Source organism: Myotis myotis, unplaced genomic scaffold, assembly GCF_014108235.1.
Source record: "Myotis myotis isolate mMyoMyo1 unplaced genomic scaffold, mMyoMyo1.p scaffold_m19_p_9, whole genome shotgun sequence".
Taxonomy (NCBI): domain Eukaryota; kingdom Metazoa; phylum Chordata; class Mammalia; order Chiroptera; family Vespertilionidae; genus Myotis; species Myotis myotis.
The window spans coordinates 4,064,800-4,136,888 of record NW_023416401.1 but is presented as its reverse complement, the minus strand read 5'-3'; the positions used below and the strand labels follow the sequence as shown (position 1 = coordinate 4,136,888).

At 39.2% G+C, this 72,089-nt stretch overlaps 1 pseudogene; it reads right to left on the bottom strand.

The window, feature by feature from the left end:
* Positions 1 to 42,147: 42,147 nt before the first annotated feature.
* Positions 42,148 to 55,164, bottom strand: LOC118663199 (annotated as a pseudogene).
* Between the last annotated feature and the right edge of the window lie 16,925 nt (positions 55,165 to 72,089).

Below are 72,089 nucleotides of genomic sequence, written 5' to 3'. Positions count from 1 at the left end.
ATGTGGAGAAGCTTTTAGACTTAAAAGCTTGAACTGCTGATTTCTACTCAATATAGATTTTTAGACAAACTATGAGAAAATTTAGGCCTCATAGGAAAATGTTCCTGTCCATCAAATTCACAATTTTACCTTCTGCCCCCAAATTCTTTATGTGTTTTGGTTTTCATATTTATAAATTATTTAAGCTAAAGTAACCCACACTCACTTTTGTTTAAAAAGGAAGACAAAATTCATCTAAAACAACAACCATCTCGAGTTTTAAACATCACAGGACATAATTACGTCCTGGAATAATATTTTGTGTAATGAATGGTGTGAATATTTGAACTCTGACAACTCCCATATCCCACTTGCACCTGTATCAGAATAATGCAAAAAAAGAAGAAGAAAACAAAGAAAGAGAAGGAGAAAGGGAGAAAGAAACAGGTTTCCTTTGTTGATTCAGTTGGGATAAAAATAGATTATGGTAAAATGTAGCTTTAAGTAACAAGAGCTTTTATATACTTTTATGCTCATCACTGAATGTGATAAATGCTTTTGAGAAGAAGCATTCAACCATATACATCTACAATATGTTAAATTTATGATGAATTTGTGGAAAATTTACTTTGTAGATGACAGAATGATGAAGCTACGTGAAGTCAAGTGCTTTGGGCCAAGGTCTCACAGCTAGTGAGTGGTGGGGTCTGGGGCTCAGGACTTCTGCCTATCCCCCTAGGGCAGTGGTTCTCAACCTTCCTAATGCCACGACCCTTTAATACAGTTCCTCATCTTGTGGTGACCCCCCAACCATAAAATTATTTTTGTTGCTACTTCATAACTGTAATTTTGCTACTGTTATGAATGGTAATGTAAATATCTGATATGCAGGATGTATTTTCATTGTTACAAATTGAACATAATTAAAGCATAGTGATTAATCACAAAAACAATATGTAATTATATATGTGTTTTCCGATGGTCTTAGGCGACCCCTGTGAAAGGGTCATTCGACCCCCAAAGGGGTCGCGACCCACAGGTTGAGAACCGCTGCCCTAGGGCTTCCCTCACTGGAACATGCCTCTCTGCACACAATAACCTCCTCGCACCAGTCCAGACAATGACTAAGAGCGGCGCTTGTCCTGACCCTCCCGGTTCATCCTGCTCGCTAACCTTAGTCCCTCCTTTGATCTGCTGAATGCATGAGCTCTCCAGGCTTTTATCTCATTGCAATCAAGACCCCGTCAGACTTTCTTCAGGAGTCTTGTTAGAATAAGACATCAACAAAGGAATGTAAGCTCGTGGATTTTATAGAAGGTAACCTTTCATGATTCTCTAATAAAAATTAAAGTAGTTGTGTTATTGAATTATGAAATAAGTAACCTCCTTTCAGCTTTCCTCTCAGCAAGCATTGAAGCTGACACTTCAATGGCGTTTACCCAGAAGCTCCTAAGCTCTGAGAGCTCAGCACAAGCCGCTATCAAAGCACAGGCCTCGTCACGGGCTCCCCAAACCTAATTACTACAAGTGCAAACTTTCCTCCGGAGAGAGACCACTTGCTCTCCAAATCTGACAGGTAGAAATTAGTCCCCTAATGGAACGGAATCGTTCTGCAAATTGAAGGAATTAAGTGTGCTTCTTTCATTTAAGCTCCTTTTAAATTAGATTTTAATTTAGATCCACATGTGAAGAGGTTGATGGCATGAAACAACTTAGGTTGGCCCAGAGCCAATTATTTTATATTGCTCCTCTCCAGATATGGTGTGTCCCTTTCATAACCACTGGCCACTATGGGGCAGAGGAACTCATCCTTGATGAAGGGGAGTTTTCTTGAGAGCACCATGTCACTTTGAAATATTGCCAAAGGATTGGTTGCTTTCTCTACCAGTAATTTCACTGTCACAGAGACATCAGAGATTGCATAAAGGATGTCTTTGTATGTGATTTAAAAAAAAAATCATCACTGTTAAAAGGTAGAGGAATAAAGAAAATATTAGCTCATCAGAAGTGCAATATAATAAAGAGAGGCAATTTATACAGCCCTGGTTCAATTATAGAGTAATTTCTTTCGGAAGCAAAAGCACAGCAACAACAAAGAGATCAATAGAAGGTCATTTCTTATAACAGGTAATAACCAGTAGATCACAGTGTCTGTAGAAGACTCTTCAGAGCATGTATTTCATTCAATAAACATAAATATACCAGAATTATGTCTAATTATGCTCCAAGGATATCTGTAAGGGTCATCAGAATGTATATGAATTGAGAACTTCAGCTTATTACTCCAATTGAGTATGTAGATAAATTATATTTGAGAACATGTAACATTTAATTCCAGTAGAAACTAGGTTTTCTAAATATTTTTTAAACTTTCACATGAAAAATCTAAATAACCATGAAACCACCCAATAAATCTTTAAATACCTCTTAATATGTACAATACTATCATAATGTCAATATTAGTATATTCCATCGATGAAATGGTCATAGGGAAGAAAAGCTTGTGTTACCGATAGGAGAACAGGTAAAGGTATTTCATAGGTAATGACCACAAAATAAGTTTTAAAAAAGATCAGGTAACATTCAAACTGGAAAATGTTCTTCATTCTCACTGTAAGCCAAGTCAGGCTATTACCTCTCTACCACGAATGGCCCAAAACTGTGTGTTCCTCGCGACAGATAATATCCAGATTCCTTTTTAGAAGAAAGAATCTTCTTAAGATCTGACATTAGCTGGGGCTTTGGGTAACTGGGCCAGGCACTAGTGAAAACTGGGACTTCAACCAAGGGCCTGCTCAAGTTAGAGTTTCAATAAGCACTAGACAGTGAGTTCTAGTTCTAGCATGTCTTTGGGTAAGTAGCATTTGCTGATGTAAAGAAAAGCACTACATACTATTTCATAAACAATTAAAATGACAAGAGCTGGGGAAAAGTTAACTCACTGGCTTACAGTGAGAAATGAAGAAATACATGTATATGTACTTCATTTGTTCATTGAAACTATAATTTCATTTATAAAGGTCTGTTACATTTTCTTTGTGTAACCAATAGAAATATTAAAAACACATGATGGAAGCCTACTTTTGATAATGTAGGCTGAGTTAATTAGTCGAATTTCTCCCTTGAAACAATAAAAAAAATCTGAGAAAAATATTTCTTTAACTATCATATTAATCAGATTGAAGAGATGGGAGGGAATTTCCAAAGCCAATGTTGGGGTAGGCCCAAATCCACTAAAGTAAATGAAATTTCAGGCATCTACAGTCCTTCTGCCCTGACAGTGTTTACTGGTAAGGGGAAGTGTGTGTGTGTGTGTGTGTGTGTGTGTGTGTGTGTGTGTGTGTGTGTTTCACAAAGTGAGAAGGTAAGATATCAAGGCCCAGTGCTAACACAGGAGGGAGGTGAACAGAAATTTTCCCCAAGTGAAGCTGGGATCCGACCGGGCTATACAATCAAGATGAGTGTGGACCTGATGTGCGCCTGCCACCCAGTAACTTTCCTACAACAGTCTACCTACGGGAAGAGGTTCCTGGTGATTCTGTTCTTAGTTTGCTTTTTTTGTTTTGTGTCATTGTTTTCTTTGGCATTAAATGGACCAAGTATATCCCAGTGAAGGTAAAAACAAAGTCCCTGAGAAGCTGTTGCCACAGCCCAGACCAGAAGTACAGTAGATGCAACCTTGTCTGTCATCATTTTTGGAAGAAGAAATTCACTAAATTTAAAACAGTTCCAACAAGAGAGGAGAGAAATTAAAAGGCAAAGAAAATATTTGAAACATAAAAGTTGATTCCAAAACAGAGGTGAGATGCCATTTAAAGAAACCTACTGACTTAAGAGAATAACAAACAAACAAACAAACAAACAAACCATAAACTTTAGATAGAGATAGCAGAGCTAAAAAAACAAAGACAATTTTAAAAAAAATAAAGCTGTTATTATTCTTAAAAAACAAACAGACAAAAAAATGTACAGAGTTTTTAAATATAAGCAGATATCTAGAGGTTTCTCGCCCTGATTCTAGCTGGCCTAGGAAATTGAATAGACATTTCTCCAAAGTAAATGTAAAAATGGCTAAGTACATAAAAAGATGCTCAATAGCACTAGAAAAATGCGAATCAAAACTACAATAAGATACCACCTCACATCCGCTAGGACTACTGTCAAAAATCAGAAAATATTAAGTGCTCCTAAGTTGTGGAATAATTGGAAGCCTTGTACCCTGTTGATAGGAATGTAAAATAACAGTCACTGTGGAGAACAGTATGACAGTTACTAAAAAATTAAAAATAAAATCACCATTTTATCAGCAATTGCACTTCTGTATATATAGCCAAGAGATTTGAAACTGGGGTCTGCCTAGCCAGTTTGGCTCAATGGATAAGAGGATTGAAGGGTCCCAGGTTCAATTCCGATCAAGGGCATGTACCTTGGTTGCAGGCTACGTCCCTGGCCCAGGAGACAACCAATTGATGTGTCTCTCTCACATCGATGTTTCTTTCTCTCTGTCTCTTCCTCTCCCTTCCACTCTCTAAAAATCAATGGAAAAATATCCTCAGGTGAGGATTAACAACAACAACAACAAAATAAAAACAAAAGAAAATGGAATCTGGAAGAGATGTTTGTACACCCATATTCATAGCAGAATTATTCACAATAAATAAAACACAGAAGCAACCGGAGCCTCCATGACAAGTGATCTGGTAGGCAAAGTGTGATATATGCATACAGTTTAATATTATTCAGCCTTAAAAATGAAAGAAACTCCTATATTTTCTAAAGCATAAATGAACCTATTATGCTAAGTGAAATAATCCAGGCACAAAAAGACAAATACTATGTAATTCCACTTATCTGAAGTCCTGGAGTGGTCAAAATCAGCGAGATAGATATTAGAATGGTGGTTGCTAGTGCCTGGGAGATGGAGGCATGGGAGTTATTGTCTAATGGGTACAGAGTTTCAGTTTTACAAGATATAAACGTCCTGGAGATGGATGACGAGGATAGTCATATACCCTTATTTTAATTCCATTGGGCCGTACACTTAACAAGGGTTTAAGTGGTAAATGTATGTATGAATCTTTTACCACAATATGCTAGATATAGCCTTAGACTTACAAAGATGAGAAATAACAAAAAATATCCCTCAAAAATGTTAATGTGTAATGGAGGACACGATATATAGCAGAAATAAGGAGTAGGGAATCACAGGGCATTTCTGCAGGATTTATAACGTGTCCTGACCTTAAGGCACACCCTCTCCAGGCCAGAACTTGCAGCCGGTGTGGCCCACTGTGTCGGATCTAAAGATAGCCCTTTCCTTTAATTTGTTAGCTGTCCTTGTTCTTCAAGAAGAGGGGATGTTTCTGGACATCATTACTAATTGATGGCTGAGAATGGTAACCCCTATCTTGCATTTTAATGTTCTCAGGCTGCTAAATTGGCTATCACTCATGTCTGACTTTTCATTTTTCACATTATGTATATTTCTGACCTGTCATCAGCTCTCTCATTCATTTTGTCCTTTCATGCTATTCTAATCTTTTATTCTTTTACTATCATTTTTGTAGGTTTAAGTAATTAGAAGACAAATGAACACGTTCTATCTCCCATGTTAGTCAGAATTTTTTGTCTCCTCAAATTTGAACACTTAGGGTATTTTTAAATGAACCAATTTATTCCTTCACCACTGTCAAATGGCATTTTGCTTTGGAAATTGTAGTATATTGTATTAGTTTTTTATTCTTGTTCTAACAAATTACTACCACACATTTATTCTCTTATAGTCATGGAGGCCAGAGATCTGCAAACATTTCTATGTGTCAAGGATGCATCCTGGGGATCTGATAAAAAGTCCATTTCTTGCTTTTTTCAGCTTCTAGTGGCTACCTATATTTCTTGCCGTGGCCTTTCCCTCTGCTACAGGCCCACAGGACACTTTTGATTATATCACTAGTAGGGCCTACTTAGTCTGATCGCTCCAACTCAAAATTTTAATGTATTCACATCCCAAAAGTCCTCTGGCCATCTACAGGACTCCTCCCTCATCTGTGGTTTTACTTGTTGCTGTTTCAGTTTCCCACATCAACCATGGTCCAAAAATAGCAAAAGAAAAATTCCAGAAATAAACAATGGATAAGTTTTAAATTGTGAACCATTCTGAGTAGCGTGATGAAAGCTTGCACTGTCCTGATCCATCCCACCCAGGATGTGAATCACCCTCTGTTCATCGTATCCATGCTGTACAGGGTCCCCACCCATCAGCCACTCAGTAACTGTCTTGGTTATCAGATCAGTTATCAGTGAGAGAGAGGAAGAGGCAGAGAGGCCATATTCATATAATTTTTACTATAGTAGATTGTTATAAATTGTTCTATTTATTATTAGTTATTGTTGTTAACCTCTTCCTGTGCCTAATTTATGACAAACTTTATCATATATAGAAAAAAGACATAGTATATATAAGATTCTGTACTATCCATGGTTTTAGGCATCCACTGAAGGTCGCAGAATACATTCCTTGCCGATAAGGGGGGACTACTGTAAATGAACATAGTCATAGGCCGTATAACCCTGATCCCACTTTTTATATGTGTGTGTTTTTTAACAACAGCTGCTTTCAAATGCCTGGAAGATAGAAACTGAGCCTTTGACGTTTCTTTTAAATCTTTGAACAGTAGTGGCTTATGTGTGAAAACGATAAAATAAATACAGGTGTCTGTATGAGAACATTTGTATTATGTCATCTCTGTGTTGAAGCAAATGTTCATAATTGTATTTTCATAATTATGATGAAGCATTTGTAAGGAGGCGCATGAATCATTCTGTAAAGAGCACTAGAGAGCATGGGAAGGTGAGGGTCTGACGAATGGCTCATTCTGTAAAGAGCACTAGTGTGCATGGGAAGGTGAGGGTCTGACGAATGGCTCATTCTGTAAAGAGCACTAGTGTGCATGGGAAGGTGAGGGTCTGACGAATGGCTCATTCTGTAAAGAGCACTAGTGTGCATGGGAAGGTGAGGGTCTGACGAATGGCTCATTCTGTAAAGAGCACTAGTGTGCATGGGAAGGTGAGGGTCTGACGAATGGCTCATTCTGTAAAGAGCACTAGTGTGCATGGGAAGGTGAGGGTCTGACGAATGGCTCATTCTGTAAAGAGCACTAGTGTGCATGGGAAGGTGAGGGTCTGACGAATGGCTCATTCTGTAAAGAGCACTAGTGTGCATGGGAAGGTGAGGGTCTGACGAATGGCTCATTCTGTAAAGAGCACTAGTGAGCATGGGAAGGTGAGGGTCTGACGAATGGCTCATTCTGTAAAGGGCACTAGTGTGCATGGGAAGGTGAGGGTCTGACGAATGGCTCATTCTGTAAAGGGCACTAGTGAGCATGGGAAGGTGAGGGTCTGACGAATGGCTCATTCTGTAAAGAGCACTAGTGAGCATGGGAAGGTGAGGGTCTGACGAATGGCTCATTCTGTAAAGAGCACTAGTGAGCATGGGATGGTGAGGGTCTGACGAATGGCTCATTCTGTAAAGGGCACTAGTGTGCATGGGAAGGTGAGGGTCTGACGAATGGCTCATTCTGTAAAGGGCACTAGTGAGCATGGGAAGGTGAGGGTCTGACGAATGGCTCATTCTGTAAAGAGCACTAGTGTGCATGGGAAGGTGAGGGTCTGACGAATGGCTCATTCTGTAAAGAGCACTAGTGAGCATGGGAAGGTGAGGGTCTGACGAATGGCTCATTCTGTAAAGAGCACTAGTGTGCATGGGAAGGTGAGGGTCTGACGAATGGCTCATTCTGTAAAGAGCACTAGTGAGCATGGGAATGTGAGGGTCTGACGAATGGCTCATTCTGTAAAGAGCACTAGTGTGCATGGGAAGGTGAGGGTCTGACGAATGGCTCATTCTGTAAAGGGCACTAGACGGGATGAGAAGATGAGCCTCTGAGACAGGATCTGGGTCACGCAACCACGTGTGATTTTAGCCAGTTATTTAGGCGTTGTGCCCAGCGTCCCCGTTTTTGAAAATGGAGATGTGAATGCGTACTTCGCTCTTTCTGTTTTTTAATGATCACAACACATTTTGGTCACTCTATTAAATGACATTAAATAGTTTAAGTTTCAACTACTAAACAGCACTTTGAAAGGAGAAAACACAGATACTATTATTATTATACTTGAATGATTTTCCTTAAGAACACAATTCCAGTCTTTATGTAGATTACAGAGCAGCCTAAAGCAAAAAGTGACATCTCTTCTATGGCACTTAAGACACTCAGTACAGAGATGGAAGCCAGTCTCACAGGAACGAAGGTGAGCCCATAGTGCAGGCTTCCAGCAGCCAGAGCTGGATGGTGGGCTGAAACCTCACCGCACACCAGGACAGAGCACATACAGTACCACACCAAGCCATACTCCCACCCAGTGAAATTAAACAGGCGACCAACCGTGGAGAACTTAGCCGGCAAAACTGTATTAGGAGCAACCTGCTCTGTGGATTTATTTCTTCCTCATACTTTATTCTCAACAGACACTTCGGATAAACTTTAACCATGATGCACTTGGAAATAGATTCACATTTTGCGATCATGTATCTACCGTTTCGCTGCCAGTGCAGATATCTGCTCTGCCTCCTCCCAGCAGCTCTCCGCCGCTAGGCTGTGTCTCAGCATGAATCTGAATGAATTCCAAAAGTGTCCTCGAGGAAGCAAAATCAAGATATTTTGAGAGAAGACTTTTTAAACAAGCAAATTCGAGCCTGGAGATAAGCCAGCATATCTGATGACATGCCTTTACCAACTTCACCCAAAACTTCACGCCGTGGCAAACTAAAGGGCTGAGTCAGCAGTAGCTTCCTCACTCTCAGGGCCTTCTTTCCAGTCAAAATCTAAAACCCTAAATAAACCCTAACACCACTGACTTCAGAACTCACACACACAAAAAAGGAAACGAAAGTCTTCAACACAGAGTCTTCAACACAGAGTCTTCTCAATGAAATGCGGCATCTGTGAATCGATAGGACAAAAGGGATGATCTCACACCAGGAGGTCAGGGTACTGCAGTGTTCCCTCGGATATAGGTCTAGAAGGCACACTCCAAAATAAAACAATGAAAGAAAAACATAAGATTAAATGAGAAGAAGTAACATCTAAAGAATGATAACTTCAAAGTCTCAGAATTTACTGGGGGGAAAAATTGATTGGCATGATCTCACTCATTTGTGGAATATAATGAACAACATAAACTGATGAACAAAAACAGATCCAGAGACAGAGAAGCATCAATCAGACCTTCAAACCTCAGAGGGAAGGTAGGGGAGGATGGGGGTAAGGAGGAGAGATCAACCAGACTTATATGCTAGCATATAGGCCTAACCAATGGACACAGACACCAGGGGGGTGAGGGCATGAGTGGGGGGGATGGGGGGTAATGTGGGGATAAGGACACATATGTAATAACTTAATCAATTAAAAAAAGATTAAAAAAATTGATTGGCTGTTGCTACAGAAATAATTCTAAAATTACTCACAGGACAAGCATGCCCAGCCAGGTGGAACTTTGAGGGTGGTGACTGGGGGGCCTGTCCAAGCTAGTGCACAGGCAGACCCCACTGATGGTGTGGCCGCTCCCCCTGCAAATCTCCCTGGGAACCTAGGCTCCTTCCCTCAGTCTTTACCAAGTTCCCTCTCCAAGGTCACACTCCCTCTTTTCTGCTAATCATGGGCTTCCATTCCCTCCTTTGAGAAGGCTTGATTTATTGCCCACAAAAAGACCAGATACTTGAAAACAATCACCTATTTCCTGTCCCCTTTAGTGTCTCAAAACGTGGACATCCAGGATAAACAACACAGTTTTTAAAAATGTATCTTTCTTGTTGAAAGTATTACAGATGTCCCCCTTTTCCCCTCCACTGACCCCCCCACCATACCCCTCCCACAGGTCAACCTAACTATCCTCTGTGTCCATGGGGTATGCATCTATGCATATAAATTCTTTGGTTAATCTCTCCCTGCCTCCTGCTACTCCCCTCACTCCCCCTCTTCCCTCTGAGATTCATCTGTTCCATGCTTCCATGTCTCTGGATCTATTTTGTTCTTCAGTGTATTTTGTTCATTAGATTCCATATATAAGTGTAAGCTCATACATATTTTTTGAGCTTGATTTCTAAGTTATTATCTAAGTTGTGTAAAGAATTGCAAATATTACTTATAAAATATTATAAATCTTGAATAAAAATGTTTCAGCAAACTTTTAAATGTTTCCAGTGGAATCTAAAAATGTAGCAATTAGATACATACAACATTATCCGTTTAAGAAAAAATATTGCCCTGCCGGCATGGCTCAGTGATTGAGCATCAATCAACCTATGAACCAGGAGGTCACGGTTTGATTCCTAGTCAGGGCACATGCCTGGGTTGTGGGCTCAATCCCCAGCCAATCAATGATTCTTTTTCATCACTGATGTTTCCATCTCTCTCCCTCTCCCCTCCTCTCTCAAATAAATAAAAGTATACTTTTTTTAAAAAAAGATAAAATCTCATCTTTATCAAAAGGAAGTTTTACATAATTTACTCTTTTAACCCATTTATGCATTCTAATTCTTCCATACAACACTATCTTAAAGTAATATAGTTATATTTGGAAATAGTTTGTTTTTTACTCTATCATTCTTTTTATAACAATATGCTTATGCGATGAAATGATCTCTTTGCCTATATGCTAAATGTCATTCTGGATTGAATATTATCAGTACAATATCTACTAGTATACAGCTAATCAAAACAATATATTACACAGTTTGATTATTTAGCATGAGCAATAAATATTTCTATAACTAAATCTTCTTATAAGATGTAAGAGGTACTATTAGTTTAATTATTTGAGAATGAACGTTTTTCAATGCATACATGACAAATGGCTTAGCATCAATTCTATTCCTATTTTTTTCCTTTATGTGTGTAAGCTCTGAGAAAATTTGTCCACATAAAGAAATAAATGGGAATAAAAGAAATTTTACTAAAGAAGTGTCATTTATTTGAACTGCATATAATAATCTGTGCCAAAATCATCTGATGATCTACTATGAAAAACTATTTTTAATGATTTATCAGCTGACAGATTAGATTTTTCTTCAACTTATATGCTTCCAGAGAGTTCTTAATTATCACAATCTTCCTTTTTTAAAAAAAGTTGTTCCTCATTATTTTAGTTGTAGGCATTAGGTTATGTCCCTCTTCTGCTTTTTGAGGCGTTTCTATTCCCTCTATTTTCATTAACCTTTTTTCCTTCTCATGCTTGGAATGAAAGGTCCACTCAGATCAGCTTATAAAACGCCTACTCCCTTGTACTGGCACAGACTGTTGTGTAGAAGCAAATGAGTGAAGGAATCCTGCAATAGATATGGTGAAGAAAGTGGTAATATGCTCCTATCAGATAAGTACTCTGATACAGTGCGAGTGAAGGAATCCTGCAATAGATATGGTGAAGAAAGTGGTAATATGCTTCTATCAGATAAGTACTCTGATACAGTGCGAGTGAAGGAATCCTGCAATAGATATGGTGAAGAAAGTGGTAATATGCTCCTATCAGATAAGTACTCTGATACAGTGCGAGTGAAGGAATCCTGCAATAGATATGGTGAAGAAAGTGGTAATATGCTTCTATCAGATACGTACTCTGATACAGTGCGAGTGAAGGAATCCTGCAATAGATATGGTGAAGAAAGTGGTAATATGCTTCTATCAGATACGTACTCTGATACAGTGCGAGTGAAGGAATCCTGCAATAGATATGGTGAAGAAAGTGGTAATATGCTCCTATCAGATAAGTACTCTGATACAGTGCGAGTGAAGGAATCCTGCAATAGATATGGTGAAGAAAGTGGTAATATGCTTCTATCAGATACGTACTCTGATACAGTGTGAGTGAAGGAATCCTGCAATAGATATGGTGAAGAAAGTGGTAATATGCTTCTATCAGATAAGTACTCTGATACAGTGCGAGTGAAGGAATCCTGCAATAGATATGGTGAAGAAAGTGGTACTATGCTTCTATCAGATAAGTACTCTGATACAGTGCGAGTGAAGGAATCCTGCAATAGATATGGTGAAGAAAGTGGTAATATGCTTCTATCAGATAAGTACTCTGATACAGTGCGAGTGAAGGAATCCTGCAATAGATATGGTGAAGAAAGTGGTAATATGCTTCTATCAGATAAGTACTCTGATACAGTGCGAGTGAAGGAAACCTGCAATAGATATGGTGAAGAAAGTGGTAATATGCTTCTATCAGATAAGTACTCTGATACAGTGCGAGTGAAGGAATCCTGCAATAGATATGGTGAAGAAAGTGGTAATATGCTTCTATCAGATAAGTACTCTGATACAGTGCGAGTGAAGGAATCCTGCAATAGATATGGTGAAGAAAGTGGTAATATGCTTCTATCAGATAAGTACTCTGATACAGTGCGAGTGAAGGAATCCTGCAATAGATATGGTGAAGAAAGTGGTAATATGCTTCTATCAGATAAGTACTCTGATACAGTGCGAGTGAAGGAATCCTGCAATAGATATGGTGAAGAAAGTGGTAATATGCTTCTATCAGATAAGTACTCTGATACAGTGCGAGTGAAGGAATCCTGCAATAGATATGGTGAAGAAAGTGGTAATATGCTCCTATCAGATAAGTACTCTGATACAGTGCGAGTGAAGGAATCCTGCAATAGATATGGTGAAGAAAGTGATAATATGCTTCTATCAGATAAGTACTCTGATACAGTGCGAGTGAAGGAATCCTGCAATAGATATGGTGAAGAAAGTGGTAATATGCTTCTATCAGATAAGTACTCTGATACAGTGCGAGTGAAGGAATCCTGCAATAGATATGGTGAAGAAAGTGGTAATATGCTTCTATCAGATAAGTACTCTGATACAGTGCGAGTGAAGGAATCCTGCAATAGATATGGTGAAGAAAGTGATAATATGCTTCTATCAGATAAGTACTCTGATACAGTGCGAGTGAAGGAATCCTGCAATAGATATGGTGAAGAAAGTGGTAATATGCTTCTATCAGATAAGTACTCTGATACAGTGCGAGTGAAGGAATCCTGCAATAGATATGGTGAAGAAAGTGGTAATATGCTTCTATCAGATAAGTACTCTGATACAGTGCGAGTGAAGGAATCCTGCAATAGATATGGTGAAGAAAGTGGTAATATGCTTCTATCAGATAAGTACTCTGATACAGTGCGAGTGAAGGAATCCTGCAATAGATATGGTGAAGAAAGTGGTAATATGCTTCTATCAGATAAGTACTCTGATACAGTGCGAGTGAAGGAATCCTGCAATAGATATGGTGAAGAAAGTGATAATATGCTTCTATCAGATAAGTACTCTGATACAGTGAGAGTGAAGGAATCCTGCAATAGATATGGTGAAGAAAGTGGTAATATGCTTCTATCAGATAAGTACTCTGATACAGTGCGAGTGAAGGAATCCTGCAATAGATATGGTGAAGAAAGTGGTAATATGCTTCTATCAGATAAGTACTCTGATACAGTGCGAGTGAAGGAATCCTGCAATAGATATGGTGAAGAAAGTGGTAATATGCTTCTATCAGATAAGTACTCTGATACAGTGCGAGTGAAGGAATCCTGCAATAGATATGGTGAAGAAAGTAATAATATGCTTCTATCAGATAAGTACTCTGATACAGTGCGAGTGAAGGAATCCTGCAATAGATATGGTGAAGAAAGTGGTAATATGCTTCTATCAGATAAGTACTCTGATACAGTGCGAGTGAAGGAATCCTGCAATAGATATGGTGAAGAAAGTGGTAATATGCTTCTATCAGATAAGTACTCTGATACAGTGCGAGTGAAGGAATCCTGCAATAGATATGGTGAAGAAAGTGGTAATATGCTTCTATCAGATAAGTACTCTGATACAGTGCGAGTGAAGGAATCCTGCAATAGATATGGTGAAGAAAGTGGTAATATGCTTCTATCAGATAAGTACTCTGATACAGTGCGAGTGAAGGAATCCTGCAATAGATATGGTGAAGAAAGTGGTAATATGCTTCTATCAGATAAGTACTCTGATACAGTGCGAGTGAAGGAATCCTGCAATAGATATGGTGAAGAAAGTGGTAATATGCTCCTATCAGATAAGTACTCTGATACAGTGCGAGTGAAGGAATCCTGCAATAGATATGGTGAAGAAAGTGGTAATATGCTTCTATCAGATAAGTACTCTGATACAGTGCGAGTGAAGGAATCCTGCAATAGATATGGTGAAGAAAGTGGTAATATGCTTCTATCAGATAAGTACTCTGATACAGTGCGAGTGAAGGAATCCTGCAATAGATATGGTGAAGAAAGTGGTAATATGCTTCTATCAGATAAGTACTCTGATACAGTGCGAGTGAAGGAATCCTGCAATAGATATGGTGAAGAAAGTGGTAATATGCTTCTATCAGATAAGTACTCTGATACAGTGCGAGTGAAGGAATCCTGCAATAGATATGGTGAAGAAAGTGGTAATATGCTTCTATCAGATAAGTACTCTGATACAGTGCGAGTGAAGGAATCCTGCAATAGATATAGTGAAGAAAGTGGTAATATGCTTCTATCAAATAAGTACTCTGATACAGTGCGAGTGAAGGAATCCTGCAATAGATATGGTGAAGAAAGTGGTAATATGCTTCTATCAGATAAGTACTCTGATACAGTGCGAGTGAAGGAATCCTGCAATAGATATGGTGAAGAAAGTGGTAATATGCTTCTATCAGATAAGTACTCTGATACAGTGCGAGTGAAGGAATCCTGCAATAGATATGGTGAAGAAAGTGGTAATATGCTCCTATCAGATAAGTACTCTGATACAGTGCGAGTGAAGGAATCCTGCAATAGATATGGTGAAGAAAGTGGTAATATGCTTCTATCAGATAAGTACTCTGATACAGTGCGAGTGAAGGAATCCTGCAATAGATATGGTGAAGAAAGTGGTAATATGCTTCTATCAGATAAGTACTCTGATACAGTGCGAGTGAAGGAATCCTGCAATAGATATGGTGAAGAAAGTGGTAATATGCTCCTATCAGATAAGTACTCTGATACAGTGAGAGTGAAGGAATCCTGCAATAGATATGGTGAAGAAAGTGGTAATATGCTTCTATCAGATAAGTACTCTGATACAGTGCGAGTGAAGGAATCCTGCAATAGATATGGTGAAGAAAGTGGTAATATGCTTCTATCAGATAAGTACTCTGATACAGTGCGAGTGAAGGAATCCTGCAATAGATATGGTGAAGAAAGTGGTAATATGCTTCTATCAGATAAGTACTCTGATACAGTGCGAGTGAAGGAATCCTGCAATAGATATGGTGAAGAAAGTGGTAATATGCTTCTATCAGATAAGTACTCTGATACAGTGCGAGTGAAGGAATCCTGCAATAGATATGGTGAAGAAAGTGGTAATATGCTCCTATCAGATTAGTACTCTGATACAGTGCGAGTGAAGGAATCCTGCAATAGATATGGTGAAGAAAGTGGTAATATGCTTCTATCAAATAAGTACTCTGATACAGTGCGAGTGAAGGAATCCTGCAATAGATATGGTGAAGAAAGTGGTAATATGCTTCTATCAGATAAGTACTCTGATACAGTGCGAGTGAAGGAATCCTGCAATAGATATGGTGAAGAAAGTGGTAATATGCTTCTATCATATAAGTACTCTGATACAGTGCGAGTGAAGGAATCCTGCAATAGATATGGTGAAGAAAGTGGTAATATGCTCCTATCAGATAAGTACTCTGATACAGTGCGAGTGAAGGAATCCTGCAATAGATATGGTGAAGAAAGTGGTAATATGCTTCTATCAAATAAGTACTCTGATACAGTGCGAGTGAAGGAATCCTGCAATAGATATGGTGAAGAAAGTGGTAATATGCTTCTATCAGATAAGTACTCTGATACAGTGCGAGTGAAGGAATCCTGCAATAGATATGGTGAAGAAAGTGGTAATATGCTTCTATCAACTAAGTACTCTGATACAGTGCGAGTGAAGGAATCCTGCAATAGATATGGTGAAGAAAGTGGTAATATGCTTCTATCATATAAGTACTCTGATACAGTGCGAGTGAAGGAATCCTGCAATAGATATGGTGAAGAAAGTGGTACTATGCTTCTATCAGATAAGTACTCTGATACAGTGCGAGTGAAGGAATCCTGCAATAGATATGGTGAAGAAAGTGGTAATATGCTTCTATCATATAAGTACTCTGATACAGTGCGAGTGAAGGAATCCTGCAATAGATATGGTGAAGAAAGTGGTAATATGCTTCTATCAGATAAGTACTTTGATACAGTGTGAGTGAAGGAATCCTGCAATAGATATGGTGAAGAAAGTGGTAATATGCTTCTATCAGATAAGTACTTTGATACAGTGCGAGTGAAGGAATCCTGCAATAGATATGGCGAAGAAAGTGGTAATATGCTTCTATCAGATAAGTACTCTGATACAGTGCGAGTGAAGGAATCCTGCAATAGATATGGTGAAGAAAGTGGTAATATGCTTCTATCAGATAAGTACTCTGATACAGTGCGAGTGAAGGAATCCTGCAATAGATATGGTGAAGAAAGTGGTAATATGCTTCTATCAACTAAGTACTCTGATACAGTGCGAGTGAAGGAATCCTGCAATAGATATGGTGAAGAAAGTGGTAATATGCTTCTATCAGATAAGTACTCTGATACAGAGCGAGTGAAGGAATCCTGCAATAGATATGGTGAAGAAAGTGGTAATATGCTTCTATCAGATAAGTACTCTGATACAGTGCGAGTGAAGGAATCCTGCAATAGATATGGTGAAGAAAGTGGTAATATGCTTCTATCAGATAAGTACTCTGATACAGTGCGAGTGAAGGAATCCTGCAATAGATATGGCGAAGAAAGTGGTAATATGCTTCTATCAGATAAGTACTCTGATACAGTGCGAGTGAAGGAAACCTGCAATAGATATGGTGAAGAAAGTGGTAATATGCTTCTATCAGATAAGTACTCTGATACAGTGCGAGTGAAGGAATCCTGCAATAGATATGGTGAAGAAAGTGGTAATATGCTTCTATCAGATAAGTACTTTGATACAGTGCGAGTGAAGGAATCCTGCAATAGATATGGCAAAGAAAGTGGTAATATGCTTCTATCAGATAAGTACTCTGATACAGTGCGAGTGAAGGAATCCTGCAATAGATATGGTGAAGAAAGTGATAATATGCTTCTATCAGATAAGTACTCTGATACAGTGAGAGTGAAGGAATCCTGCAATAGATATGGTGAAGAAAGTGGTAATATGCTTCTATCATATAAGTACTCTGATACAGTGCGAGTGAAGGAATCCTGCAATAGATATGGTGAAGAAAGTGGTAATATGCTCCTATCAGATAAGTACTCTGATACAGTGCGAGTGAAGGAATCCTGCAATAGATATGGTGAAGAAAGTGGTAATATGCTTCTATCAAATAAGTACTCTGATACAGTGCGAGTGAAGGAATCCTGCAATAGATATGTTGAAGAAAGTGGTAATATGCTTCTATCAGATAAGTACTCTGATACAGTGCGAGTGAAGGAATCCTGCAATAGATATGGTGAAGAAAGTGGTAATATGCTTCTATCAACTAAGTACTCTGATACAGTGCGAGTGAAGGAATCCTGCAATAGATATGGTGAAGAAAGTGGTAATATGCTTCTATCAGATAAGTACTCTGATACAGTGCGAGTGAAGGAATCCTGCAATAGATATGGTGAAGAAAGTGGTAATATGCTCCTATCAGATAAGTACTCTGATACAGTGCGAGTGAAGGAATCCTGCAATAGATATGGCGAAGAAAGTGGTAATATGCTCCTATCAGATAAGTACTCTGATACAGTGCGAGTGAAGGAATCCTGCAATAGATATGGTGAAGAAAGTGGTAATATGCTTCTATCAGATAAGTACTCTGATACAGTGCGAGTGAAGGAATCCTGCAATAGATATGGTGAAGAAAGTGGTAATATGCTTCTATCAGATAAGTACTTTGATATAGTGCGTATTCCTCCCCTAAGGCTGCCATGCAAACTACTGCAAACCGAGTGGCTTACAACAGAAATTCATGCTCTCACAGTTCTAGAGGCCAGGAATCCAATTTGGGGTACTTAGCAGCAGGACTGTGCTCCCTCTGAGGGCACCGTGGGCGAGTTCTGTCTTGCCTCTTCCAGCTTCTGATGGCTCCAGGCACAGCTTGGCCTGTGGATGTCTAACTCCAATCTGCCTGCACATTCTCATGGCTCTTCCTCAAGTCTGTCTTCCCTTTGGTCTCCTATTAAAACACTTGTCACTGGATGTAAGTCCCAATGGGATGGTCCAGGACAATTCAATTCTGAATTCTTTAATTACAGCTGCAAAGATCCTTTTTGTCACATTTGCAGCTTTTGGGGGTTAGAATATAGACCTTGTTTTTTTAAGAACCACCATTCAACCTATTAGAGTGACTAAGGCTAAAGTCCCTTGGGTGCCTCTTAATATCTGCCACGCAGGCCTGGCTAAGCTGGTTATTTTTAAGAAACAACAGACAGGAAGACCCTTTGACCTAGCTTTCCCCTAACTGCCTAAAAGAGTTTAGATAGAGGCCTGCTTCAGGAAGGGAGATGGCATCATAGGTAACCGCAGTGTGATGCGAACAAGCGTGTGACAGAAAGGGAGGGACCTAGCGAGGCCCCTTTGTTCAAAGCCCTCGCTGTGTCCCATTGTTACAGATGGCCCACCAAACACCACATTTCTATGTCCAAGTGGATCGCTGTCCTGCGCACTGAAGTCCCAAACCACAGCTCCCCACCTCCCTTCTTCCTAGCTGAAGATGGCATGTGAACCTTCACTGCCCCCCTGTGCTCAGACCCCAATATTCTCATGGAACCCCCATATGTATGCAGGTATCAAATTTGGTTATTTTCTCCTGTTAATCTGTCTCATGTTAATTTGATTATTAGTTCAGCCAGAAGAACATAGAAAAGTAGAAGGAAAACTTATTTTTCTGCCCCCACACCTTCAGCATCCTGCCATTAGAAACATCACATTGGATCGTCATGTGGGCCCATTCAAATTTCCGCTTCACATGTGTAGAGCGCCTGGGAAAGGCCCCTGAGCTGGTTGTCATCTGCACCCAGGGGTGCCCGCAGAGCCACGCCCCGGAAACGTGCCCTGCCAGAGCAGGAGTGTTGTCAGCCTGACCTTCAGCTCAGGCGCCGGGGTGTGAGTTTCATTATCTAAATCCAGCAAAGCGCCAGGAACAAACACGATTATCCGGGCCCACCCAGAAGTGACGATTACAAAGAAGCCACAAGAATGCACATAATCTCCTTTGTCTTGGGCTTTAGTAAAACGTCCTGGTATGTTGCTGTATAAAATAAACATGCTGCATCGGTTCTGGGTCACTGTCTCTCCATCAGAGGACAGCTGTCCCACCCGGCCCCAGGTTTTTCCTTCTGTCTCTGTGTCTGTCTCTTTCTTTCATTTTCTCAATCCCCAGCCACCCCTTCTCAGGAACTGGACTGCTCTCTAGCTGCCCTGGATGTGGAAAATAGAGAAATATTTATACATATGTACATACTGAGGAGAGGTGACTTGGACATGGAGGATGCATATACTGAAGTCACAGAGGTTCTTCTGGCTCACTCTACAGAAAGTATGAAAATCTACATTTTTACCAACAGTGCATGGAGTTTTCTCTATCTCCAATTACTCTTAAAATTATCCAAATGTAAGTTTTTCTAGAGCAGTGGTTCTCAACCTTCCTAATGCTGCGACCCTTTAATACAGTTTTTCATGTTGTGGTGACCCCCAATTTCATTGTTACAAATTAAACATAATTAAAGCATAGTGATTAATCACAAAAACAATATGTAATTATATATGTGTTTTCTGATGGTCTTAGGCGACCCCTGTGAAAGGGTCACTCGACCCACAAAGGGGTCTCGACCAACAGGTTGAGAACCGCTGTTCTAGAGTATCATCTTTATATGATTTGTCCTTTTAATGATTAGTCATGAGTTTGAGATTCTCTTCATATTGTAATTAACTTTGGGTTCTATTCTCTTATAAACTGTTCATATATTTTCTCCATTTTTTTCTATCAGATGTTTGTTTTAGTTCTTCAATTTTCATGATTTTTTTTTATATTCTAGATCTACACAATCCAATTGTGTAGACCCCAGTAACAGATGGCTGTATAGATTTAAATTTAAATTATTTAAAATAAATTTAAAAGTTTCTTCCTCAGTTGCACTAGTAACATTTTCAGTGCACAATAACAGCATGTCCATCATCAAGAAAGATTTGTTGGTTTTTAATTCTTTTTCAGTTTTCAAAGTACTTAAAAAAAAACAACAAATATTCTGGCAGACAAGTGAAAGTGTACTATGGACCATCCCTGCTGTCATCTGTCTGTCACCCTTCCTCTCACTCAGGGACCAAGCATTTATAAGAAAAGACAAACTGTTTAAGGAACTGAAGACTGAGCTTCAATACATTATGGTCAGAGAACAGTTCTTAACAAGCTGTTTATATATCACTTTGGTTGTTTTTATTGTTTATTTGTTTCAAGTAAACCATTTTTTATGCACCTAAAACTAGTAATATGTCAACCGTAATTAAAAAAATAAATTTACAAAGTGATCATCCTAATAAGTCTAGTACCCATCTGACCCCACATACAGTTATTACAATATTATTGACTATACTAGAGGTCCAGTGCACAACATTTGTGCACTGGGGGGTAGAAGGGTTGTCCTTCAGTCCTGCCTGTGCCCTCTCGCAGTCCAGGACCCCTTGGGGGATGTCCGCCTGTCAGCTAAGGATCCCCCAAGGGGTCCTTAATGCTGCTGTGGAGGCAGGAGAGGCTCCCACCCCTACTGCTATGCTTCCCAGCTGTGAGCCAGGCTTCTGGCTGAGCGGTGCTACCCCTGTGGGAGTGCACTGACCACCAGGGGGCAGCTCCTGCACTGAGCATCTGCCCCCTGATGGTCAGTGTGTGTCATAGCGACCAGTCATTTCGCATTTCAGTCTATTTGCATATTAGCCTTTTATTATATAGGACTAGAGACCCAGTGCACGAAAATTCGTGCACTCAGGGGGTCCCTCAGCCTGGCCTGCACCCTCTCGCAGTCTGGGACCCCTTGGAGGATGTCCACCTGCCTGCTGAGTCCCGCTCCCTGGAGGACTGGGCCTAAGCTGGCAGTCAGACATCCCTCTGGCAGCCCAGGAGCCTGCTGTGGCTGAGCGGAGCTCCCCCTGTGGGAGCACACTGGCCACCAGGGGGCAGCTCCTGCATTGAGCATCTGCCCCGGGTGGTCAGTGTGCGTCATAGCGACTGGTCATTCCGCCGTTAGGGTCAATTTGCATATTACCCTTTTATTATATAGGATTCCCCATGACTAATATCCCTATCACTTTTTTTGAATCTGCTAATTTGTTCTTCTTAAAATATTCACCTTCAGAAAAAGTTTTAAAATGTTAAATATCTCCCTCCATTCTCCCAGCTCTATAGGAATATTGTCTTTAGTATATTTTTTGGAATTGAAATACCAATATAAATTTTAATGAAAGCAAAACAAAAAAAAGTTTCATTAATAAAATGCCCTACAGTACAGAGCACCAAAAGTTCCAATCAGATGGATATTTTCATATAAAAAATGTGATGAGAAAATTTAAAATCTGTCTATTGTATTTATGTTTTTACTACTTTACTGCTTGAAAAATCTGTGTCTCAGTCTGTCAGTTTTGCTACTTCCTTTGATGATATATAACAAAAAGGGTTTTGCAGACAGTTGAATTTTATGTTTAGGTCTCAGAATGCAAACCCTGATGTTGATTTAGGGCATATCTATAGTGTTTTGAGAGCACCCTGGTAGATGACAAGATTTGCAGCTTTGAAGAAACGAGGGATCTGATTAATTCTAGGGTCTAATAAAATTGACATTTGAGGGTCTGTATCTGAGACAATGTTCATCAGAGCAATGTGTAAATCCCCACAGCAACTGTACAAATTACAACTCACTGAGCCAGAAAAACTTGGTGAGAAAAATTATGAGTCATGACTGGAAGTAGATCCTTCAGCACTGAAATCGAAGCTTGTTTTAAGCCTGAGCTTTATATGTCTTGCTTTTACTTTTGTTTTACTGTTTCCCCTCCTTCTTCCGACTTTTCTGTCATAGGCAATGGCAGAATCACATCTGATGGAGGCAAACGCCTCACTGCGGCTGGAGGAAACCTTGGCGAGGGGAACCTCCAGAGGTGGGAGAAAGGGAAGATGTTTGTCCTTGTCTCTGTAGCTCCATAGTTGGCTCTCTCAGCTGCCAAAAAATAGAGAAGCCTCCCCCACTGCCCTCAGGCAAAGCCTGCTAATAATGAAGCAGATCACAGCATGAGTTTTATTTATCCTTTATTTCATTTCCCAGTGCTGCTTTCACCCATACTATTGCCTGTCCTTCTGCCTAAAGTAGGGAGTTTTAAAATATTTTGGCCATATGACCCCTGAGATGCTGTGAAATATCACATTTGACAAAGGGAAAAAAATGGCAGGTTTCCCACACCACACCACAGCACGTCTTCTGTAGACACATTCTCAGGCCCACTCTGGTACGCCAGAACCTCTTTTACGTACATTAATAACTTTCCTCGGCCTAATTTGGAACAGTGGAGAACAAGATTCTTCTTAATTTAGCAAAGTAATCCAGTAAATTAGTAACTCAATTACTGCACCAGTAATAAATCTCAAAAAGGGACTTACTGCACGATGTAATGTTTCAAAATAAAACTTTAGCAAAGTCACCTTACCCATTGTATAATATGAGGTGTCCTCCAAATGCATATACACACTTTGAATAATTATAAAGGCAGTGTTTATTAATATACATTTCATCTTCAAAATGAGTTGTCAGCTGTTAAAGTATGTATACTTTTTGGGGGGACACCCTGAATATCTCCCACACTGATAACAGTAGGGGGTACCTTGCAAAAGTAATAGGAGCCCCTGCATAACTTGCTTAAGAACAGCCCAGCTCGATGGACTCCATCTACGCCTCACAAGAGAGAAAATCATGGCGTGTCGGTGTCGGTGGGTTCTCATGTACCATTCAAGAAATGTCCCTGTACTTTCAGAAATTTGGAGAATCTTAGGTATTGGTTGCTGGAAGCCAATTCCAGCATGTCATAATTGCAAGAGTTTCATCAAAAGGTTGATGGAACTTGGGGACTCAACAAGGGCTGAGTCACATATGTTGTCACCTGTTGCGAATGGCTGAGGGCATTTCCCAAAACCTGAAAAGGGATGATTGCTTGCTGCCAGACAGCTCAGGGCATCTTAATCTACATGTTATTGCCTCCTACTGGCCAAACACCTGAACAGCCGTAGGCTAATTCTTCCAATCTGACAATGGACTCTGTATAGATAGGAAACCCTGACTCTTTGAAGTGTATATCTCTGCCTCACCTCAGGACAATTTGTGTAAATAAAAAGCATGGGGTCCTGAGACAAAGAGATCTTAGTTCCTTTTAGCTAAGCTCCTCTGACCCCCATATGCCTTTCAAAATTATGCTTTGTCTCTGGACTCTTTAGGTTACACACAGCCTTCTGCAGATTGCTGAACCCTTCTTAATGCTGGAACAAGAACCCCAGCATTAATTGGTGAGGCAACTGAATTAGATTATTAAGAAGGCAAATGTTTTGTTAGCCTGTTTTAATGCTTTGCTTTAGTCTTCATGAAAATGGTTAGGCATAGGGGTAAGAATAATACCTTGGCAGACTAAATATCAAGTATTCCTTTTTCTTATACACTGAGGTTACACCGTTGTAAATTCACAAAATGCTTTGCAGTGTGTGGGGCTGAATTGGCTGTGCTGAATACCTAGAAGTGACCAGAGAGCCTGTATGTAATGCAGAGGATAAACAGAGGGGAACAGGAAATGGCACTTATTTCTTATAAATTTTGATGAAAAACGTTGCCATGTTAGTGGCAGAAAGGGCTGGGGTTTTTAAATGACAATTTTATTAGATCTATATTCTTTATTTACATGTTAATTTCCCAAGTCCAACAGCCTTCTTTCACCAGGAATAGAGCCTAGCTGTAGTCCCCTCTCTGATTTTATTTTATACTTTTATGGGGGGAGCGGGGCAGTGGTGCTGAAAGTCTGAAAAGTAGGTGTTGCTAATGATTTTAATTTTGGAAAATGACTAAGCTTCACATAAAGTGAGAACATTAAATTCTAAGTATAGTCTTTTCAACAATATTTCCATATGTTAGAAAATCTAGGGTGTATCTAATAAAAACAAGAAGTTTCAAGCGTGCTGCATTTACAACTACCTTTGTATCTGTTTAAGTGATTAGACATTTCACTCTAAAATTTAGTAACAGACATTTATGATTTCATTAAAATTTTAACACAATTTAACTTTGCATATTTTTAAAAAAATGAAATACATACTTTTAGCATAGATACTCATCCTAAATATGTAGGTGAAATGCAAGATATGCATTTTTACACATGAAGTTTTATTTGTAATTTTATGTTCCCCGAGTTTTATTCTTTTCCTGTTATCAGTATTGCCATGAAATTATTTAAAATGCAAACTATAATAAAATCTTATGAGAACTGATAGAATATAAAACATGAAACTTATAAGTATATATTATATATGAGTTATAATTATTCAAAATTCAAATATAATTTGTGATAATTTTGAGTTTTTCTAAACAAAGAGGCAAAATGTTAAATGGAACATTATTTCTGTAGAATTCTAATTTGCTTTTATAAAAAAAACAATTATCAGTGATGAAATGTTATCACCTTTTTTCAGTTTTAATAAGCATTCAGATGGAACAACAAAAACAGTTTATTAACTTAAAGGCAGAGAGTTCTCAGCTTTAATTAAGACTAGTTTTTAAAGGATATAAAGTTCTCAGGTTAAATGCAAACAGATGGAGTTTTACCTATTCTATTTAATAACAGAAAATTATACGGTATCTTATAAATGAAATTGACCAGTATATTCACTTGGTGGTGGGGAGGAGAAAGCATTATTAAATGACATATTAGGAAATTTAAGGGCAAAATATAATGACTGCTTGGCATCTTCTTGAATATGTTTTAGCCACATCAGTAAGAAGGTAACAGAAAACAAAGTAACAAATAGTTATTTTAAAGTGTATAGAAATACACTACTTTCTCATATAAAGCATGATCAAAATCCAATTACATCCAATTAAGGATTAGAAATTTCCCAATAATGATGCTGCAGGAAGTAAAAACACACAGCAAGTGCCCAGGGAGCAGGGGTTAAGCTGTGCCACATCCTCTAATCAGAGAAAAGGTCGCAGACTGATGTTACCAAAATGTGATTCGGCGCAGGACCCGTGTGCCAGCAGCCAATGTTCTCTTGGCTTCGGCATTTCACCGGGAACCTGTCACGCTCCAGAGGCCTCACGTCTGAGGGTGAAGCCCTGCTACATCCTCTCCTGGGCACAAAGACAGCAGGAGACTAGGGAGGATTTGCAGGGCAAAACAGACGAGGATTGTAATTCCTACAGCCGAGGACTCGGAAGGCAGGTGGGAAAAAAACAGCTGCGACAGAAAGCTAAAGGACTGCCATGGTGGCCAAAGCCTACAGGACAGACACAACTGGCCCTGGGATGCTGCGGCTCTTCACAGCCTTCCAATCTAGTCAAGAACAATCTAGTCAAATTAGCATCCATCCACACAGGCCTCACATAAAATTGCTGCAGGTGTTGTAGAACAGGATGGTACAAAAGTAATCGGATTTAACACAGCAAAAGCAAAAGCAATGAGCACAACAATAATAAATAAACATGTATGCCAATGCCAAAGGAGGGTTAAGTTACATAGCCCCCGTTTCATGTGATTTTTCTCAGAAAGAAGAGCAGAAAGAGCTGCACTTCTTCCAGACGTTTACCTGCCTCATTTAAGTAGTGGGGACAGATGGCATTTATTATCCTTTACTACCAGCCAGGCAAAATGCTGCTTTACGTGCATTATCTCTTTTTTAATCTCCATTATCACAACCACCCCAGGACACAGATATTATAATTCCCATTCCATAAGTGAGCAAACTCAGTCTTAATAAACAATTTGCTCGTGGTCACAGCTCACGGTATGTAACACAAGGTCCTGTTCTGTAACCACCGCCCATGCTGGTCCCGGCTGAGTTTGATGCCGATTATTTTATAGACACGCTTTGCCCTGATTACAATTTCCTGCCACTTATGCTTTGAGCTTCTCCCTCTCTTTTCTCCATAGGTTTTCTTTCATGACTACCCTATTCCATCCCACTATACATTCTTCCCTTTTTTCGTAAAGCTGCTCTTTATTTCCCACTCTAGTATCTCTAACATTTATACCCGCTCTTGCCAAGAAACACACGCCCCTCATATTACCTGGTCTACTTTGCATTTTCTGACCATGAAGATGTTTACTACTAGGCTTCTCCTTCTTGTCAAACAAACGACAAAGCCACGGGCAGGCTGTAGAAAATAGGACAGTTAAGGACCAGGCTACCAGGTTCGGCAACTAATAGTACAAGCTTTGGAAACAGGAAAAAGAAGGCAGAGGAATATATACTCTTAAATAAATTATTTTTAAAAATCAAAATTCTATGATTGGAGGAAAGAAATGTCTAGATTGAAAGGTCCCGAGAGTTCTGGGCGTTAGGTGGAGAGAGAAAGAGGACACCAAGGCACACTAGAGTACATTTTAGAGCGCTACGGAGAAAGCAGAGGTTCAAAATGCTTTGTCAATGAAAAACTGCCCCCGACTCTTGATAGAAACTGCACGGCAAACCTGATTCAGGGTTACTGTCATGGAGGTGGAGAGCTTAGAGAAGAGGGAGTGACTTCAACTCCACGGAAACGGCATGCCGGAAGGAGGCTCCTGGAAGGTGGGGCTCTGGGAAGAACTGGAGGAGTCTGGGGGGGGGGGGTCACATGTGTGATTAGGCATCTGGGTTTGCTGGTTGGCACTTACAAAAGGGCTCCCGCCTCCCCAAAGAGACTGAGATACATGCATGGGACGGCTCCCAGGTCCTTGAGAAACACATTTCTGGGCTCCACAAGGTTTACCTCTCAAAGGGGCAGAGAAAGAATCCCTAATTGCAAGTTTTCTAAAGCAAATGCTCTAAGGAACGGGAGATTAGAAGCCTGTAGTCAAGAATATCCTCATCTAAAAGTTAGTCAAGCTGAGTGGAAAATTCAGGTCCTCTTGGTTAACTTACAAAATGGAAACTAGTTAGATTCTCATGTTTGGGTATTCAAATGATTGGGGATTTCCAGTGAGAGCTAGAAGACAATGATGCAATGAATTAATTCTGGGAACAAATTTATTTCTAACCTTAGATTATATACTGACAGAGCCATGATATCAATCAAGTGTGACAGAAAATAAAGAAATGTCAGACATGTAATATTTCAATGAAGCTTGCCATCTATAGGAATTAATTAGTAAATGTGATCCACAAACATAAAAGAAAAAACAGGTAAAGCATAAGGCACAGAATCCAGAAATTAATAGATGTAACACACACACACACACACACACACACACACACACACACACAGCACAATATAATTACCAGTGAACTAACAAGGGGAAAAAGGCACCAGAAAAATATGTTTCTGAGTAGAAAATAGACAATATCTGAAATATGAGATTTTCAACTTTGTTGGAGAGTTTGGGAAGTAACTGATTTGCAAGTGATCCTTGGGAAGCAAAAAATGATGCAATTCAGAACACAAACTCCAAAGAATACTAAAATATATTTTAAATAGAAACTATATCTTAACATACAACATGGCTCTACTGTGATATTACATTGTAAACACTAAATATTGATTTATCAAAACTGTGATAATGAAGGTCATGAAGAGAAATCTCTTAGTTTCCCTTCTAGGAAGTCAATTGATTTCTAGTGAAACAATTTTTAGAATATAGTACTGTTAGCTGCTAAATGACACCAGAATGTTAACAGCAATTAGACCTCAGTTCAGCAACTTCTGTACCTGAGTCCTGGCTAAGCAAGAATTCAGAGCCAAGACTTGAGTAAAAGCAAAAGTTTATTTAGAAAATCACAGATAGAAGTGAACCATGAAAGAAGTGAGCCAGCTGGGCTGTGTGGGCTCAGGAAACAAGTACAAATAAAAAAGAAGGGCCCTAGGAACTTAGGAGATAGCAAGCAAGGATATATGTGCTGGCGGGGAAGAGAGGGGAGAAGTAAGGGGCAAGTCTTGGGCATGCTTCAGGGTTCTGAGGGTTTTTATCCCCTCTCTAAAGGCAAGGATCTTAGGGGCGGTCCCACGGGAGGATGTCAATGGGATATCTATCAGCTTTCCAGGTGTGTCCTTTCAGTCATGGTCTCTACTGATCGCTTGGTGTCATGGGGATCGGGGGTCATTAGTCACTGCATCAGGTTCTGATACAGGCCTGGTGTGGCCCTGCCTGGCCCTACTGCTTTTCTAGGCCTGGAGCTGAGACACAACTGAGTCCTAGATGTTATCTCTGGTTTGACCCGAATGCTTTAGGATTCCTAAGATTATTCATTGTCTTGAGGGCTTAACGCTTAAGAGAGTGGTTGTGTAAGAGTTTATATGGGAGTAGGATGAAGCTATTCTCCAGCCCCCTTGTTCCTCCTCTAAGGGGGTGTACTTTATGGCTAGCAGCATGCTAGGGTAGGATATGTCAGGGGAGGGTCTGAACTGAATGATCATCAATATGAAAGGGCAGGGGGTCTAAACTGCATGACCCGAGATATGATAGGGGAGTAAAGATCACACTGGAGTCGAGGTCTTTGTTTTCCCAGTTTTGCCTGTTTCTAGGCACCCAGGGCTTTCTGCTGTTGCTAGGCATGCAGGGATTTCTGTCCCGGTGACCTTTTATACTTGGCCCACTGTCCTTGCTCTGCTCATGCCTGTCTAACTGCCTCCTACAGTGCAATGAGATGAACACAATTGCCTATGGATTTAAAAACTGAGAATGAGAAAAACAGGACATAAACTTGTTACCTTAAAATAAAAACAATATATTTTATTACTACTACTACTACTAATATTTTAGTAGTAGTATAAACTTTATAATAGCACTTGTCTTTAAAAAAATAAAATAGTATGTACTGTATACATTTTTAAATAAGAAATCTAAAGTTCTATCTTAAACACATAAGCATACAGTTATGCAAATTTGTACCCATAAAGATGCTCTTTGAAGCCTGGATTTAATAGTGAAAAGGAAAATTTAAATGCCCAACAAGATGGCATTGGTGAAAACCTAATTATATATAATGGGATATGATGAAGCTATTAAAATAACATTGTAGAAGACTATTTAATGGTATGAATGTTTATTATATATTGTTAAGTGAATACAAAACATATTATAAAAGTGTGATTTCAATAGCAGTTAACATTTGTTGATTCCTTTTTATGTGCTAGACACTGTATTAAGTGCTATAAATGCATTTTCTCATTTCCTCTCCATAATAGCCCCATAAAAGAGATAACGTTGATGAGGTTAAGTGACTTTACTTATTTAATATTTATTGATTGGTTTTAAAAGAAGATACTAAGGGGGGGAGGGAGAGAGAGATAAAGAAACATTGATTTGTCGTTCCAATTATTTATGTTTTAATTAGTTGATTCTTGTATGTGCCCTGACCATCGATGGAACCCGAAACCTTGGTCTATCAGGAAAATGTTGTAACCCACTTAGCTATCCCGCTAGGGCAAAGTTAAGTGAATTTAAACAAAGTTATAAAATATGTGCAATAACGGTTCTTTCTAAGTTTTAAAAATAAATAACATTGAAATATATAAGCATATGTGTGTGTGTGCTTGTGTACACACACATATACAGTGTCAGCAGTTATCTCTGATGGTAGAGTGATATTTTCTGGTTTTGGCTTCCCTGAGAGATTTTACTGGCTAATGACACACTTAGGGCTTCCTTGTCCCCTGGTTCTGCTCCACCAGGCTGGACTTGCCATGACTGCTTGCCTGAGCTCCAGGTTGATAGAACAGCAACTCAAAATCAGGTTCCCCTCCAGAGCCCTCGGCCCCACATTGCCTACACAGGCATGGATGTGCTTAAGTTCACTTTAATTAATATGTTATTAAGATATAGGAATACATTAATATTTTCAAATCCATTACCCCCATTTCACATGTAGGGATGATGTTACTACTAATTAGAAATGTACCCTAAGATGCCTATGATATTAAAATGAGTAACTCAATTGGAGTTTGAAAGATACAAGCACAACTAACATGCTGATTGATGGGAAATATGTCCAACTTCCATGTTTTCTTGGCTATATAAATCTTTCCTATATCATCTTCCCTACAAGAAGTGTTTAAATGTAACTCGCTAAATATGTTTTTTGGTTTTTTTTTAAAAAATGTGAATACAAAGATGAACGCACAAGGTCCTTTGAAAGTGTAATTTCCAAGGTATCCAGGGAGATTTCCTTCTTTCTAGCTGTAATTATTGCTTTGAAATTTGAGATAACAGATCATTAGATTTCTACTTTATATTCCTGAATTCACACTTACGTGGGACTAAGTCAGTTACTTCCCAAAGAGCTGCATAACAATATTTTCACCAGGTGTACAAATCTTACTCTCTCCCTGTCATTCTTTGGCTAGTCTTTCGATGTTCATTGCTACACTCATCATTACTACAGAATTACAGATTTTCTTGACTCTGATTTAGCCAGTCTTCATGTCTCATAATCTAGCAGTCACCACAACAATAAGAATTATTGAACATTCCCTCTGTGCAAAATCCTGTCCTGTAATGTGAAAGGCAGAAGGTCACTAGGGGGATGGAACACTAATTTCCTTCTGTCAATGACATTCCACTCTAACTGGTTTATAAAATCTCTGCTGTCTTAGTGCTTAGCCTGGTGCCATATCAGTTTCTGTTTTAGTATTAAATATACAGAAATTACCTAGATTAAAAAATGTCAATAGCTTTTCAAGGTGTTTTTTGTTTCGTTTTTTTTCTTTTTTAGAATTACCTATCATCTAACAGTTCTGATTTTTTTCTTTGTCTAGAGTTTTCTGAGACAAAGACTTTTGATATATAGAAATATGCACTTACATTCAAACCTAGAATAGAAAAAATGTCAACAGGAAATAAAATGTACTGAGGGGAATAATTGCCATATTTGAACTTTATTACCTCGCTTTTTAGAGATTGATGGACTTCAGAAATTACTTAGTCCCGTATCCTTTTTTCTTATGAGAAAAGTGAGGCAGGAAAACTAAGGGAGTGTTGTTGTTTTTTCAAGATCATGTGGCTGGCAGAGTATGAGTAGAAATCAATGTCTTGCTTCCAACACAAGTCTTTAGAATGAGTCTGGGCTTTAAAAAAGGCAAACAGGTAAGCATTTAGAGAGAAAATACTTAAAGGGTTGATTGAATATTGCGGGCACTTGCTGTGTAATTTGGTTAGAACATGGCCAGTGTATCGCTGCTGATACAAGCGCTGTTCTCACGGGACGAAGCTCTAATCACTTATGGGGAAAGGCAGATATAAACCGCAACCCCAACTTTAACCAACTGGGCAGCCAATGCAGGGGCCCGACTTAGGTCATTGCTCCTTAAAGCCATGATTCCTAGCAAAAATGTAGCTTCACAAAGACCACATTGGTGAGTAAGTACTAAATCCTTAAACAGCAAAATAAAATGTATCCTAACTATTAAAGTGTATTTCCTACACATATGGGTTTACCCAGCATTTTGTGCAGAAGAAAAGTAATACGGAACAGGGACTTGCAAAATACATGGGAAGTAGTATATCTTATACTGTGGAGAGCCAGGAGGAGAGATGGTCAAATATACTTTTCTAAACCCCCCAATGTAGTGTGCACTATTTATAGATCATCCTTTTAATTTTGAACATTTTCTTTGTGGGATGTTAACTTGCTTTTATTTTTAAAAGATAAGTAAATGGCACACAATATATTATTCCTGTTACTTATACACAGAAATAATTTTAAAAATTTAGCAAATTATATTGAAACATATTTACAATAAGATTTAGAATTTTCCATTTTCTTTAGAAAACAAACCATATTGTCTTTTTCAGAACTATCGTTTTTATTTAATATAAAATTTTAAGCCTCATTCATTTGGTGCAAAGTTGCTGTTGCCTGATTACAGCATGACAGAAAATGCGAATCTGTACATGGCCTGGGCTATTGGTTAAGCCGTGAAGGACGTGCAGTCAGCTTGACAAGGTGCTGAAACGCACCTGCAGTTATTTCATGCCTCACTTTCCCCTCCAGCCCCGTTACTGCTCGACAGCCTACAGCTCTCGCTCACTTGCCTTCAGTCTTGAAAAGCTAAAGGTGTCCAGCCCGAGTTATCCGTTGGTTAACAAACTCTGAAGCATTTTAGAATGTCCTCTGATCATTATCGTGCATATCCATGCAGAGATGAAAATCTACCCCAAATATACCTGTGCGGTTGTCTTCTTCCCATGAGGTAATTTCAAATAACAAGTCTCTAGGCTTTAAAGTGCTTTTCACATGCTGAGAATTACTCATTAGAAGAAAGAAAAATAAATTCACTTCCCAGTAGCAATTTTACTCTCTCACCAACTCACAAGTTTATTGTTTTTTTCAGGAGTAGATACTCCTGAATATTATATTTACTATTCATATTTTTCAAATGCTAGGTTGACATTTTAATTTATTGATGGTAGCTTACAGACACAATAATTTATTTTCCAATGTTATCAGAAACTCAAACCTTTATTTGTATTTTATGATTACTTTTCTGACATTTTGATCTTCTCAAAACCAAAAAATGCCTTTTAAAAATAGAATATCTTACCTTATTTTATTATGAAAATGCCAAAAGATGTAGATTGCTTAACAAAGGGCAAAACAAAGGGCATTGTAAAAATTCTTTATTAGATGAACCTTAGAGAAATTGAATCCTTTGAACTCATATTAAAGTATAGTCAGGATATTAGATAAGCTAGCTATTGCATTACCCATGCATTCTACTTGTAACTAGGAGTAAAATAGATTCATGTTGTTATTACCTTGGATCAAATTATTTTAAGTAATATTTGATTGTTAAATTAAACACAAATCAAAACAGTGGTTAAGAGCCTCCTTGTTCTTTACCTTTGTATATTACAATACAATATTTATACATGAGTTTGTGATTTGGCACCAAACAGGTAGGAGTTTACCTTTCTCAGAGGTAGAAAGATAGAGGGAGGGCTAGTCCTCCTTGTAAACATATCTATTTCCAGCATCTGTGCTATTTTCCTTTCACCATATTATTCCCACATAGACTCTCCACAGCTCTTCATGGCCTGGCTGGCTTCGCTCAGTGGGTGAGCATCGACTCTATGAACTAGGAGGTCACAGTTCGATATCCTGTCAGGGCACATGCCCAGGTTGTGGGCTATGGGCTCGATCCCCAGTGTGGGGTATGCAAGAGGCAACAGATCAACGATGCTCTCTCATCATTGATGTTGCTCTCTCTCTCTCCCTCTTCCTTCCTCTAGGAAATCAATAAAATATATATTTAAAAAAATAAAGTTCTTTATGGATCCAATTCTGTCTACGTTAAAGGGAATAAGCAAAAAACAACAACAATAAAAATCAGACACAGACAAGAGTATGGTGATTGCCAGGGGTTGGGGTGTGGCGGAAGAGGGCAAAGCGGGAATGAATGGTGATGGAAGCTTGTTTGACTTTGCATGGTGAGTGCACGATGCAATATGCAGAAGATGTGTTACAGAGTTTTACACTTGAAACCTGTATGGTTTTATTAACCAAAGCCACCCCAATAAATTTAAATAAATAATTAGGAAATTTTAAAAAGCATGGAAAAGATGGTGATTACCCCCAACCATGGAGCATCAGAGGATAGAATGATAGATAGAGGAAGGGATCTGTCAATCTTCAATATATGAGTTGGTATTGAAGATTCCTGATGGGCTCACTATTTGACATGAAAGGTTTTTTAAAAATTTGATCACATTTAAAATGTTTTTTGTTTGTTTTTTTTTAACATTGTAACTCCATATGTGAGAGTGTATCCTAAATCCGTGCATTCAGGATATATGCACTTACACGCTCAGACACATGAAAAATATTGAGTTTTTCTATTATTTTTCCTATTTTGATGTCCAGTTCCTCATCTTTCCTCAATATAGAGAGGAAAGATGATTTTCCTATGCAACCCCATCCAAGTGCAAGCATGCGCTAGTAGGTAGGAATATTTAAAATGTGCCTGGCCTCCTGAGAATAAGAAATCTTCTGAGGCACATATTACAGTTTATGCTCTACAGTGCTTGCTTTTCAATGAGAAGGAAAGAGATATCAATGTTTAAACTTAGGTATATTATTATAATAATAGAAATAGAAGTGTTTTGGGGTAAAGTAAGGAAATAGAAAAAATAATCAATCAAAAGAGGTCAGGCAAGAAGAAGAAAAAGTAGTAAAAAGTAGTACATATAATTTCAAAAATAAATGGCAATGATAATCTCTAATATATCAGCAACTACAATTAATCTTTTAAATAACATTCTCCAATTAGAAGGAAAGGACTCTTGGATTGGATTTTGAAAAATTCAACTTTTTACTGATTACTGGTTAGCAAAATAACACTGAATAAAAATAACAGAGAGAGCTAGAAGATACAGAAATTTAAAAAGACATGTTTAATAAATGTAAATAAATTGGAAGGTCATGATATAATTCTAGAGCATTTAATGTTAAATAAACTATGTATATTAAGATACAATATTAATGGAAATATTTCATAGAACACTATATTATTAAACTTATATATGTATTTTTGTTTACATATAGACATTTTATACTTTTTATTTATGTATACACACATTTTGTGGGTGTGTAGTTACTATAAACATGAATGGGAAGATACATAATAAATTTATGATAGCAAGTGGCTCTGAGGAGAGAGGGTTGAATATTCAACTACAGAGATTGAATAAGGAGTATTTCAACTTTCTAATAAATTACACTGTAAGAACAGTAACACCTACTAATTTTGGCAGAGGGGTGAATGGATATATACAAGATGTTCTCAGTGAATTTCTCTGTTTTGAACTTATTAAAATGAAATAAAATAAACAAGTGCATGAATCCCGTCATCTAAGGCTTCATTCTCTGCAATGCCTTAACACAATCATAGGAACCCCTAAAAGTCAGAGCAAATATGTATTCAAGTAACTCCCATATATACTTCAAATGCTTCTCTCAAATCACTTCTTTTTAGAAGAATTCTTTCAGTCCAGTATCAGTTTAACTACCTTGTAAAATGGCAAAAAAACCCCAAACACCCAAAAACGCAATTCAGCTACTTAGAGCAAAGAAAATAGAAGGTGGGGAAAGAATATGTGGTTCAAATAACTTGGAGTAGCTGAAGCATTGGGGACGAATCTGACTTTAGGCCAAGGTGCACTCGGGGTGAAAATAAGGACGGCTTCTTTCTACCTCGTGGCTCTACCTTTTGTTCTACTGACTTGATTTTTAAATATCTCAACTATAACCCTAAGTGTCTGGAGCAAACGGACATTCTCCAAGCTTCAAATCAATCACAGAGTAAAGAGGCAGAGGTTGTATCAGGTGCCCAGCCAAATTCTCACAGCAGCAGATCAACTGCCTGGGAAAGGGGGTAGGAGAGCCACTCACTGCAGGGACAGGCTGAAGCTGACACCCACAGGGCTGTGCCTGAGCTAGTTCTCCCGGCCCTGCTTCTCCCCCCACACCCGCCCAGCCCCCCCCCTCCCCCCCAGCTATTAACACTCTCCCATGGAAGTGCTCCATCATAAATAACTCACCTAGGAAACCTCCAGTCAGGGTAGGATTTGGGGGAATGATGCTTCCCAAAGAGTGAAAGGAGACTATCTGATAACAAAGCCTCCTTTCTGGAGCAAGAGCGAGATAAGCAACGTGAAACACACTGATAGGCTGACAGGGCGGGCATGGGGTTCTCTCTCAAGCAAAACTTGGAGGAAAGTTAGTTCTGAAGTGTTTTAGGAGGGAACGAGATTCGGGTAGGTCCTGGATTGACTGTGAAAGCAAAATATTTGCTCTGTGTAATGCAAAATAAGAACTAAAATTATACTAAGCTTTGCAAGACCCATTCTCCTGCCTTTTTAATAATTGAATATGAATCAGTGTTTCTCTTATTTTGTGCTTAAAAGAGGTGAAAACCCACCCTTAGTTCACTTTTCTTATTTTAGATTAGTACTCACTATATGAATAACATTCAAATATTTCCATCATATTTCCCAGAAATGCAGGCAGTCAAAATAAAAATATTTCTACTGATATTGAAATATTGTCCTACATTCCCATCTTTATTGTTAACATACTTTAAATGTTACAACGTCACCATTGGATGGCAATATTGCTTGTTATTTCTCTTTCAGTATTCTAATAAGCATTTAATTAGTGAGGAAATAATTTCACTGTCTAAGAAATAAGGCTTGTTATTCAATTTTATTTATGTGGGTTATTTTATTTTATACTGGCATGCCATAATGAAATGACATGCAGAATCAGGTTCCCCTCCAGACACTTTGCGTAGTCTCAGTAAAGAAGTAATAGGTCCAGGATTCTTCTTTCTGAATAGAACATGAGGTTATCTATTGTACCGTGAGCCTGACTCTACTCTTAATATTCTGTTATGGCTGAATACTCTGTGCCCCAGTCCTCTCAAAGGCAAAATTGCCCCAAAATAAGGACCATCTGACAAGATTGTTAAAGATCCTTTGCTATGAATCATTAAAATCTCAATTCCTTGAAGATCACCTTTGCTCAGTAAGTATTGTTAGAACAGTTTGAATTAATAGACATACATTCCAAAGAAGAAAATATATAATAGGTTACTTCAATAGCTGTAAGTTATGTTCTGATTAGTTGATCTCCTATCACAGTTTACCTGGTCCTCAAAGTAGTTCACCTCTAGCTAACCATGGGAATGTAAACCATTTCCCAAAGGAAAAATGCGTTCTTCATAGAATTTTATGGTAGCCTACTGTTCATAAAAAAGGGAAGGCTAAGAATTATTATAAAATATTATCTAATATGTAGAATGCTAACAGGACACCTGTCAGTCAATTCAACAAATTTATATTATAAGTAAATTAGAAAAGAGAGCTATAATATGCCTGCAGTCCATGATATAGGCCCTACTATGCATTTTTATTTATGGATTATAATTATAATTCATTAATAAATGATAATTAAGTATCATTGTAATTCCTAGTTCCAGACTACTTACAAACTGCACACAGATGTTTGTCTATATAAATATTATTTTACTCAAAATAATACCTATTATTTTAATTTAGTAATACAGTCATACATGTTAAATATATCTAATAATTCTAAATAAATTGGGTAAGTTGTACAAATTATATATTTTAAAATTCAACTTGAAACTAAGACCACTTCATAAGCTGCTGAATCATCTGACCTCCTATGTTCATAGTTCAGTTTTACTTGTGGCAGTGTTTCATAAAGTTGAGTAGTACACATTAATAAATGTAAGATTAACTCATGAATCTTCACATTTGTCTTACTAAAATTTATTTAATTTGTTAAGAATACATGGCAGTGGCCATGTAGAGATACCATTCGATCCAGATCAGACAGTGGATTGGGGCAGGTCAAACAAGTCCCAAGCTAGGACTTGGGTAGTCTTTCTTCATTAATGCTAAGAGTCCACCAATATGACCACCATAGTGAGATTAATGGTATATCTACTGTAAAGGCCTGATGCTATGTTATATAACAGTTCACCATTTCTTTCTAATATCTGATACAATAGCTTACCACTTATTATTTATAAAGCATGTTTAACGGATCTCCATACATGAGAGTACTAGATACATTTCTGGGAAATACTTGCTTGGAATGGAGTTGCTTTATAAAGTGCATGCAGTTTTGAGCCTTACCACCTCTGGTGCTTGGTGAGGACGCTGAATATAAATGCAGGACAGACGCGAATTCATGTTGTTTCAAGGGTCTCAGAGTCAGACATTATGAAACATTTATGGTCTGGAGTTCGTCCTTAGTAAAATATCTAACTGTAAGTTGAGCCCATTTTTCAGGGTACAGTTTTCATAAAATTAAAGATAATTGTGTTCTATAAGTAGTACTGCATTTGCTGTGTTAAAAAAACAACAACAGGTTTTTGGCTTTCTATATACACACATAAAATTTAAAATGTTTGCAATTTTTGAATTTACAAAACAATAGGAAAACAGTCCTAATTTCACCACTGCCTCCATGTTATTGCCAAATTCTCCCTATTGAAATATATATTTTAAATTCATCCTCCTTGTAAGTAATGAAGTTGAATAATGAGACAGTGTTTCTAAAATCATCTGATAGTGAACTACCTCCTCACACCGTCATCTTAGAATATCTATTTTCTATTCTAATGAGTAATACCCTCTCATCTTTTGTAAAAAATATTTGGATTCTAAATATGAAAACAGTCATTTTCAAATACAAAGCTTTGCCATTCTGCTAAAACTACAGGCAGATTTCTATGAAAACTGGGACTCGTACTATAATAATTAAAGTAAAAATATAACATCTTTTTACAAACCTCTTCCCAGTTAACAAATGGCAAATACATTTCTTGGATAAATAAAATGAACGCAGTAAACCTTGTGAGTAAAGTATTCACTTAAAAAAAAGAAAAGAAGCCTAGTTCTAGGTCATCATTTGACACACAGCATTGGAGTGTCTTATATTCTGTTTTCATGTCCACGACCTAAAAGTGACAACAGGAACAGAGAGAGCCGCCTACTTTTATGAGCTGGGTGGATAATTAGATTTGTAGGCAGGGGCCGGGGTTGCCTTTTACACTGAGGCCTTGGGAGGAAAAGAATGATCGGGTCCATTGCTACGGTCAGGCCACCTGCAACGCGTCTATTTGCCCCCGGAGACTCGTGCTGACCTAAGGGCTCTCTGTTCTGAGTTATCATGACTTTGTGGCACCAGGCTCCCGTGTCTCACTGCAATGAAAATGCACAGGCTGATTATCTAGTGTCGATGATAATGAAAGAGGATTTTGGGAGCTAGCTATTTATGGCTCAAGAAATGATCTGCAAGCCCAATTAAACACTTCATTTAAAACTTTATATCAGTTATTAGAAACCAACAGCATTGCTATGGTAACAGCATACCACACAGACTCAAACAGCTTTGTTAGGATTAATCTCTTGAATCATAAATAAATGAATAAAGAGAGATGACAGGGCTATTTGAAATGTTTAAGCTTTCCAAAATGAAATAAAATCTTTTTACCAGCTTGGTGATTAGGTATAAATAAACCAACTTACAGCACTGACCACATGTCTTCATTTAGAAGCCACCCACATTTAGTTGCTGAACTTTACCAGAGAAATTTCAGAGGATAGTAATTATAGAGGCAATTTCAATATAAAACCACACAGGGAAGTAATTTAGGGTAATAATAACCATGGCCTCTAAACAAAGATATAGAAATTAGACTCTGTATCTTATTTAACTGAAAGAGGTTAAACAGAAAATAGCCATACTGTTCTCCACAGTGGCTGCACCAGTCTGCATTCCCACCAGCAATGCCTGAGGGTTCCTTTTAATCTGCATCCTTGCCAGCACTTGTCCTTTGTTGATTTGTTGATGATAACCATTCTGACAGGTGTGAGATGGTACCTCAATTGTCATTTTGATTTGCATATCTCAGATGATTAGTGACTTTGAGCATGTTTTCATATGTTTCTTGTCCTTCTGTATGTCCTCTTTAGAAAAGTGTCTATTTAGGTCCTTTGCCCTCAAAAAATTAAAAATGGAACTTCCATTTGACCCAGTAATCCCACTTCTAGGAATATATCCTAAGAAAACAGAAACACCAATCAGAAAAGATATATGCACCCCTATGTTCATAGCAGCACAATTTACCATAGCTAAGATTTAGAAACAGCCTAAGTGCCCAATAGCAGATTAGTGGATTAGAAAACTATGGTACATCTACACAATGGAATACTACACTGCTATAAAAAAGAAGGAATTCTTACCATTTGCAATGGCATGGGTGAAAGTAAAGAGCATTATGCTAAGTGAAATAAGCCAGTCAGAAAAAGGTAAATATCACATGATCTCACTCATTTATGGAATAAAATGAACATCATAAACTGATGAAGAAAAATAGATACAGAGACAAAGAAGCATGAACAGACTGTCAAACTTCAGCAGGAAGGCAGGGGAGGGGAGTGTGGGTAAGAGATCAACCAAAGGATTTGTATGCATGCATATAAGCATAACCAATGGACACAGACACTAGGGGTGTGAGGGCATGTGCCAGGGGGTGCCAGAGGCTGGGGGGAGGTCAATGGGAGAAAAAAGAGACATATGTACTACTATTTGTAATACTTTAAACAATAAAAACAGACTTAAGGTCACAGGAGTTTAAACTAATTTTAAAATTTTACATGTATATTTTGTTGGAGTTGTTTGATATAATTAATGCAAGATTTTTAACATTACATTAGGAAAGAAGTAGAACAAAAATGTGAACCCCCCCAAAAAATAAAGGAATGATAAAAAAAAGAAAATAGCATTGAGCATAGCATTAAGTTAAGGAAAACTGCAGTATTAATCGTATAAAAACATCGATTTCCAGATCCATGTCTCCCACATAACAATATGTGGCAAGACTGTGCTGTGCTGCTTTCTAGAGGTATATTTAAAATGTGATATAGCCCAGCCTGTGTTGCTCAGTGGTTGAGTATCAACCTATGAACCAGGAGGTCATGGATTTGATTTCCGGTCAGGGTACATGCCTGCGTTGTGGGCGTGATCCCCAGTAGGGGGCGTGCAGAAGGTAGCTGATCAATGATTCTCTCTTCCTTCCTCTCTGAAATCAATAAAATATATTTAATAAAATAAAATAAAATCTGACATAGATACATCTAAATAGGTTGATTTATGCTAAATAAATGTTTTGGTTTGGTAGCTCTAGTCCTCTGATAATCACATTTCAAGGACTTACCTTTAGCTCTCAAGTTAGGTTTACAGGTCTTACTCTGGCAAGAGAGGCGTGAGGATAGAAAGAGAGGATAAGGAGAAAGAAACAGTATGAAGACAGTGCAAGAGAACAGCAAGATATATGGTTATTAGGATGAAGGACACAGCATAACAAAACGCTGAAGTCATTTAAACAAACAAAGCATTGTGGGTTCAGATCCCAGCTTCACACTTTATAAGAAGTATAATTTTGTTGAAGTATTTAAGCCCCTTTTTGATTTTTAATTTGGAATAATAGTTTCAAATTTTCTAACCTCAATTAGAGATAATAAAACCAAATTTCTTTAGTTTACATTGATAATAGTGGGGTGACTGTATTTAGAGTGGTTTGTGCGGTTCTTGTTATGTACTTGATCAATTCTTAATGATTCTTCTTCTTCTAAGTACTCAACAATTTTTCCTTAGCAAATCTTCCTTTCCATCCCACTTCTATTTTTTCTCATGTCTATTAATTATGATCCAATGATCCTGTATAACTGAGACATTTATGGGTCTAATTGTTATGTTTTCTTTCTTTGACAATTGAGAGAGGCTCACTGGTCCGTTTTTAGCTAAGTTATGAGAAATATGCAGCATTTCAGGGTGAGCAAGGGAGATTAACGGGGATAATACTATCTTCAAACTTTCCACGAAAGTGTATTGACCCAGAGGAGGCCTGGCTCTGTCCTAACGGAGAACTAATGTGTCAGCTGTCCACTGTGGTGGCCGGGGTGAGGGCCTGCCAGGAAACACATTTCAGATGGCTGTAAAACTGATGTGCTGCTGTCTCAGACACGTAGCACTGGGAAATCCTCTGTTTTACGTAGAGGTCAGCTTGTACTTGAACAAGTCAGGAGGAAACCGGGCACCCATTTGTCAGGTAAATGTCTTCCCTAAAGATACACGAGATTGCAATGCAGGGTGTGTTCATTTCTTGTAGCTGCTGTAAATTTTTGGAATATTTCGGGTTTGGTCTTATTTTGTAATTACCACAAAGGTGGGGGCTTAAAAATTAAATTTATCCTCTCATTGTTCTGGAGGACAGACGTTTGAAATAAGGTGATGCTTGGTTGCACTTCCCCCAGAGGATCTTGGGAGGATCCATTCCGTGCCTCTCTGCCTCTTGGTGGCCGCTGGCCGTCTTGGTATTCCATGACTTGCAATAGCATCAATCTCAGACTCCATCGTCACGTGGCCTTCTCCTCTGTGTATCTGCTTCAGGCTTCTGCCTCTCGCTTATGGGGATAAATATAATTGTATTTATGTCCCATCGAGATTATCCAGGATAAGATCTTCCTCTCAAGAGCCTGAAGTGCTTCTTTTGCCAGATAAGGTGATACTCACAGCATCTAGGAATTAGGATATGTACATATAGTTTGGGGATCACCATTTAACCCAGTGGTTCTCAACCTTCTGGCCCTTTAAAACAGTTCTTCATGTTTTTATCCCGAACCATAAAATTATTTTCGTTGCTACTTCATAACTTTAGTTTTGCTACGGTTATGAATCGTCATGTAAATATCTGATATGCAGGATGGTCTTAGGCAACCCCTGTGAAAGGGTTGTTTGACCGCCAAAGGGGTCGAAACCCACAGGTTGAGAACCGCTGAATTTTTAGCCCATTACAGATGGCCTTAACGGTTCTAAGTCTCAGCTGCTATTACTCTGTGATTCAATAAATGATTTCAGTTCTGTACTAGAGGAGCAGGTACTAAAGGAAGCTCTAAGAGAGTTAGAAAAATACAGGGTCAATGCTACCAGTTTTAAAAAAATGCCATTTGCCAAGAGTAGCTCAGGTTCAGCACGTCCATGGAATAGGTGCCCTATAGCTTTTCCTGCTTTATGTCTCTATCATGTAATGATTTTTAAATATAGTACTTTGATCATATGAATAAAAACATAACATTAAGCCTACAAATATGTGTTGTTATATATGTCATCACACATACGAAATCAGACAAAATGGCCCTGCTTCTGAGAGGCAATGTGAAAATATATATGTATTTTTAAAATATACAGAAATATTGAACCATTTAAAGATTTGAATATATTATTAAAATTAATACATGTGAGAAAAATGTATATATTTGCTTCATAAAACTGGTATATAGATAAGAAGCAAAGGAAGGTGATTCAGTAATTATTCTTTCATATTTGTAATACATACAGCATCTTATTCCACATTCACTTAGGTTGATAGGAGGTACTGAACCATGTATCCTGTAGCAGAACAACCACTCCTCTGGAATTTTAAATATTCTAATAACTATTTTTCACATGATTTGAATTCTTACTAATTTAGTATCATTTCACTAAATGATTCTTCTGTATTTTTACAGAATATTTAAGGAAGACAGATTAATGCAGTTTTATATGACTACATTCATTTTTGATAGTTTGATAGATTATATAGATTAGTATACCCTCTAATTTTACTCCCTAGTAAAATAACATTCAGTAATTTCTTATTGAATAATGGAACCAAATATAAAATTTTTCAAACAAATAGCTGTTATTTTTATTTGACATAAAATAAATATTTACATTTTTATGCTGTTTAGGTGTAAACATTTTTTGCGATTCTTAATTGTTAAAATGTCTTTCTAAAAGATATATATTGATTGATTGCAGACAGGAAGGGAGAAGGAGAGAGAGAGAGGATAATCAGTGATGAGAGAAAATCGCTGATTGGCTGTCTCCTACATGACCCCCACTGGGGATCAAGCCTAAACAACAGGCATGTGCTCTGACTAGGAATCAAATCTTCATCTCCTGGTTCCTAGGTTGATGCTCAACCACTGAGCCACGCCAGCAGGGCTTGAAATGTCTTTTGAAAAATGAGATTTTTATCCAGTTTTAATGACAGTGACTAACAAATGTGAGTTAGATATAAGAAAATCTTTATATTTTAAAGATGCATTAGAATCTTTGAATGCTCTAAGGAAACACATTAGCTCATGAAATACTGCAGCGATTTTCAATCTTTTTTATCTTATAGCATACACAAACTACTAAAATTCTGTGGCATACCAAAAAAAATGTATTTTTTGCCGATCTGACACAAAAAAAGGTATACTTTTGATTCATTCATACCAGACAGCTATTATTGTGTTGGCTACTGTCATTGTTTTTTATCTAACAATCTAAGGCAGTGATTTTAACCGGTGTGCTGCAAGAATTTTTAAAATATGTTATACCTGACTATTTAGACAGGGGCACTGACCTCTTTTCCCTTAGACTGGGTTCTGTCACCATCTTACATTTTCTGAGTGTGGTCTCTGTTACTAAAAACATGTTAGGACTTGTTTACACAATAAACACAATAAACTAGATGAAGTGACTATATCTTATTAACATTTTTGGGCCAGCACCTAGGACATTTAGTGGAAAAATCTAGTAACAAATGATTGTTGGATAAATAAATTTTCATGAATTCACAATTCAAAGTGGGTCTCTTTAAACTCTAATTTTAAGGGCATTAAGTTTCCTGATTACCATGAAATAGTGTTTGGCAAGCCTTTGTACACATCTGACATTCTATCTGAACAATACTGGAAATTGTCTTTTAGGGAAATGTACATGTTCTTAGCTATATTACCCTCAAAAAAATCAAGAGGCATTCCTGTTAAAGCTATTACCCAATATTTTGTCTAATCATTTTTCTAAAGTACTTGTAGTACATGAGGAGTTACAGGTTCACCCTGGCTTACTATCTAATATTTTTAAAAATCTACTTTTCAAAATGTGTCTCTATCTGGAATCAATGCCTTACGTTTATATTTTCTACGACTTTGAAGATTCCTAACATTAACATGTTGCTATTTCAACTTTTTGTTTTTTTAAGAGCTCTTTTTCTTTCTTTTTAAAAAAGAATGGCCACTTATTACAGTGACTGGCTGCCCAAGAAAAGGAAAGAAAATAGAAAGGCATTCAAATCTAGGTTTCCATACTTCTTACCTCATGTGATTTCCAGTAAATTACTTCACCTCTATGAGCCTCAGTTTCCCTACCTTTACAGCAGCAATGATAATAAAATGAACACCCACCTAAGAGAATTGCCTTGGGGATTAAATGACACAATGTAAGTAATGTTCCTGGTACCTACTAGGAGTTCCTCTATTCTCTAGTGAGGAGAAATATTCAACATTGCACCCAATGTTAAGTGCAAACCCACCAATGTTCTATAAGGCTATCCTCATGGGCCCTCTCCCTTCCTGGTAGTTTGCCAGTGATTGTTCAGCGTTGACATGTCATAGACCCTCTGCAGCAGCGTAGTGTTACACTCCTGTCATCAGAAAGCAACCTCCTGATTTCCTTCCTGCTGACTGAAGGTTGAAAGCACCGGTCCTAAAAGAGGGGCATTTCATTTAGCCTAGATCGCTGGCATTCTCCTCCGGAGACCTGCACGGATAATTTCATGAATCTTTAAAATACCCAGGACTATGATAGAATGTAATTTATCTCATAAAATTCAGTAAAAGATGAAACTCTTAAGTGACCCCTTTGGATTTTTAATGATTCTATAAATGCATTACTAAAATAATGCGGAAGGCTAAGTGACTCGTTCAACATGTCAGTGTGGGGAATTCAAATACGTAGGTGCTTCGGCAAAATTCCCAGCTCCAAGTTATGGACCTACCACTTTCCTGCATCTACTGCTAAATGCATCTCCTCCATGGCATCCCGCATCTCACTTCAGGCATTTTGTAAACCTGATGATTCTGCATCGGCTGCTCACATCGTTAAATTATATTAAAGCTACTCCCTGAATGAAGGCCACTGTTTGCATTTCTCTACTGGGAGCATTCATTTTTAGTGTGTGTTTGTTTGGTGTTTTTTTTTGTTTGTTTGTTTTTTTGTCTCTATGTACTTTGATTAAGTAATATGTCTGGGTTATAAAATCAATAATAGTAAGTACTTTAAGGCTATATGTTTACTGTGCCTACTAAACAAAAAGTCTTTAGTTATTTTTGAACAAATGCTTGATTTTGCTTCCCTAAACGCCATGGTACAGTGGAACTTTTGGATTGAAAGAATATCTGAATTTTAATCCAACTATACTTTTTTTTTTAAAGCACCATGACTAGATAAATTACAGAGGCTCACATTCCTTGTCCATAAAATTTGATTCGCTACGAGATTGTCAGGAGGATTAAAAAGAGTAAACTATGTCAGCATTTCTTTCAAGGAACGGTGCTCAATAAGTATTAGTTCTCTTCTACTTTCCTCTTAATTATACACATTTGTTTACGTTTTCTCATGTGGTGAACACGGTATTAAAAAAAAATAGAGAATAAGATGAGAAATGCATTTGTAAACCCTTAGTATATCTTTTGCTTTTTTTCTACAACAAATAAATAGTAAACATTTTCTTATTGTCCTCTTTTAGTGTTCAATATCTTAGGATCATATTTTCTTCCCAAACTATTTTACTTGCTGGCAATTCTTTGAAAAATGTCTTATATCACTACATCCTGGTTGTTGCCAAGTATGTAATATAGGAAATCCTTAAATTTTGACTCTGTTTTTAACCACCGAGAAAAGTTTTTTTACTACTATTTTCTTCGTTGTTTACAAAATATTTTTCATATTCTCTTTCATGCACATTTTACATATACATACTAGTGGCCCACTGCACAAAGAGATTCGTGCAATAGGCCTTCCTTCCCCTGGCTGCCAGCACCGGTTCCTCTGGCACCTGGGACCCAGGCCTTTGGTCTGGCTGCAGGGGAGAAGCCAAGCCTCTTCAGTCTTCACTCTGGCTGGAACCTTCAGTCTTTGCTCTGTGCCTGAGTATGCAAATTAACCACCATCTTTGTTGGGTTAATTTGCATAGTCACTCTGATTGGCTGGTGGGCATAGCGAGTGACACCAATTTGCATGTTTCTCTTTTTATTAGTGTAGATGTATGTTTATATATACACTAGAGGTCCGGTTCATGGATTCATGCACTGGTGGGGTCCCTCAGCCTGCCTGTGCCCTCTCGCAATCAGGGACCCCTCGGGGGGATGTCAGACTGCCAGGTTTCAGCCTGATCTCCACAGGCCAAGCCAAAACCTGGCAGTCCAACATCCCGCCAAGGGCTGTAGCAGTGCCAAAGTGGCAGGAGGCCTGAGGCTGGGGAGGAGCCCGAGCTGGGGTCAGGCATAGCTCTGCTGCAGCTCATCCTGGCCCGCTGGGCCTGCCTCCACCACTGCTTGGTAGCGCTGCTGCAGAGGTGGGAGAGGCTCCCGCCACTGCAGCTGCACTCGCCAGCTGTGAGCTCAGCTTGTGGCTGAGCAGCACTCCCACTGTGGGAGCGCACTGACCACCAGGGGGCAGCTCCTGTGTTGAGTGTCTGTCCCTTAGTGGTTAGTATGTGTCATAGTGACCAGTTGACTGGTCAATCTAGTTTTTGGGTTGTAATGGTCACTTAAGCATATATATATATATATATATATATATATATATATATATATATATATATATATATATATATATACACACACACACACACACACATATATATATACATATGTATATATACACACACACACTCATTTCAGTTTCTTTAAAAATTTTGATATAATTTACATAATTGTTATTATATTGAACTAGTAAGTCTGATTGGAAATTCAAACAAAACTTGTGCATTTAAGATAATATTTATTTTGTTAAATCCCATATTAATACATTATTTACTACTAAAGGTCTGGTGCTCTGGTGGGGTCCCTTGGCCTGGCTTGCACCCTCTTGCAATCTGGGACCCCTCAGGGGATGTCGGACAGCCATCTTTGGCCCTATCCCCATAGGCCAGGCTGAGGGACTCACCGGTGCACGAATCTGTACACCAGGCCAGTTTTGACCCGATCCTGCAAGCCAGGCCAAGGGACCTCTAGTATGCATATAAGATCTTTGGTTAATCCAGTGGAGGATGAGGCCCAGAAATCAGGATTTTAAAAAGATTCCCAGGTGATTCTAATGTGCAGCCAAGGTTGATAACCACTGGGTTAATCTCTTCCTGCCCTTCCCCCTCACACCTTCCCTCTGAGATTCATCAGTCTGTTCCATGTTTCCATGCCTGTTCATTGAGCATCTGTCCCCTGGTGGTCAGTGTGCATGATAGCTACCGGTCGAATGGTTGAATGGTTGCTTAGGCTTTTATATATAGAGATGGTCAATTTAATAGTACCTTTTCCAATAGAAATATTCTTGGTAATTTCATAGACAATCTGCAATCTTATCCCACACTTCCTGAAAACCAGGTTAAGTGCTATTGAGTTATTTACTAGATGCAATCACAGGACAGGAAGCGGAGGGGAAAGGAAATGCCAGGGCCAGAAGGAAAACAATATAAGGTAACATGTTACTCTACTGGCCTCTGCCTCACACCAAGTTGTGTAACAGATACAGTTATACCCGGCAAAGAGACCACAGGACATCACCAGACAGGCAGTTGGGGGAAAAAAGTCATAGAACAGTCCATAGGAGGGGAAAAGAGAAAGTTTTAATGCTCCATATACTGTTTCTCATTGCTCAGAGAACATAATTTAAAGAATTAAGACTTTCTTTCATCCTACTGTCAGCTTCTCCGAAGCCCTACTCACACCCCAAGGTATTGGGCTTCTCCCACATCTGGGAGTGATCAGAAATGCCAGAAAGTCAAGGTGTGTGGTCAGTTGGCCTCTCAGAGAAGCAATAACCAAGGGTGAGCTCCTACTCTTTTTGGGCAAATGCCTAATAAACCAAGATGGTAAAATTAAGAGCATGACTGCGGAGAAGGAGCTGCAAATGCAGCTGGGACAGAACCAGTGGCTAAGGATCTGCAGTTTGGTGATCCACATGGGATTTGTCTGAGGAATCTGTACTAGCTTCTTGCATGTATTACATATTTCATTTACATCATTTTTTTATAGCAGGCTGGTACCTAACCTTTCGATACTATTCTAATGCACGTAGGAAGCAGCACTGTGCCAACCTAAATATACAGAAGACTCTGTTTTTTTTTCCCCTTTAAAAAGCAAATCACCTAGTGAAAATTAGTAAGAGTAAATATTCTAAATAATTGGAGTCACATTTAAAAATATATCCATAACATTTTGGTGTAATCGCTTCTGCTACTACTGTTATTATTTTTCCCTTTTAAGCAGCAAAGTATGTAGCATGCAAGGATTTAAAAATCCTTTTCCCCAGATCATCAGACTAATAACAGCATTTAATTTTTCAAATTTTCTTGTAAAATGTCAAGCTTCAGTAAATTATTACATATTATGTAAAAATCTTAATATATCACCAATTTCTACATTAAATCATTATGTTTCTAAAAGCATAATTTTAGTGAATAAATCTAATTTCCATAATTTATCCCCTTTTATTTTTTTCCTTCAAAATACATTAATTCTTTGGTGGAGGTTTACTGAGTGAAGTTAATTATTTGCTGTTAACATTAAATGAGGAGGTAACCCTAAAATAAATTCAGAGAAACCTTATTCCGAAGACTTAGAAAGACAGAATCATGAATTGTTCACAGTCTGTAAGTGGAACCACGCTCATAAACTGCCTGAGGAAAATCATAATCAAATGAATTTCAAACAAACTTGGATGAGAGGGAATTCTGAGTTGCTTTTGAAAGAATTAATACATCAATATTATTTTTTTCTTTACTGCATTAAATAGATTTATATGGCTAGGAGGGGATTGGGGAGAATGAGTAGAAAAGGTAAAGGGATTACAAAATACAAATTTTGTAACAAAATAGTCATAGGATATAAAGTTAATATTATTAAATGTAGTAATTAATATTTTAATAACTATGTATGGTGCCAGGTGTGTACATGAATTATCGGTGGAGCACTTCATAAATTTTATAATTGTCTAACACCTAAAACTAATATAAAATAGTAGTGAGTTTCAAGTGTAATTGAAAAATAAAAGAAAATAAAAATTTGATTCTATATCTAATTTTCTTAAATGCACACTTCCAATTATGCAATTAAGGGAAATCAGAAAAAAAAAACACCTTAAAATATAATACACACTTTATTTCAAATTACAATATGTTAAAATATCCTAAAACTTTGACTCATACTTCTGTCCTAGCAATAAATACACTATTGATACATTCCCTTTACAATTAAGTATTAGAAATACCAAATCTGGGTGTCCAAACTAGTTTAATATGGGCATTTGTATGGGTACTATTTCATGAGGAAAGATTTTCTCTCGATCAGCAAGGTTGGATTTATTTTCTACTCATGGTGTATATATGTGTTGAGTGAGTGTATGATTAACAACATTTTAATGAAATGGGATTATTTGAATAGAAATAGAATTGAAAGTGGACTTTAGATACACTGATGTCTAGAGAGAATTATTTACCAATGTGACCAGAGGAAAGTCTACGAGCAGAACTGCATATGGATAACACACATCAGGCAACAATGGGAACAAAGACTACATTTCTGGACAATTTAAGATTCCTGGGAGCAAACACTACAGAGTTTTCAAAGTATATGATGGACCAGCATTCAGGAGATAATGCTCAGGGTCAAGGGCAGATGATTTCAAGATGGAAGGAGAACTAATTCAAAAGACTTTCTATGGATTTTAACAAGTGAAGATGGCTTTTTAAAAAAACAACAATAAAGATTTTTTAAAAATGGAATCAAAGGATTTCCAAGCTGTAGTCCAAACTAATGATGTTTCGCCCAGCCAGCGTGGCTCAGTGGTTGAGCGTCGGCCTATGAATCAGGAGGTCACAGTTCAATTCCCTGTCAGGGCACATGCCTGGGTTGAGGGCTCGATCCCCAATATGGGGTGTGCAGGAGGCAGCAGATCACTGATTCTCTCTCATCATTGATGTTTCTTTCTCTCTCTCCCTCTCCCTTCCTCTCTGAGATCAATGAAAGTATACTTAAAAAAATAAAGATTTTTCTATATCACAGCCAGTGTTGTAGAGTGTGTTGACCCTGATTCTCACCCTATTCTCTAATCAGGTTATTTTAATTAACAAAATTACTGTTTTCACTTAATCAACAAATACCTAGCATTTCATAAATGTCTAGCTTCCCATGTGTTTTATTTAATATACTAAGATTTTCCTTTCAGTACTCTGACCTAGGAGTTCTGGGGACCTGAGGGCCCTCATTGCTGCCTGTGCTGCTGATTTTCATTCCTGACCACCTCGTGCCCTCCCCTGCGCCATCCCGTCTTGCTCCTCGGCTCTGCCTGTGCCATGGCTTTCTCTTGTATCTGTTATTTGTAACATTAATTCCTGAGGTGGAGATTTATGTACATATTACATACATACATCAAGTACAACAACAGATCTCAGAATTTTAAAGACAATTCAATAGCTTACAGGAGAATACTTTTTGTTTACTTTTTCCGAGTTCAACATTTAAGGACAGCTGGTGTACTGATTGGCATTTCTAGGCCATGGCTATGAGAAGGTTTCCATGGAGTGTAATGCATAGCTTCAAAAGGATAATTTGTAGGTCTGCCTTTTCCTTCATGTGTCTATGGCCAACATCTTAGGTAAGTTGTGGTGGTAACTATTTATTCTACATTTATTTTTATAGCATATAAAGAATGTGAACTGTCAAGGATAAATCTAAAGTAACATGAGTGAAGAAAGAAAAAGTTGTGGATTTTAAATAGGAATTACATTAGAAAGAAAACGGAAGTAAGAAAATTTCCTGTGTTCTCTTTTGAAAACGAATTATGACCTTATTTACATATATCACATCATGCTTTCGACACCGTGGTGGTATTTTAACACATTTTTGTTCTCTTATCTGAATTATATGTTGTAATGGAAAATATTAAACAATTTTTATAAAAAATATGACCTCTATGAAGCTCAGTATCCATGTATTTGTAAGTAATAAAAATATAAATAAATACCAACTCAGCACCAACAATAATTTATTAACATAATGTACATTTTACTGTAATACCAGGGGGAAGAAATAAGTACCAGAGCTCAAGTAATGATCCAAAGTCATTATCACTCTTTATTAGATAAGAAGAGTGAGGAAAAGAAGGTTTGTGACTTGCCATTGGAGAAAACAGTAAAGAGGACAAGCAGACAGCTTCGGAAGCTTGCGATGATGTGCGTGCATGGCTTCATGTGCCACAAGCCCTTTTCCTCATTTCTCCTGTGGCTCTAATGCACCCAGCGTATCATGTTAAGACTTTAAATCTTCCCTAAAAGTAACACTGGAGTTGTTAATTAAAAATTATGATTCCAAGCTCTGTACTTCATTTTATCTTTAACATATTCACAGTTCCAAATAAACATACCAGTTACCATTCTAACTGAACTGATATCATTTAGATAAAACTGCCATACTTCTGCCTTTGAAAATAACACTTTATTTCAGATATAATTTAGAATGACAGAAAAAGAGCTATTCTTAATTTATTCTTAAAGAGAAAAGTATACTTTAGAACTAGTAGTCTCTTGTTCTAAATTTAGAGCATATAATTATCTACTGTGTTCAAAAATTATTTAACTGCAGTCAATAACGTATTGTTTACTCGAACATCAGGTCTAAAGAATTGCCACCACTTGGAATATTATTTCCAATCTATCCTAAAACATCTTTTTGAAATCATGCCATCTACTGCCCCTTTATGTAGCCGTTACATCCATTTCATCTGAAAAAATGCTAAACATCATTTGCTATGCTCTGCCTCCTCTCTCCTCTATGTCAGAGAAGAAATGTCACTGGTTTACACGTGAGTAGATCTGTCTACACGATGACCAGGCCTAACGATTAAATCTACATGTTGAATGTCTGATCAAGCCAGAGTATTTCTAAATATCAGCGGATGGGGGGGGGGGGGAGGCCTCTGCTTCTACTGCTAAGGAGTTTACATAACCCCTCTCTGAAGGCAGGGATGGTCTTTTGGTTAGCAAAGTGCATTGACAGCAACGTTGGTCTAATTGTGTGCAGCTGGGGCATAATTTAGAGATAAACAAACAGGTAGCTGTGTTTCCCCAGATAAGAAAGTAAGTAAAGATTGGGAGTGAGGGAGTCATAAGAGGGAAAGACCTTGCTGGCTGCTCTGCAAAATAACGCTACTCTGTAGTCCAATGATTAAAAAGCAGATTCAGAACTCAAACTTCCTGGGTTTAAATCCTGCTACCCTACTTCCTCACTCTATGACCATAGGTACTTAACAAAATTATACACACACACACACACACACATACTAGAGGCCTGGTGCATGAAAATTGTGCACTTGGTGGGGGGGCGGGGGTGTCCCTCAGCCCAGCCTGCACCCTTTCACAGTCTGGGACCCCTCTGGGGATGTCCACCTGCTGGCTTAGGTCCAATCCCCCCTGGGAATCCGGCCTAAGCCGGCAGTCAGACATCCCTCTTACAGTCTGGGGCTCTTGTAGTCCGAGACCCCTCACTCCATACCGCCCACCTGCAGCGGAGGCGGGGGAGGCTCCCGCCACTGCTGCTGCGCTCACCAGCCATAAGCCTGGCTTCTGGCTGAGCGGAGCTCCCCCTGTGGGAGCACACTGACCACCAGGGGGCAGCTCCTGCATTGAGTGCCTGCCCCCTGGTGGTCAGTGCGCATCATAGCGACTGGTCGTTCTACAGTTCAGTCAATTTGCATATTACCCTTTTATCATATAGGACTAGAGGCCCGGTGCACAAAAATTTGTGCACTCGGGTGGGTCCCTCAACCTGACCTGTGCCGTCTCGCAATCTGGGGCCCCTTGGGGGCCCCTTCCCCTGGCTGCTGGCACCAGTTTTCCTCCGGCGCCCAGAACCCAGGCCTTCACTCTTCACCAGGAGGGGCCCGTGCGGTGGGCGAGGGGCGTAGCTCTTTTAAAAATACTTCTGAATGTTTGGTAAATAACCCTGTAGGAATCTACTTTCTGAAACATGCTGGTTGTTAAGGGCTGATTTGGGTAATCAACAAAATGTATGTTAAAATCCTAATCCCCCGAACCTCAGAATGTATCTGTATGTGGAAATAAGATCTTTAAAGAGGGGATTACATTAAATAGAGGCAGTTCCAGTGTGACTCTTAGTCCATCTCACTGAAGTCCTTATAAGAAGAGGAATGTTGGGGTCCAGCCCCAGCAGGTCCAGAGGTTCCCAAAGGTATGGACGGAGTTGGCGAAGAAGGAATGACACAGAGGCAGCGTTCAGGTGATCATTGTAGCCAGGTTCTCCTTTTATTGTCCTGTTACATCTATATTTATACTATTTGATCCTATAAGCATGCCTCTATAAGCTTTTTTTTTTTTTTTTTTTGGCCGAGGAGAGCATGGGGTCCGTTTATTGGGGGGTCAAAGGGGGAGCTGGCTAGGGTGGGGTAGGGCAGCAGCTTGTCTGGCTCCCGAGAAACCCAACTTGAGTCCTGAGCCTTGACCGCTTTGAAGCCAAAGTCTTCCTCCTCCTTTATCTGCACGGGGGCCAGCTCCGGAGTCAGTGGGACTCTTGCCCGGCACCCTTCCCATAGCACTTGCCACCTCTTTCAACCACTGAGCCCCTCACCAGGGGCCGGGCTGCTGGCTTCTGCAGGCGCTGGTGTCCTCCTGGGTGGGGACAGCCCCTCTTTCTCCGAAGGCTCGTTCTCAGCATTGCCTGGGGTGGGGGCGTCTGTGCCCTGGCTGCCCTCGTCCTCCAGTAAGATGGTGAACTGGCTGGCCCAGTAGTTGTCGCTGTAGGAGTCCAGCACCCTCATGAGGAACCTCCGCTCCTGCTGGAGTCTCCGTGTTATCCTCTATATCTGATGGAGCCTGTTCAGGACCCGCTCGATCTCCCTGCAGCGCTGACCCAGCACCTGGTACTTCCTGCAATTGAGTTACCCTTGGCACCGCGGCTGCTGGCCTTGGGCTGCCTCCTCCTCTTTGTCTCGCTCCTGGAGGCTGGAGCTGCCCAGACCCCCAGACATGAACTCCACTTTGGTCTCAAGCTCGCTCTCCAGGATGTGACCGCTGAACAGTGGAGGCAGCACCAGTTCCAAGCAGGGAGGTGCTGAGAACTCCTCAAAGCCCACAGCTGCCAGGGACCCCTCTCTCTGCTCCAGCTCCATTTCCCCCTGGCTCCCAGCAGAACTTCCAACCTTCCAAGCCTCTTAAAGTGCAAAATGACTCTACCAATCTGATTTCATGGCCAGGCACACAGGCCCCAGCTGCTAAGCCTCCTGGGAGTTGTAGTTCTCTATTTCCCCGCTCGCTTTCCTTGCCCCACCCCCACCCTGAGTCCCCACTGAAAGGCCCTGCTTGCTGGTCTAAGGCCGCTGGCCAGGCATCTGAGTCACCTCCATCTTTATTCCTGTCCGGACACTGCACAGTCTGACCACGGAGACTCTCCGCTCGGGAGGTCCCTGGGTCTCCTTCTGGGCCTGGGGATGTGCCACTGCCCAGGCACTGGATCGCGTGCCCCAGCGGCGACAGCCCCGGCCCCTGGGTCTTCTTCTGGGGCCTGGCTGCATCGCCCCTGGGACCGGATCGCATGCCCCAGAGGCAACACAGCCCTGGTCCCTGGCTGCACCGCCGCCCAGGCACCGGATTGTGTTCCCCGGCCCCTGGGTCTCCTTCTGGGGCCGGGGATGCGCCGCTGCCTGCGTGCCCAGTGGCAACACAGCCCCGGCCCCTCGATCTCCTTCTGGGGCTGGGGATGCACCACTGTCTGGGCACCGGATCGCGTTCCCAGGCCCATGGGTATCCTTCTGGGGCCTGGCTGTGTCGCCCCGGGACCGCGTCCCCAGGCAGGGGTACAGCCTGGCCTCTGGCCCTGCCTCTGGGTGTTCTCTGATCACTGGTGATCCGTGATCTGAGAAGCCAATGGGGCAGGGAAGAGGCGGACATCCCCTCTTCCCTGCCCCACCCGGCTTCTCCGATTACTGGTCCAGGGCTGGCAAAGGTGGCCCGGCTTCTCCGATCACAATGGTGGCCCAGTTCTCCGGCTCTTGGCTTCCACCTGGGTTCTGACACCAGCAGGCGGCTTCTTCCATCCTTCCCTTTTCGCCTCCCATCATTGTGCCTACGTATGCAAATTAACCGCCATCTTTGTTGGCGGTTAACCGCCATCTTGGCTGGTGATTAATTTGCATATCTTGCTGATTAGCCAATGGGAAGGGTAACGGATGTACGGCTAATTACCATGCTTCTCTTTTATTAGATAGGATGCCTGGGGAAAAGATTAAATGAGCACTCTAGACTGACAGATATGCTTACTAGTCATTTAACATTGCTGGAAGCATCCATGGGATTAGATAATATACTTTTTTAAAAAAATTAGTATGCTATATTAAAATCTGATGAAGAAGTTATTTTTTAGAAAAGAATAGCTCAAAACCTGCCCATGCTAAAGATTTCAAAAATACAATGGATGTCAGTTACCAACAACAGGTAAGGTCAGATTGTCACTCCACTCCGGAAACACTGGGAAATGTGCTTTATACACATCCTGTCAGAGAGGATGAGTGAGCTGAAACCCAGATAGAATAATCTTTCTCCTACCCAATGCACACTCAGTTAGAACCAGCTTTTCTCACTTGACTGTGGCCCATCAAGTGTACAAAGAAACACTTCTCCCTCCTTCACATCTTCCATCTTGTTGGTGTCCTACTTCTTCCACTGGAAGGTGTTTGCATAATTTTTCTAATAATGAAGGGAAATTTAAAAATCAAGAGAGAGAGAGAAAAGATGGGTGGCAGAGACAAAACCAACTTCTATTTGTTTCCTAGAAAGAGTGACACCAGCTCTGGAAGGCGCCTGTCCCACAGCTCCTGATAAACGCAGACACTGTCAATGCAGCCATCTGTGTTCACGGCTCCTTCTCCCATATTTACGGCTACCCTGCCACCATCCATTCAAGCACAGATTTAATCATCTGTCAAGCAGTGGTGCCCATTTGCTGAAGCTGTTGAGGATTGCTGTGAAAAAGTTAAAATGTTTCTGTGCCTAGAACTTGCTTTCCAAAGCATATTGTGAAATTGTAAAGAGAATCCCTAGTGAAGGCGTGAACACTTGAAACAACATGTTTATTAAGAAACATGTGCACTCAATTCAAGTGTGTCGTGAAAGCCCGGGAGAAGTAAGGGACCAGTGAAAGTGGAGTAAGCGTAAGACTGTCGTAAGTTCTGTGCTGTCCTAAGTTCTGTTAAGGAGGCTCTGACCTTCTCTGGTTTCATTAGAATTCTGTGGTGGAGTTTAACCCAACCCCAGGTACCTGGCTGTGAGGTGTTTTAGACGTACTTATTTTACTGTATTTTAATTATTCTGAGCTGTTGGGGTTGACTTTTTACACCAGGAGGGGGAAATGCCATTTAGTTCTGGAGTTAGAAAAGAAAAAGGTCAATCCACATTTAAGAACTAGTCACAGAAGTCAAGAAAAACTGCTATCTTCATGGTAACTAGAGGGAAAAAAATTAAAATTTTGAAACTCTTATGAAAAAAAATGCTCTACTAAATTTTAAAAAATGCATTAGTTCAGCAGACAGCAAGAAACTGTTTTTCCAATTATATTTCCAAGGGGCTTATTTCCATTTTAGTACCTTTGGTACACAGGACTTTTCAAAGCTGTTTTTCAATGGATAAGTTATTTAGTAATTTTTTTCTCTATAAGGATCTATAAAGCTAATAAAAAACACATTCTAATTAGTGTGGTTCAATAAAATTTTTGAATGGGTAGATAATCAAACATCAAGTTTGATGTGGACTATAGTAGATACCTCGCATGCACAGGTTTAGGTCACCTCTGATCTCTCACTTCTCTCTTCTCCTTTCGGCACCCCAATGATGTGAATGTTGGTTCCCTTGAAATTGGCTCCGAGGCTCCTTACACTATCTTTATGTATTTGTATTCTTTGTTCTCTATGCTGTTCTAGTTGGGGTTTTGTTTGTTTGTTTGTTTTTGCTTCCTTATATTCCAAATCACTGATTTGATTCTTGGCTTCATCTACTCTACTGCTGATTCCCTGTGAATTGTTCTTCATTTCAGTCAGTGTCATTTCAGTCCTTCATGTCTGACTGGTTTCTATGTATTTTTTATGTTGTTGAAGTTCTCAGTAAGGTCCTTTCTTTGCTCCTTATTTTTGGAAGTAGAAGGACTTCTATAGTAAGTGTAGAAGATGCTGAGAGTCTTGAAAGCAAGTGATCCTCCAGGCTCCCAATCAGCTCAGTGTGGAAGGAGTGGTGAGAAAAACTGGAATGCTTCATTCCCATACTGTTGATGACTCATTCTGACAAATTCTGTGGTTCACTATTAGAAAACACATTGTTTCTGTGTTCCTAAACCATTCTCTCTAACCAAGTATTTATTAGTAATGAAGGTGATATTTTACGCGCCATCTTTGCTTCAGTGGGATGTGGCCTCCCACACATAAAGGATAAACAGTTGTTATGGATGCTAATTATGACTAATAATAAAAACTATGATTATAGTCATGATTATCATAAATTAGGTGGGTTCTATTTAGCAAGCATAAGAGCCATTTAATTACTGACATCTCCATTTTGTGAAAAAAATTAAAAGCTTGCAAAGCTTATGAAATGCCCAAAGTCTGGAAAGTATTCAAAATTTAGAAATAATCTTTCTGCATAAAATTGTACATATTAAATTTTAAATTGATAAGGTTGTTTCTGTAGATAAGTATTAAAAAACTCAAGAGAAGCAAAGGTGACTGCATGTGACACTCACATTGACACCACTTTTAAAATCTTTCATCTCCCTGTTTGTTTGTTTTTATTATACTTCGCCTTTCATCATTAATACTATGACATCCAATAACAAAGGCATCTAGATGTGACCTATCAAGGTAAAAAGTTAAGCATTAATCAGATGTTCCTAATTCATGGGAAGTCATTGGTTTAATTGGAATTATGCCTTCATATGTTACATGCTAAATGTTACACTATCTTTGTAACAAATACCTCTAAAAATTAAGTCACAATTTAATTTTTATATCATTGACCATTGGTGCCTGTGTTACATCTGGCATTCCATTTTTCCCTATAAGTTAGATAAATCAAAGAGAAAATAGAAATGATATTTGCAGATAATAAGGCATATTTTACATTTTGATGTTTTTAAATAGAATCATTTAAAGTTCTCTATGGCAAGTTGATTTGATGCATGTTTATTTTAGAGCCAAAGGGAAGCTTAGTAATGCATTTATCTAAAACTAATGATCATAATGAGCTTGCGTTATGCAATGCCCTCAATAAATAAGTGACAGTTTTGAGCTGAGGCACGTTTTTGCTAATATTTTGCTAACTATTTGTAGGGAAAAAATGATCTGAATAATTTGCAAGTTATATGAACCATTAGCGATTATGGCTCAAGGTATTAACTGAAAGTTATTTAAGTAATTTCTAAAGCCTGTTCCACAGTAGACCAGGCATTAATCATTTGTTATGTCTTTTATAAACACGGATGCTATTAACTGAAAATTGTCAGGTTTACATAGAAGACGTTATCACTGATTATAATATTAGAGAATAATTAGTGATTTAAATTTTGTTGAAGAATAAAATCCTTATACCACATTAGAATGACCCTTTTTAAAACTATGAAACAAAGCAAATTAAATAAATAACAAACAAAGGGAATTTGCAGCAATATTCATGGTACTGGAAACAAAACAGTTGCAGCACAACAGCAACTAGAACATAATCTCCTTTTGAAATAGCAAAATAAAATACATGTGAATGTGGTTGAATGTAGAAATAGTGGGTTTGGGGAGGGGGAGCTTTCACAGTGTTCCAGTATTTTGATCCTAAGTGAGGGCACCTTAGTGCCACTGTGACTAATCTGCTGCTAACAGCACCAATGTTGGGGATGCAAAATGACATGTACATTAGTTTGTTGAAGAATTTTAAACTATTTGAAATAGAATCCATTCATAGTATCTCCATATAATTTTAGATATTGTAATATTTTTACATTACCTTTTAATGGCAGAGTAAGTAAACTCAGCTTGTCAAAGAAAAGAATATCTGATTTGAACTCATTTGTTTTAGTTATTGTTTAAAAGCAAAATTTACTCCTGTGTTCAAGTACGGAAGCTTAAGTATAGAATTTATATATGTATACATCGAGTTAGAAAAATAACAAAAGTGAAATAGGAAGTTAACTAGAATGGCAGCGGGATGCAGAACTGTTTCTCCAGGCAGTGTGGCGGGAAACCGAGCTGAGTCATACCAACCACGAGCCCGCAGTCCTCACGTGGCTTTGAACTGCTCATTGCCGCACACAGAGAACTGAGCTGGGGGTTGCACACAGATCTTTGTGTCTTCCAGCTTCTGCCATCATTGCAAATATGAGAAAAATGCATCCTTTTTATTGTTCTACACTTGACTGAAATATATTTTTTATTGTGTAAGGGATCATAAAAACATCATCATAGAGGAAAGAGAAAGTTGTTTTAAGAAATAATAAGAAGGACTTGCCATTAAATAGCTACTTCATGCAAACAAAACGACTTTGATAAATTATCTATTCTTTTGAAGATACAAGTGGTTCTTTGTTAATTTGGTTACAGGCTATAAGTTCTTAAAGTCTTTATACCACTCCCTTACCAAATGCCCATGTAGCTAATTGAGCAAAGTAAACAAAGGCACAGGCTATAACCATAACAACTGGAAATATGAAAGGGTTAGGAAAACGTTTGTGTGTGCCATAACAATGAAGCTTGGCTATAAATAATGAGTCAGGACAGTAAAAAGCTAGGGAAATTCCTGGGCAAGTGGGATGGGGAAATTGAGACAAGACAATTAAACACGGCCAAACAATTAGAACAACTTATAGCCAGCTAGTGAATTGTAAGACCGTATCTTCCCTAACCAAGGACAAGGGCAAATGGTTTAGATCTCTCTGCCATAACCAGCGAACACATAGCTTAGATCATGCTGCCCTGGGAAACAAAGATCCAATTACTGCCATTGGTGCCAGCTAAACCCAAGGATAGACAAAGCCAGGGGAACAAAGAACAAAAACCTGATTAAAGCCAGTCAGAACCGAGATGAAAATAAAACAGTAAAGCAGGCTAAGAATAATCCCAAACACCCCTGTGCTCATTTTGATACATCAGCATATTAAAATGTACCTGGAAAGCTGATGAATATTCTACTGAAACCCTCCCTTAAGATTCTCCCCTGCGGAAGGAAAATAAAAAACCTCAAGGCAAAGACCTGGCTTAGGCTTGCTCTAAAATACTCCCATGCCCTTCTGGGCATGAACTTTTACATCCTCCTTAATTCTAAGGGTCCCCAGGGGATGTGCAACCAGAGAAGCAGTGGGCAGCAGCAGCTAGTCCCAGATCCTGTCTCCAAAGGCCTCCGTTTTCTCTGACTTTCCAGTGAGCTAACAGCAGTCCCACCTTCGCTCACTTCTGTGGCTGTGGCCTCCACTCCCAGTAAGCTAAGAGCAGCCCCATGTTGGCTTGCTAATTGCCTATAGGGTTTCTAGGGAGCCAAAGCTAAGCACAGCCTTGCCTCTCTCCTGTTACTTCTTCTGCCCTAAGTCCTTCCTTTGTTTCACTGTCCTCAGCTTTATTAAGCAGACTCCCAAAATCAACTAGACTCGTATTATGAAATCTTTCCTACATGAAGTCAAGAACTCACACACTAGAGGTTGGCATAAGACAGGCCCGTTCCAGGAGGTCCCAGTCTGGTAACAATATGACTTGTTCTATGGTTTAAAATAGATCAGCATTTTGTCAAAAAAGTAGTTGGGTTGTGAGTTTATTCATACTCTATTATGCCTTGAGGCTGGTAATTCTGAGACTGATGAATTCAGAAAAGAAATACATTAATTCATACTTCCAGCAGGAAAGTTCTCTCTCCTTAACCTTTTCATTCTTTCATTTATTTCACTTATTCAGTCATTCTTGTATTCACCAAGTATTTTTTTAATAATTTTTTTAAAATTTCTTTATTGGTTAAGGTATTTATTGAGTATCAATTATGTTCAAGGCACTATGAGAGACACTGAGAACACAGCAATATTACCTCCATGGAGCCTAATGTCTGGCTGGTCAGAACATTAAAATAATAAATACAAAGTGTGGTAAGTATTATAAATTATAAAAATTCAGGGTGCTATAAGAGTGTGTGACATAGCCTATCAACTTACTTTTTGATCATCTACTTAGAAAACTATACCTTGCAGGATATAGCATGGTCCACTAACAATGTTCATCAAGAGATATTATCTCCATATGTAATTCAAGGGAGGGGGAGAGGAGATAGAAAAAGGTGCAAAAAAGCACTTCAGCTACTGACCGGTGTAAAAAATACTGCAAGGCATTTCACAGTAAATACAATGAAAAGCTCTAGTGAGAGCTGTGTTCACGGTGAACATTTTAAAATTATATACTTGATGAACTCATTTTTCTGTGAGTTTATTTTTAGAATATTTTTTCTTTTTTAAATATGTTCTTATTGATTCTAGAGAGAGAGGAAAGGAGAGGGAAAGAGAGACAGAAACATCGATGAGAGAAAAACTTGGATCCACTGCCTTCTGCATGCCCCCAGTGGGCATTGAGCCTGCAACCTGGACATGAGCTCTGACCAGGAATCAAACCAGCAACCTCTTGGTTCATGGGTCAATGCTCAACCACTGAGTTCTATCAGCTGGGCAAAAGAATCTATCCTAAGCCCTGCTCTGTGTGTGACAGGGTGGAGCTGCAACCTCCCCATCGGCCCTGCCTTGAGTGTGACAGGGGGTGGCGCCCCAACCCCCAATCGGCCCTACCCTGAGCGTGACTTAGGGTGGCAATGCAACTTCCTGATCCGCTCTGCTCTGTGCATGGCAGGGGGATCTCCCCAACCCCTTGATCGACCCTGCTGTGTGTGTGACAGGGTACGGAGCCCCAACTCCCCTGATGGGCCATGCTCTGTGCGTGACAGGGGGCAGCACCCCAACCCCCTGATTGGCCCTGCTCTGTGTGTGACAGGGTGCGGTGCCCCTACTCCCCGCCCCTCCCCCCGCCCCCCCACAGGCCCTGCTCTGTGTGTGACGGGGTAGAGCCATAACCTCCCCATCGGCCCTGCCCTGAGTGTGAGAGTGGCGGAGCCCCAACCCCCTGATCGGCCCTGCTCTGTGGGTGACAGGGGGGAGCTCTCCAACCCCCCGATGGGCCCTGCTCTGTGTGTGACAGGGGGCGGTGCCCCAACGCCCCTATCAGCCCTACTCTGTGAGTGACAGGGGGGAGCTCCTCAACCCCCTGATTGGCCCTGCTCTGTGAGTGACAGGGGGCAGTGCCCAACCCCCTGAATGGCCCTGCTCTGTGCATGACAGAGGGTGGCGCCGCAACCTCCCCATCGACCCTGCCTTGAGTGTGACAGGGGGCAGTGCCCCAACCCCCCAATCGGCTCTGCTCTGAGCCCAATCAGGGGCTGCACCTAGGGATTGGGCCTGCCCTCTGCCACCCGGGAGCAGGCCTAAGCCAGCAGGTCGTTATCTCCCGAGGGGTCCCAGACTGCGAGAGGGCACAGTCCGGGCTGAGGGACCCCTCCTCCCCCCCGAGCGCACAAATTTTTGTGCACCGGGCCTCTAGTATATATATAAAATGCTAAGTGTCTGTTTGACCAGTAGCTATGACATGCACTGACCACCAGGGGGCAGACGCTCAACGCAGGAGCTGCTGTGACACGCACTGGCCATTTAAAAATAAATGGCACCATGGACCTGACACCGACAAACCAACACTCGGCTTCCCCCAAGTGGGACACAGGCCCCATGACCACCCCGGAGCGGCACCCCACCAAATTGCAGCCAATGCTGCCAAGACCCCATGGCGCAAAATGCAGTCCATAGCCTAGCCCAGTCTGGAAATGATCGCTGTGGGCACCAGGTAAAGACATCATATAGCAACGCCAGGCTTCCTCTCCCTAGCAACTAGCATCCTTAGAGTTTCTTCAGCCCAGGAACCCGACTTGCTTTATAGTCAGGTGCAAACATTTCACAGTTTTACCAAATGTTTGTGAAGTGTTTTCTGTGCCTCATCTCATTTGATCCTCACAGAAGTCTTGGAATAGGTAGATAGGAGACTCAGTAGAATCCTATTTTCTTTTTCTCAGCAAGACGTGAATAGCAATATTAAAATATTTATTCTAATTGATTTACTTTCAATGTGCATGAATCTGTGCACTGGGATAGTTATTAATAATTATCTAATGTTCACACAGTAACCTCCAGTTTAACACCTTGCAACCAGTATATAGGATGGGGCAAAAAGTAGGCTTACAGTTGTGAGTACTCAAAATGTAGAGTTTATTCTCATATTATTATTTATTAACTAGAGGCCCAGTGCACAAAATTCGTGCATGGGTAGGGTCCCTAGACCTGGTCGGCGATCAGGGCCAATCAGGGCCTTCCAGCTGCCGGCCAGGGCCTTCCTTCGTTCTGCACCACCCCACAGTGGTCAGCACAAGTCATAGTGAGTGATCAAACTCCCGGTCTCCTGGTCAAACTCCCAAGGGGACACTTTGCATATTAGCCTTTTATATATATAGATTGTATTTTTTTCCATACGAACAACTATTAATCTACTTTCGCCTCAGCCCTGTACATGTAGGCAATCCAATAAAAATACTTTTAAATAGCATGCTGTATGTTGAGATGAAAAAAGGTTAAAGCAGGCAAAGAGTGAGATCTTTTCAAGCCTTGAAAGAAATAAAGTTAGCTACACTACCTTTATTCTTAAGATTTAACTGAGGAGGTTATTAATAAATGACATGCTTTAACATTAACTCATCACACAAAGCTAAGATTATATTCCAATAAGTTTCTTTCTCCCAATCTCTGCACCCTGTATGATTTTTCTCACTGAACAACAGCTGTAAAATGCATGCTACTGTCATCCTCTCACCACACATTCTTCTCTTTGTTGAGATGTCATGCGAAGAGCAAATTCCTCAGTCAAGTTGAACTCAGAGTGCTCTAAGATTGCATGGCAAGCCAACTTAAAATTGGCTTTTATTGTACTAATGGACAATCTTTGCAAGTATCTGCATTTTTTCTTTTGAAATAAATACCTTAGAGATAAATCTGTTTTTCCTTAAGTGAGTTTTTTTTTTTTTTGTATTTTAGCTACCTGAAAACTGTTGTTTTGTGATAAATTTGTTTGCTTATTTGTGTTTATATTTTAAAAATCTGTTATTCAGTTTTAAAAAATCACCTCAAAAATAAATACAAGTGCACTTCTTGGACTCTAAGTATTTAAACTGAGGGGAAGTTGTCAGGAATAAGGAAAATTAATTGTATTTCATCTATTTTATTTTAAATTAGTTATTCTAACATTTTTCTAAAGTTCTTATTTTTTAAAAATATATTGTATTGATTTTTTACAGAGAGGAAGAGAGAAGTATAGAAAGTTAGAAACATAGATCAGCTGCCTCCTGCACGCCCCCTACTGGGGATGTGCCCGCAACCCAGGTACATGCCCTTGACCGGAATCGAACCTGGGACCCTTCAGTCCGCAGGCTGATGCTCTATCCACTGAGCCATATTATTATTTTTTTTTTTAAGTTAGCCTTTGGTAGGCAATATAATGTTTCACAACTGATGTTCATGCCCTAATCCCGGAAAACTCTGAATAAGTGACCTTACATGGAAAAAGAACCTTTGCAGATGTGATTAATGATCTTGAGACACACAGAGTACCTGGATTGTCTGGGGGGGGGGGGGGGGGCGGGGTGTCCAATAGAGTAACATTGGTGATTATAATGGAAAGAGGCATGCAGGGCTGTCAATCTGAAGAGGCCAGAGAGATCTGAAGATGGCTGGTATCATCAGGAACTAATTCCCTGCTGAGCCAGCCTTTGAAGAAGAAGAAGATGATGAAATGTACCAGGGCCAGAGAAACTGCGAAGTGGCTAACTGAATCCGGAAATTGAAGCATTTCCTGTTTCATCACCCACATGAGGTTGATCCAAACACATGCAAAGCTTACATGCGAGGCTCTTAAACTCCGGCATGCAGGAAAATCACCTGGGGGGCTTGTTGAAACAGCAAGCGCTGAGCCCATCCCAAGAGCGCTCTGAGGCTCTGAGTAGGAGGTGGCACCTGACAATTTGCATGTCTCACAGGCTCCCCGGTGCTGCGGGTGCTGCTGACCCCTTAGGAGAGGTGCTGTCTTGAGAACTACTAAGTTGTCCTATTTTCTGCTCTGACGTTTATACACACGGCCTGTAGACATGGAGGCCCTTGAATAAAAAGCTCTCACTCATCTTTTCACAAGTCACCTCTTTCAAGAAATCATCCTTGTCCCCTGACTTTCTTCAGCCTGTATCGTTGGGCCTTTTCAATGTTTTCCTATTCTGTACCTGAAGGCATTTTTATAGCAGTGCTTCGTTTGCCCTCTATCTTTAGAAGATTTGGGATTATTATTTTTCTTTTCTCCATTTTTTATATCCTCACTCTAGTATGGTAGCATGATGATTTTTAATTTTTAGAACTTGTATAAAGAATGATTAATAAGATGGACCTACTTACTAACATTTTAGTAAAATGTAAAAAAAGGAAATTTTTTAAATACTGAGCAGATGCATTATTTAGACAAAACATCTTTATCTTTATATGCGTATCAATTTGATGTTTAGTGTTGCATGAATTGGACCCACACTACAAAGAGCCTGTGGGTCTTGTTTTATCTCTCTGTGTATTTGATTGCAAAACATTGCTTGAAAACAATGGTTATCACAGTATTTGGTGAAGAGGCAAATATTGTTATTTATATTTCTCAGAAAGAAAGATTGAAAAGGAGAAACAGAATACAGCATATAGTATTTTCTCTTCTCAGTTGGTGTAAGTGACTCCCGAGTCATTTCATCTCTTCTATTCCAGCCTGAGAGAGAGCTAAAGTTAATGGGGACCTACATACTGGCTCAGTCAGGCCTGGATCCCGGTTCCACCAGCCACTAATAAGCTGTTCCCTGTTGTGAAGTCGAGATGTAAATTGGGAGACATGTCAGACACGTGTTCAGGTAAACAGAACCTTTTTTAAAAAGCAAGATTGTAGGAGTGCAGAGAGCATTTTGCATATGATTTTGAATGCAGGAAACATTTTTCTGGTAAGACTGTATATGGTTTACCAAATACATAAGAAACAACAGGAAAACTGTGGGAAGAGCTACGTACACATGTTAGCGCTCTGATTTAATCAGAAATGCCTGGGATTTGACTCTGAAGACTTTTAATCAAAGTGTTACTTTTTGAGATGAAGAACATAAATATACTAGAGGCCCAGTGCACGAAATTTGTGCACGGGTAGGGTCCCGAGGCCTGGCCGGTGATCAGGGCCGATCTGTGGAGCAACTGGTGGGGCGGTCGGGGGCCCCTGCTGACACCTGTCTTGGCCGGCCTGGCGCCGCCCATTTGCCAGCCCTGCGCCTCTGCCACCGGCCGCTTCCCTCTGTGGGAGGTGGCCAGCGGGGAAAGCCAGGGGTGGCACTGGTCTGCTTGCTGGCCAGCCTCAAACCCCCCCCCCCAACATAGCCCCACCACAGCTGCCAGTTGCCTCCCTCTGTGGGGCAACCAGAAGGGCGAATGGGATGGCCCCCACTGGCACCCGTCTTGGCTGGCCTGGGGCCTGCGGGCTGGGGACAGCTCCTGTGTTGAGCATCTGCCCCCTGGTGGTCAGTGTGCATCATAGTGACCGGTCGTTCCATTGGTAGTTCCCCTGTTTGGTTGATTTGCATATTAGGCTTTTATTATATAGGATGGAAACTAATATTTTAGGATATGTTGTGTATGTTGAATTTAAATGTTCATGGTGTAAAACTTTTAGGTTAAGTAAGTAATGGATGAATTGTCAAAAGGCAATTTCCCACATATGTGGTAAAGATAGAGGCCTTATCCTTCCTAAAGATTACATTTCAAGGGGCTGGCTCCCAGGTCCCAGAGAAAGACAGTCTGCATTTTAGAATACTGACATCCCAAAGGGACAGAAAAAGAATTTACAATGAAAACTTTTCAAAAGTAGCTGTTCTAAGAAAAGAGAAGTCAGGAGCTTAGAGCCAGAAAGACATCTCTTTGAAGCCCAGTGACTCTGAAGGAAATGTTAGGGCCCTCTTGTTCATGTAATTAGTGCACAATTTAACAGCATGGAGTAGAACATTAAATATATTAGAGCTGTCATGAACAAATATTAATGCTTTCGTTAGAATTCAACTTTTACTTTAGAAAGATAGTATTTCAGGACTTCTCTTTTTTTCTATCTTATACATGTGTAAAAATGCCAGTGAATAATTTATTCTGTTAGGAGCATGTTTGGTTATAGTTTTCTCTAATTGAAGAACATCATGTAGAAGAATGTTCTGCACTTTTTTTTTTTAATATCACAAAGTCTTTTTTATTGCAAGTAATGCTATCAAATTGAATTTTGAATAATTTGGAAATCTCATTTATACCACAAAAGCTTTTCAAATAGTACAAATATGAAAACTAGATAATGCAAACAATAATAGTGATGATGATTTACATTTCTAATCTTTCTCAAAAGAGATATCAAACCAATAATTGGTAACATCAATTGTATAGTTTTATAACTATGATTTACTTTTCTGTATTTTTAATCAGATGAGCAACATAAAATTCTATCCAGGTTTAGTATTTTAATTTCTGCAGGGGAGATCATGAAGAATACTTATTTAAATAATGGGAGGAGGTTCAATTATTTTGCTTTTCTACCATAAAATGATTAAAGCAGAAACAGACAACAATACACTTAAAGAAAGAAATAAGTTGTATGAAAACCTAGAATAAGAGTATAGCGCTGAGCAATTTTGAGGTAAAGTCTCAGAACTGTCTGGACATTTCATCTCCATAGGGTTATGCAAAAACCAAAAACAAATAAAAAATCACACCAATCAAGTAAAACACACACACACACACACACACCACAAATAACTATAGGGACTTTATTTAAATTCTTCTAGCACTAAGGAGAAAGGAAGAGGGGGAAAATCAACTCTCCAAGTTAACTACTATTCTTCCTGGTTGTCCCTGAGTCTCATTGTATATCCATAGAAAATCAGACAGTGCTTCTGTATAAGAGGGGAAACGTCCCCTTTACCTCCTCCTGTTCTTTTGGCTGGTTTATTAAAATAAGACTGATTAACAGGAGCAAATAAAATTTAATTTTGTGAGGACAGAAAACCCACATGAGAGAGTCAGAGACCCCACATATGTGAGAAGTTCAGAAACAGAAAGGTAAAGTGAGGCACGTATAAGCCAGAGAATAGGATAGGGGCTGCGGCTTCATAGGGGAGGAGGATCATTCACAGGATAAGTACTGTAACAAAAGAAGATGTTCAGTAATTGGATGATTTCCCTGCCATATCGGTAAGTCATAAATAATTATTCCTGGTAGTAACTCATTCTGGACAATGCCCCCAATTTAAATTATTTAAGGAAGAGGTAAATTTTCTCTTGAGCTCAAAGGGTATCCATTACCTTGAGCTCAAAATAATCACATGCCCAGTGTGGCACACCTTGGCATATCTACCTAAATTCCTTCACTTTGAAAATGGTCCAAACCACCAGGATGTAGCATTTTCAAGGTCCTTATGAAAGACTGAGTTGAGGACATCGAAGGCCATTGGTGTAAACGACAATAACAGTGCTATGGCACTAGTGATCATGAGGCATATAATGAACTGGGCTTCACTTGGAGACCCCCGGTGAACAAAAAGCACTGCAAATGAAGTAGAGATTTAGAGATTAGCCAGGATGAAGAGAAAAGACTATTTTAAAAGGTAAAATTTCAGGTTGGTTGCAATTTGTGTAATGAGATTCTACTCTCAGTGGAAAGTCCGTTGCATGACAAATACAATTTAAATAATGAGAAATTCTATGAGATGAGACAGCAAAGTCCATATATCCAGAAGTGGTATCTATCCTCACTTCCATCCTTAGAAACCACAATGAATCTTTCAACTGCCAGTTCCTTTTGATCTACTTGACCAACTTAGTAAGTATAACCAAAGAGCCTTCTTCCTTGGCGGCACTGAATTAATTTATTGTTAAAATTTTGTTGAATTATTGTTGTGCAAATTAACAGGTATATTTTATTATTTAAATGTATAAGTCTGAGGCCAATTTCCTGACTCTATGTAGTTCTTTTATTCAAGCTTACTTTATTAATTTATTTAATTATCCTACTCAGTAAATAGCGTTATCTATAGGGCTGATGAAAATAATAAATTACTTGTGCTTCAACCAGACATTTTTGTCTCTTGAATTCTCAGCATCTTTATTAATAGTCACAGGCAAATTTCCAGTCCTAGGAGTGTTTTACATTTATTCTAATATTCTGGGGAAAAAGTCAGTTGAGTTATATTTGCCTACATACAGGGAAATATTAAAAGAATTTTCAATAATCAGAATCTAGAAGGAAAATATATAGATCAATTACTTTAAATATCCTGAATGTGTTGTTTAAACACACACACACACACACACAAGCTCACACAGCAAAACCTTTTATTTTGAGTAGAACAAACTTAATTGGTGATTCTTAAGGAAAAGTGTGTGTAAGGGGAATGCTGAGATAAGTGCTGTAGCTTTGTAGATTTTTTTCTCAGCATTTCTGCCTTTATTATGACTCGGTAATTCAAGAATGATTCATAAACTTGGCCAGAATATTTGCGTCATGAGAACAGAATATTCAGGACTATAATTACTAATTTCATGAGAAAAATATAATCATAGGATACTGTATTATTTGGTAGGTTTCAAATATTTGCCTCTGGTAGACAGTAATCTTCTTATTGATTTGTCTCTTGCTTAAACAAAAACACATTAGTAATTATATATAATAATTGTAATATATAAAAATGAATAGGTATCTAATTCTTTGTTATGCATTTACTTATAATCCCTGATAATTCTTTATCTGCATATGAATTAAGTACCAATTACCTAATTTAAAAATGATTTTATATATTGTAGTTTGGAGTGTTTACTTATTAATACTTAATTTAAATGAGCAATGTATAAAATATACATTCTTCTACAATAACTAATGATATATCCAAGTAAATGAAAATAATTATTTTACTTACCAGTTAACAGTGATTACTACATTATTATCCTTTTGTCTGAGATTTTGTTTCCTTTAAATGATTTTAATACCATATTCTCATAGGTTTTCCAACTGCACTAGTTTGGGACATTACAACTACAAGTGATTCCAAAGTCACTGTCCATACAGGTAGTCTTTCCACTTAGTGAAACACAGTTCTTGTGGTTGATAATTCAGGTTGAAGGAAAATCAGCTGTGATGTTCTCACCTTAAACATGGTGACTGAGGCCTCTGAAGCCTCCTTACAGAATCACCGTGAATGTGATTCCTCCTGGGCCCTCTGTATTGAAGGTGTCAGCAGTAATTTGTTAGAACATTCTCTCTCCTGGAACAGATTTGTGTTGTGAAGTTGGAAAATATTTTGTTTATAGCAAGTCTTTAGTGGAGTTGAAATAAGCTCTGTTTTACAGATTAACCCGTGTTGAGGAAACAAAAGATTCATTAATCTTCATTTAAATTATTAAAAGTAATCTTATTTTTTTTCTCAGTCTGCTCAAGTTACTAGCAAGTGGCATCAGGAATCAAAAAGAAATGATCTAATTGATTATTTTTGTGCAATATTTTTAAAATATTAGATTATTTTTTTATTGCTTAAAGTATTACAAAGGATATTACATATGTGTCCTTTTTCCCCCCCGCCCTTGACAGTCCCCTAGCCTCCCCTACCCCCCAGTGTCTTATGTCCATTGGTTATGCTTATATGCATGCATACAAGTCCTTTGGTTGATCTTTTACCCCCCCTCCCTCCTGTTATTAATACATGAATGTTTTGGTTTTCACTAGTCACGTGAAAATGTGCTGCAGTATTTGTAACCTTTGTCTGACAAGCTTTCATGTCCAAGAGGCCATCAAAAGGGACACACCATGTGCCCTGACCGGTTTGGCTCAGTGGATAGAGCATCGGCCTGTGGACTGAAGGG